We start from the raw sequence: 67,543 nt of genomic DNA, 5'->3' as shown, positions 1-67,543 counted from the left end.
CTTCTCCCAAGCCCTTAGCCACAAGAACAGGCTGGCTAATCTATAGTCAGTTCCTAGGAAGCCCAACAACCAAAATGCCATGAAAGCTGGTAGACTATGGGTTCAGAAATTAATCCCAGTGTCTCACATTAACCCAAATCAGCAGCCAAGAACAGTGGAAGACCCCAAAAGGGCACACTAACTAAAGGAGCTCTGTGGGGATAGGGAGGGCAGGGCACACAACACAGGTCTTGTTGTCAGGAGCTGATGGCTGACCAGTGTCAAAATGGAAGGTCAGTGGTGGGTTTCTGACAACCTTGGACTTCAGTTGCTAGCAATCCCTAAGCAGATCAACAACAGACAGGACTATTCCCTCTTCTTAGACATAGACAGGCATAAGTGGAGCTGCAGCCCAAGAGCTGACAATGATTAACTACCTTGGGCAACACCACAGGGCTTCCTTGAGTGCCTGTTCATCTGGCAGTTTGAACTGGAAGCAACACACCACCTAAAGTTGGACCTCAACATTCCAGAAAATCCTTCTGCCCTGGACACCCATCCAGGGGCAGTGCTCGGCTCCAATCTCTGTCCACAGGCTGCACTAACCAAAGAAATGTGGACTCCAGCAGGGTGCTGATGGCTCACACCTGTAATCTAACTACTCAGGAGGCTGAGATCTGAGCATCACCATTCAAAGCCTGGGCAGGAAAGTCCAATAAACCACTAGAAAACCAGATGTGGCGCTGTGGCTCAAGCCATAGTGTGCTCGCCTTGAGCTGAAGAGCTGAGGGACAGCACTCAAGCCCAGAGTTCAAGCCCCACAACAAAAATAAAAAAGTAGGGCTGGGAAGGTGGCTCAGTGGTAGTGCTTGCCTTGCATGCATGAGGCCCTTGGTTCCATTCCTCAGCACCATATAAGCAGAAAAAGCTGGAAGTGGCACTGTGGCTCAAGTGGTAGAGCACTAGCCTTGAGCTGAAGAGCTGAGGGACACCACCCAGACTCAGAGTTCAGGCCCCGCAACTGGCAAAAAATAAATAAATAAATAAATAAATAAAAAGAAATGCAGACACAACCATATGCCAATTCTTGCAGTCTGGACAGCAACTGTGCAGCTCCATGGTAGCATGATTAATCAGGTAACATGCATGAAGCAGAGTTCGCTCGCCAGAACCAAAAAAGAAATCTGTGGCCCCACAGGGCTGGGAAGGTGGCTCAGTGGTAGAGCGCTTGCCTTGCATGTCAGAGGCCCTGGGATCAATTCCTCAGCACCACATAAGCAAAAAGAAAAATGCCAGAAATGGCGCTGTGGCTGAAGTGGTAGAGTGCTAGCCTTGAGCTGAAGAGCTGAGGGACAGCGCCCAGGCCCAGAGTTCAGGCCCCACGATCAGACCCCCCCCCCAAAAAAAAAAAATCTGTGGCCCCACCACAGCATGGGGACAAGTCTAAACAAGTGGTAAGGTTTTTTTCCTTTCCATAACTTACAAGGTAAACAAGCTGTAGTCTGTGCTTTACCTATGTTAATTCATTTAATCCTTCATAATACACGGTCCTACTTCCTCAGTTTTGCAGAGGAAAACAAAGGCACCAGGCAAAAGAACATACAGGCTGTGTGAGGTACAGCTCCAGTGATACAACTTGACATTACCATATACTAGACTCAAAGAGAAAAAGACAAGGACAGGGACAAACTCTTATGAACACGGAGACACAAACAGTGGAGATGCAGGGTAATGCCCAATAAATCTCACCCAGGAATGCCTTCCACTTCTCTGTACCTTAGTTTAACTTCTGAAAGTCAAGGTTAGCATTTCCTGGGTAATATTGCGCATCACAAGCCAATTGCCTTGGGCTGGGAAGGTGGCTCAGTGGTATAGAGCTTGCCTTGCATGCATGAGGCCCTTGGTTCCATTCCTCAGCACCACATAAGCAAAAAGAAAAAAGCCCGAAGTGGCACCGTGGCTCAAGTGGTAGAGCGCTAGCTAGCCTTGAGCTGAAGAGCTGAGGGACAGCACCCAGGCCCAGAGTTCAGGCCCCATGACCAGACACCACCCACCCCCCAAAAAAAAGCCAATTGCCTTATCTAATTTGATCACTATGCTGCTTAAGGAAAAATCAGGACCTAAATTACTTCTTTAGAGGAAACTGATCTCTCCAAAAGATGTCTACGGAGCAGCTAGAGGACTATATAGTGCCACTATTCTGCCATGGTCTCAATAGGCCAAGCAGTGCAGGATGTCTCCAAGATAGGCAGAACACAAAGCAACTACTCAACCCCACCCCACCCTGAAGCAGGTCCAATTATCCACCTGCTTTCAACAGGCTGAAATAATTAGCTCACAACAAAGTGGCAATGCCAAAGTCTCATGCCCAGATATCCCACGGTATGTGGTTAACCACCATGTCCCAAGGTAACACAGACAAGAATGAAAGGTCTTGAACAAAGCACCAGCCATGCCCAGTGCTCTAGGCTCTCTAGGCTGAGGCATGACCACTAATGTTTACCTTCAGAGGGTGGCTGCCTCCCCTCAGCAGCAGAGGTGAACTCTGACCCTTCTATCCCTCCACCTCCACCCCCAAGGCTGGGGTCCAGCATGTGATTCAGGGGTGGGAAGCAGCACTGGGACCAGGTCAGACATGCTCAAATGTAATGTGGCAGACAGTGGTAAGTGGCATCCAATTAGATACAGAAGGGCAAGGACTTCCCCTCCCGACACAGCTATGAAGCTGAGAACTGATGTCATTTTATTTCCTCCAGGCTGGAATCAACAGCAGAGCTATTTCATAACACCTTGTAAATGTTAATTGTATTAATTAAACCTCAGTGCAGGAAGCAAGGGGCTGAGTGAGCATGAGGGGGAAGTAAGGAGCGCATAGGCCACCTGGGCATCTCTGCCTCAACTCTAGCACCTCAGGGCAAGGCAAAGTTAAAAAAAGGAGTGGGGGGTGAACGATAGTCCCATAAATACTTACTTTAAAAATTCCTTTGGAAGCCAGGCACCGGTGGCTCACGCCTGTAATCCTAGCTACTTAGGAGGCTGAGATCTGAGGATCAAGATCAAAGCCAGCCCGGGCAGGCAAAGTCCGTGAGACTCTTATCGCCAGTAAATCACAAGAAAACCAGAAGTGGTGCTGTGGCTCAAGATTTAGAGCACTCATCTTGAGCTGAAGAGCGTGTATATAGCACCCAAGCCCAGAGTTCAAGCCCCATGACAAAAAAAAAAAAAAGCACAGTAGGGGTAAAGTTAAATGAACCCAGGCACCAGGGATTCAGACCTGTAATCCTAGCTAACCAAGGACTGAAATGGGAGGATTACAGTTCAAAGCCAGCCAGGATAGAAAAGTCAGAGACCTTCTTTTTTTTGTCGGTCATGGGGCTTGAACTCTGAGTCCTGGGTGCTGTCCTGGAGGAGCTCTTCAGCTCAAGGAGAGCTCTCTACCACTTGAGCCACAGAGCCACTTCCAGTTGTCTGGTGATTTAATGGAGGTGAAGAGTCTCAACAGACTTTCATGCCTAGGCTGGCTTTTAACTGTGATGATCCTCAGATCTTAGCCTCCTAAGTAGCTAGGATGACAGGCATGAGCCACCTGTGCCTGGCTTCAAGGAGACTTTTATCTCCATTTAACCACCAATGTGGAGCCTTGGCTCAACTGGCATAGCACTAGCCTTAAGCAAAGAAGCTCAGGGAAGTGCCCAGATCCAAAGTTCAAGCCTCAAGACAGGCACAAATTAATTAAGTTAAATGGATGGGCTGGGGATGTGGCACAGTGGTAGAGTGCTTGCCTAGCATACATGAAGCCCTGGGTTCAATTCCTCAGTACCATATAAGCAGAAGAAACCAGAAATGGTGCTGAGGTTGAAGTAGTTGAGTGCTAGCCTTGAGTAGAGGCTCAGGATCGGTGCCCAGGCCCTGAGTTAAAACCCAGGACTGGCAAAAAAATAAAAAGGGCTGGGAAGGTGGCTCAGTGGTAGAGTGCTTGCCTTGCAGGCATGAGGCCCTGGGTTCGATTCCTCAGCACCACATAAGCAAAAAGAAAAAAGCCAGAAGTGGCGCTGTGGCTCAAGTGGTAGAGCGCTAGCCTTGAGCTGAAGAGCTGAGGGACAGTGCCCAGGCCCAGAGTTCAGGCCCCACAACCGGACCCAAAAAAAAAATAAGATAAATAAAATGAAAAGTTAAATGCAAAGAATGAAGGGGGGGGAGAAAAATGAGGGAAGGGTTAACAAGTCCACCAAAAAATATACTCACCACTTTATTTATGTAACTGTAACCCCTATGTACATCACCTTGACAATAAAATAAAAAATTAAACTTATGTGCAAAACACTATGTTGAAAATCAACTTTATAACTTTGGGGGGGGGACAATTATGGAAGTGGGAGTGAGGGGATGGTAGGGGGAAAACAAAGGAGGCAACAATGCTCAATAGGAAATGTACTCATTACCTTGCTCATGTGGTAGAGTGCTTGCCTTGTATGCATGAGGCCCTGGGCTTGATTCCTCGGCACCACATAAGCAGAAAAAGCCAGAAGTGGTGCTATGGCTCAAGAGGTAAAGTCCTAGCCTTGAGCTGAAGAGCTGAGGGACAGCGCCCAGGCTCAGAGTTCAGGCCCCACGACTGGCAAAAAAAAAAAAAAAAAAAAGTTTAAAAAAAAATAAAAAAAAATAGTACAAAAAGGGGTTGGGGGGCTGGGAAGGTAGCTCAGTGGTAGAGCGCTTGCCTTGCATGCATGAGGCCCTGGGTTCGATTCCTCAGCACCACATAAGCAGAAAGAAAAAAGCCAGAAGTGGAGCTGTGGCTCAAGTGGTAGAGCGCTAGCCTTGAGCTGAAGAGCTGAGGGACAGTGCCCAGGCCCAGAGTTCAGGCCCCACGACTGAACCCAATAAAAAGGGGGGGGGGGGGGTTGGGAAGTTGGCTCAGTGGCAGAGTGCTTGCCTCCCATGCAAGAGGCCCTGGGTTCGATTCCTCATTGGCTCAGTGGCAGAATTCTTGCCTTACATGCATGATGCCCTGGGTTCAATTCCTCAGCACCACATAAGCAGCCTTGAGCTGAAAAGCACAGGGAAAGCTCCCAGGTCCAGAGTTCAAGCGCCCCCCACAACTGATGACCAAAAAAAAAAAAATTATACAGGATCTCACTTATAAGCCAGCCTGAGGAAAGAGACTGTTATCTCCAATTAAACACCAAAAAGCTGGAAATGGAGCTGACTCAAGTCATAGAGCCTCCAGGAAAGCACCAAGGCTCTGAGTTCAAGCCCCATATGCAAATACACAACACCCTCTTAACCTGGATGGATGGGTACATGCTCACCACCTGGAGAGGCTGAGCCTGCAGTTACTAGACTAGGATACAAGAGACTATTTCTCAAAACCATCTCCTGCCCAAGAAAGTGCACCTTCATTCTTATGATGCCTGAGGATTGCTCCCTTTCTCTAGGATAAGATCAAGGCACCCTGTTACCCTACAGTAAATCAGTCAGGCCTTCACACAGTAATCAGAATTGTCATAAGTATTTGCACAAATAAATGGAAACTGGATAAGGACAAAAAAAAGACGACTATGGGGATGTTCATAATAGCAAAATAGTAAAAAAAAAAAAAAACTACATGTGTGTCACCTATAGGAATAAAATGTCATGGTCATTTAGATGATTCACAGGGGAAAAATATCCTAGGAGCATGGACTAAAATGGAGGTCCACACATTTTGCCTATGGAAATAAAAAATCAACTACTGGGCACTGATGGCTCATGCATGTAATCCTACTAAGGAGGCTGAGATCTGCAGATTAGTATCTGAAGCCAGCCTAGTCCAGGAGACTCTTATCTCCAACTAACTACCAAACAAAACAGAAGTAGAGATGTACAAGGGGCAGAGTACTAGCCTTTAAGCATAAAGTTCAGGTTGACAAGGCCTGAGCCATAAGCTGAAGCCTCAGGACCAGCACAAAACAAAACACAGGCAACTATCCTGTTCCCTTCTACAGGTCAGTAGCATGTATCAATGGCAACTCAGATGAGCAGCATGAGCACAGCAAAGGATTCTGGAAGCCTTCTACAACCCACTTTGCCCCCTTGGGAAAGGACCAGAACCCCACAGGACATTGGTTTAGCCTGTGACAGGCCAATCTTGACACTGTCATTGAAAATTCTAAGACAGGCACCAATGGCTCATGCCTGTAATCCTAGCTACTCAGGAGGCTGAGATCAGTTTGAAGGTAGCCAGCCTAGGCAGAAAAGTCCAAGAGACTCTTAAACTATTCAGAAAAGGATTGAAGTAGCCCTGTGATTTGAGTGGTACAGCACCAGTTTTGAGCAAAAGCAGCTCAGGAACACAGTGCAGACCCAGAGTTCAAGTACCACAAGCAACAAAAAAAATAAGATGCAAAGTATTCATGTCCTCTGAACAGATACAGGATTCCCTGGCCATCAGTCCAACTCAAGCTCACATTACATAGGCCCTGAGTTCAAGCCTCAGAATTGGGGTGCGTACGCACACACAGACATCAAAATACAGGCTTATGGGTGTCATGGTGCACACCAGCACTTGGAAGGCTGAGGCAGGACTACAAGTTCTGGCCAGCCTGAGCTGAATAAGCAAGACTTTGTGTCAAAAATTAAAAAAAAAAAAAAAAAAAGCAAGCTGGGTGCCAGTGGCTCACACCTGTAATCCTAGCTAGTTAGGAAGCTAAAATCTGAGGATTCCAGGTCAAAGCCACCCAGGGCAGGAAACTGTGCAACTCTTCTTTTTTGGGTGGGGGGGGGGGGGGTCAGTCATGGGCTTGAACTCTGGGCCTAGGTACTGACCCTCAGCTCTTCAGCTCAAGGTGAGATCTCTACCACTTGCACCACAGCACCACTTCTGGTTTTCTAGTGGTTTATTAGAGATAAGAGTCTCAAGCAATTTCCTGCCCAGGCTGGTTTTGAACCGAGATCCTCAGATCTCAGCCTCCTGAGTAGCTAGGATTACAGGGGTGAGCCACCGGTGCCTGGCTTGTGAGACTCTTATCTGCACTCAGGTCAAAAGTTCAAGCCCCACAATCAACCAAAAAGAAAAAGAAAAAAAGAAAATAGTTAGGGCTGGTAAGGTGGCTCAATGGTAGAGTGCTTGCCCTGGGTTCGATTCCTCAGCACCACATAAGCAGTAAAAGCCGGAAGTGGCGCTGTGGCTCAAGTGGTAGAGCACTAGCCTTGAGCTGAAGAGCTGAGGGACAGCGCCCAGGCCCAGAGTTCAGGCCCCATGACCCGACCAAAAAAAAAAAAAAGACAGCTTTAATGCACACCAACAAAGCCCATGAGGACTAACACTACACCAGAGAAGGGTGATGAGGGTGAATTGGCGTGCATCCTGCCAATTCTGTGGATCCCAGATCCAGGAAGATGCAGGGTTCCTCGAAACCCTTTCCAATCTGGATTTCAATCATGATTTCTCTGCTAGGGGCTAGGAATGTGGCTTAGTGGTAGACTGCTTGCCTAGCATGCATGAAGTCCTCAGTTCAGTTCCTTAGTAGGTAACACATTAACAGAAAAAGCCAGAAGTGGCACTGTAGCTCAAGTGGTAGAGTGCTAGCCTTGAGCAAAAGAAGCTCAAGGACATTGCCCAGGCCCTGAGTTCAAGCCCCAGGACTGGCCAAAAAAAAATTCCCCTGCTTGCAGATGACAAGTTCTTAAGTCATGGTAGCCAGCAGTCAATAAAAAGCAATGACTAGCCAGGCATGGGTGGCTCCTGCTACTCAGAAAGCTGAGACCTTAATATTTCAGAAAACCGGAAGTGGCACTGTGGCTCAAGTAGTAGGGAGCTCGCCTTGAGCTGAAGGGCAGTGCCCAGGCCCAGAATTCAAGCCATATGAAAAAACAAAACAAAAACAAAAACAAAAAAAAACCAATGACTAACTGCACTGTTCTCACAGCTCAACACAAATGGCCAAGGACACATAGAAGACTTGCAACTTCTCCCAAGGACATGGGAAAGCCACATTTGCTCAGGCCACAGCTTCCTTACTCTTCCCTCAGGGTGCCAAACAAATACTTCAGAGGTCACTACTGGGACTTTGTCTTACACAGAGCAGCACCCTTCCCCACAACCAGAAGAGGGGCCTGCAGCTGGCTCAAGAGATCCCTCCAGTACCTTCTTCCATCATCAACCAGGGAAATGTACCTGTTATGTGTCTGGAGCCAAGCTAGGGCCCAGGAAATAAAGTCAGGGGCTGGCAAGGGTGTGAAAAGGGGAGTTGGTGAGTGGAAATACGACTGTAAGAATGCTAATAACTTTTTAATTTACAAAGCAGGAAACAGCCCAGCCAGGCCACCCTTATCCTCAGAATGAGTGGTCAGAGATAAAGGCTGAGCTAAATTAAGTTCTATACCAAACCAAACCTATACCAAGGGTGCTCATACTGTCAGCAGCCTTTCACCAAAGCAGAGGGCCAAGACGTGGGTCAAGTTTGAGTGGGTTTTGTGTTTCATTTTTGTTTTTTGGGGGATGGGGAGTCATGGGGCTTGAACTCAGGGCCTGGGGGCTATCCCTGAGCTTTTTTGCTCAAGGCTTGTGGCTTTACCACTTTGATCCACAGCTCCACTTTTGGTTTTCTGGTGGTTAATTGGAGCTAAGAGTTTCACGGACTTTCCTGTCTGGTCTGGCTTTAAACCAAGATCCTCAGATCTACCCTCCTGAAAAACTAACATTACAGGCATGAGCCACCAGTGCCCAGCTTGGTCAGGATTTTTTGAAATGCTGTTGCATACTGACTTCTGTGGGAAGAACAGCCCAGAAGAAATCCCCACCAACAGTACCTGGCCTGGTCTGGTCCCTCTCACCAGGTCCCTGGTACATGCTTCCCCTTCTGCTTCCACTGTAGATCTCCTCCAGGGTGCAGTTGTGGCTGTCATGGCACATTGATGGAGCCAGAGTATCAGGAGGCACAGTCCCAAAAGGTACTTGAGTAGCCCTTGCCCAGAGCAGGGGTCCAGCGAAAGCTTGGGGTCTAGCCCCAGCTGCTGAACATGCAGACATACTGAGCATGTGCGGGCCTACACAGTTTGGGAGAAAGTGAGAGAACTCTACTCCAGTCCACTCTTATCCTACACACGGCCATGACTATCTCTAGGAAGAGATATGTAAAAATCTACCGGGACTGGGTAAGTGACTCAGTGGTAGAGTGCTTGCCTTGCATGCATGAGGCCCTGAGTTCAATTCCCTAGCACCACATAAGCAGAAAAAGCTAGAAGTGATGCTGTGGCTCAAAGTGGTAGAGCTCTAGCCTTGAGCTGAAGAGCTGAGGGACAGTGCCCAGGGACAGTGTCCAGGCCCCACAACCGGCAAAAAAAAAAAAAAAAAAAAGACCTACCTCTGGCCAGGAGCCAGTGGTACATGCTTGTAATCCTAGCTACTCAGGACGTTCAAAGACAGCTCAGGCAGCAAAGTCCGTAAGACTCATCTCCAATAAACCACTAGAAAACTGGAAGTGGCACTGTAGCTAAAGTAGCAGAGCGCTTACCTTAAGCTGAAGAGCACAGGGACAGCGCCCAAGCCCAGAGTTCAAGCCCCATGACCGACAAAAAAGTAAGAAACTACCTCTGGTTGGGTGCTTGTGGTTCACACCTATAACCCTAGCTACTCAGGAGGCTCAGATCAGAGGATCGACTATCAAAGCCAGCCCAGGCAGAAAAGTCCATGAGATAATTGCAAAGAGAGGAAAGAAGGGGGGGCTGGGAAGGCGGCTCAGTGGTAAAGCGCTTGCCTTGCATGCATGAGGCCCTGGGTTGATTCCTCAGCACCACATATGCAGGGAAAAAAAGCCGGAAGTGGCGCTGTGGCTCAAGTGGTAGGGCGCTAGCCTTGAGGTGAAGAGCTGAGGGAAAGTGCCCAGGCCCAGAGTTCAGGCCCACGACTGGACCCAAAAACAAACAGGAGAGGAAAGAAGGGGAGGGAAGGAGAGGGGAGGGGAGGAAGGGAAAGGGGAGGAAAGGAGAGGAAGGAGGATGTTTTTCCATTTGGCAGGACTAGATCAGGCAAAACTGGAAATGACATCTCAGCCTAGAGGTGGTACTGCCAGCCTGAGAACTGGTGTGGGATAAAGCTTTACTAGAATTTGTCCAAACCCCAGCAGAAGCAATCCGTGTGCCTTCAATAATAAAGGGTGACAAGTTTCTCCAGGTCACAGGCACCACGTGGCTGAAGGAAAGGCAGGGAAACAGGCAGCAAACCCAACCTCCCATACCCCCTGCAGGTAACCATCCTCCTTCCCCAGCCCTTCCCCCAAGCCTTATGGATCAAGGTTGTGGCTTGGGCAAAGGATCTCCATTAGCATGGTGAACCCGAAGACAGGAGTGGGAAGGAGCAAAATATGGCACGCCAAAAAAATACACGGTTCCTTTCACCAGGGAACAAAGGCCGTCCTTCCTGCCAACTTTCAGACAATGATTTGGAAACACTTTCATAGCTGAGAAAGGACTAGAATACCTAAAGGGAGACAGGAAAAGGAGGGGCTGGCAGAGGAGCCTCCCTCCAGCCCAATTCTTAGTACTGTTTAGTAGACATTAACCTTCACTATATGCTCATTCTCTGCCAGGCAGGCCACTGAATGCTTACCCAAGCCTAAGGCTATTTATTACAAGAAAATGTCTATGAAGATGGAGGGTTAGAGAGCTTCAAATATGGGAAAAGCTGGCATCTGCCCCAATCAGATTGCACAGATGTCAAAACCAAGAGGTACAGCTAAGCACCAGTGGCTCATACCTATAATCCTAGACAGCAAAGGTTAGACCTGAGGGTCTCAGTTTGAAGCCAGCCCCTAGAAGAGTCTGAGACTCATCTCCAATCAACCCCCATAATTGTGGAAATAGAGCTGTTGCTCTACCAGCTAAGGCACAGCGACCAGGACCAGAGTTCATCCTCAGTATCGAAACAAAATGCACAGCTAGGTACCTGTGGCTCAAGCCAGTAATCTTAGCTACTTAGGAAGCTGAGATCTGACGATCAAGGCTTTTTGAAACCTGCGCTGAGCAGGAAAGTCTGTGAGATTTCTCCAATTAAAGCCAAAAGTGGAGCTATGGCTCAAGTGGTAGAGCACCAGCCTTGAGTGAAAAAGCTCAGGAACAGTGTTCACAACCCTGAGTTCAAGGCCCTGAACTGGGAAAATAACAACCTAAGGCACAGAAGGCTATGGACTTGCTCGGACAGGCTCTCAAACAGCAGGTATATGCCTGCTTAACACATATCCTACAGCTACAAATAACCACCACTTGAGTGTTTACACATCTTGGGGCTGGAGGTGAAGCTCAGGAGCTCAGTGTAGTACCCCTTGCCACTTCTAGGCAAGGCTTAAAGTTTGACTGCCCCAAGACTGCAAAAATAAAAAAGACTAAAGCCACCTGTAATTGTAGCTGCTCAGGATGGCAGTTCAAAGCCAGCCCAAGCAGGAAAGTTCATGAGACTCTTACTTCCAATTAATCACAGAAGTCAGAAGAGTGCTAACCTTCAGCCAAAGGAGCCTAGGGACACCACCTAGGCCCAAAATTCAAGGCTCAGGATCGGCAAAAGAGAGACAAAGACTATTTCAATTCTGGAAAAATCAAATCTACACCTAAGGATTCCAAGGGAGGACCCCAGCAGGAGCAATCCCAAACACCAATGGCCACCAATCTGCTTAACCATCCAACATACCTATCCTCACTCCCATTAATTCGTACATCCCCCAGCCTGAGGACGGGGAGAAGCAGAGAAGCAAGCTGCTCTCAGAGAAGGGGAGGCTGGGGAAGGGAGGCCCAGCGGGAGGCCAGGGCACAGGAAGGACAGACGGCTCACCACAGGTGGACCTCCTGAGGAACGTCTGCCTTCTCGGCCCCCACTTTCTACCCGGTTCAGAAGGGAAGGGCTTTTCCTTTTTTTTCCAAGACTGGCACTCTACCACTTGAGCCACAACTCCACTTCTGGCTTCTTGGTGATTAACTGGAGGTAAGAGTCTCACGGACTTCCCTGGTGGGGCTGGCTTCGAACCACGGTCCTTGTATCTCGGCCTCCGGAGTGGACAGGATTACCGGGGTGAGGCGCGGGCGCAGGTGGGCGCCGCCTCACCCCGGAAGGGGCGGAGTGGAAGGTGCGCCCCAGGGCGGGGCGGCCAGGCGCGGACCCCGGGCCCTACCCCGACTGCCCGGGCACCCCGGGGAGCCGCCGGCCCGGGCGCACGAGGTGGCCCATCCGCTCCCACCCCAGCCCTCGGGGGGGGGGGACCCTACACCCAGCTCCCCAGTCAGGAAGGACTAGAGCCACCTCCGCTGCCCCGGCCATGCCACCCCGGGCCCCTCCAGGGGAGCCAGGTACGGACACCCCTCCGCCCGCCGCCTCCGGCCCCGCCCCTCCCGACCCCCTCCGAGGGGGGACCCCCGAGCGGCCGAGCGACCCCTCCCGACCACCGGCCTCCGGGTGCGCCCCTCCCGCTCCTCCCCGGCCGGCCCTACCACCTCCAGCCGAGTGCCGGGACGTCCCCCCGGCGCCCCCAGCCCGCCCACCCGGCCTGGCACCGGCGGCCCCCCCGCCATCTCGGGGGTCTCTGCTTGCAGATCCCAGCCCCCCTCCTCCCCGGGGGCCCCCTCCATCCCCCCCGGGCGCCGCGGGACCGGAGCCTGCCCGGCGCGGCGCGCTCACCTGCCGCGAGGCCGGCGGGGTCGGGGTCGGGGTCGGGGCCGGCGGCCGCGCGGGGCGCCGGGCTCGCGAATCTCCGGCTCCGATCGCCGGGCTACGTTTACTTGGGCCACTTAACCCCCGCGCTGCCGGGCGGGCGGGAGCGGCCACCCCGTGGCCCGCGCGGGAGCGAGCGGGAGCCGTCGGTCGGGGGCGCTGCGGGCGTCCACGCGGGCTGCGGCCGCGGGGCTGGGGCCCGGGCGGGGAGGGGCGGCGGCCGCGGGGAGGAAGCGACGCGTGCGGCCCGGGCGGCGGAGTGGGTCCGGAGGGGGCGGCGCCGACTCCCCTTGTACCCGGGGCCCGGCCCTCGCCCCGCCCCCGCTCGGGGGCGCCCCCGCCGCAGCCACTCACAGCCCGGCCGGTGCCGGGGGGAGCGGACGAGGGAAATTTGAAATCCCTCCCGGAGCCTCCCCTCGCCCCTCCTCCGAGGGGCGGGCTCGGCCCCCCTCCCCCGCGCCTGCGAAATGGCCCTGGGGAATAATGTGTCTCCCCCCCCCCCCCAGCACCCCCTCTCCACCCTTACACCACCCCGGTCCGCCTTGTCCCTTAGCCCCCCCACCCCAACACACACTTGCAAGTGTGCGTACTGGGCGCCCAGAGAAGGCAGAGTCCTCAGCAGAGTCACACAGCAGCCCAACTTTATGCTGTACCCCACCCCCCCACCTGCAGCCGCAATGCCACCTGGACTCAGCCCTGTCTTCACGGTCACCTCTGCCGCGGACCCCTCTAATCCTTCCTGCCTTCCACACAGCTCTGCCTTTGTCAGCCATCTTAGGGGGGAGGGGAAGGCAGGGGAGCGGCGGGAAGAGGCAGTTTGGTCCCTGCCTGCCTCTGGGTTCGACCAAGCAGGCCTGGAGCCAGCTGCAAGGAGAAGCCTCTTGGTTACCAGGTCTCAGCTGCCTCTGCCTTTCAATGGCCATTGAACCTGGATCATCATCGTACCTGATGTTTGTATTTACGTTGTCTTTATTTGCCTGCCTGATTTCTGTCTCCACACATAAGGCTGTGGAATCAACGTGAAGGCTCAACAACTGTGCTGAATGAATGAATGAATGAATGACATGGCTGTTGACAAAGCCCCCCACACATCTCTTGAGGCATCTCCCATCCTCTCCCTTTTGACTTCATGTCAAACTTGTCTCCCCTCTGATGTTCTTCAAATGCACCCAACATTTCCTTGTGATGAGGCCTTGGGCTTGTTTGCTCCAGGTGGACCTTCTTCACCCAGATCTCTATGACTAGCTCATCATCACTCTCTTAGCTCTCCCAAAGGACCAACAACCTTGAGAGGCTCTCTGATTCTCATCTGCTCCTGTTCTATTTCATTCTGTTCCAATTGCACTTAAATCTACGTGAAATTGCTTTTGCATTAGTGTTTTCTTGTTACAGACCCCCTAACACACACACACACACACACACACACACACACACATACACACACGGAGTTAGATTCACTGCAGGAGAGCAGAAACAACCTGTTAAATTATATTGGTCCCTACAGAGCAACCTAGAACCAAAAAGAACTCAATACAAGTCTTTTTTTGTTTTTGTCTTGTCGGTGGTGGGGCTTGAACTCTGGGTCTGGGCACTGTCCCTGAGCTCTTCAGCTCAAGGGGAGCACTCTACCACTGAGCCACAGCGCCACTTCACCAATACACTTTTTTTGGAAGGAAGGAATGAGCACAGGTTTCCTGCCTCTGAGGCACCTAAACACAGCTTTCTCCCGGCATCTCTTGCTGGTTAGTGAGTAATGAGCAAACAGCAGCCAGTACTTTAGGAGCTGTAAAGTTTCTAGGTTTCCTGGACCTTGTTCTGACTAAGAACCCAGGGAGAGGCTAAGGAGATATTAGGAAGACAAAGGCAGCTCCCTGCCCTGCCTCCAGGAGGGCCCCATGGGGTGGAACAGCAGGAACTTGTTGGTGCAATGGACAAACATCCCAAAATGCATCCCAGGAGATAGTTGCAGAAGAAGAGGTCACTGGAGAGGACCTGTGGCTTAGCTCCACCACCTGTCTTCGTGAGAGAGAAAATGTACTGGAGCTGGTGGTTCTGGGAGAGGGACTGGTGGAGCTCTGTTTCAGTCCTGATCGCAGCCAGGAGCTCCCCCCTCTCAGAGGGTATCTATGCCATGGAAGAGAACTCCTGGGGGATACATGTGCCACCGCATGACACTGGGGACTGCAGACAATTCAGTGTAGGAAAAAAAAATAGACGGTGTGAATGAACTAGCTGCCTCCTCCCATGAACTAGTGGACTCCTCCATGATCTTGGGAAGGATCCGGAACCTCAGCGAGATATGTGAGAGTAAAATGGTCTGTTTCCGTTGCCTCTAGAGGGGACAGGAGATTACAGTTTGCAAAGTTCATATTTGCCATCTCATTTGAGCCTCACCACCACCCCAAAAGGAGTCAAGGCAAGAAAAATTGGGGTCCCATGTCAGAGGAGAAGACAAAGATTTAAGTGTAAACAAAGTTTGAACACCTGCTTGCAGGGTCTCTTAGCAGTGTTTCCTTATCAGAGTTTATTTTAAATTCTGCTAGATTATAATCCTTATAATGGTGGTGCTAATCAATGCTAATTAAGGAGATAAGAATTCTAGCTAGGGGTGAGTGTGTAACTTAGTGGTAGACCTAGGAGTTTCATCCCTAATACACATACACACACACACACACACACACACACACACACATTCAATATGTGATTAAAGATTGTTTTTTCAACACACACAAGAATGTCCTTGTTCTTAAGAAATAAACATGAACTGTCTAGGGGTAAAAAGGGCAGTGGGGTGGTGCCAGGGGGGTGGGGGAGGGAAAGTGGGAGAAAAATGAGGGAGGAGGTAACAAGTTCTATAAGAAATGTACTCAGTACCTGACTGTATGATAACCTGAATGTAACTGTAACCCCTCTGCACATCATTTTAACAATCTTTTTTTTTTCAGTCGTGGGGCTTGAACTCTAGGCTTGGGCGCTGTCCCTATGCTCTTCAGCTCAAGGCAAGTGCTCTACCGCTTGAGCCACAGCACCACTTCCTTAACAATATATTTTTTTAAAAAGGGGCAGTGTCATCAATTTATCCTCAAACAGTTCAGAAAATTAAGATGCATGTATATGTGCAGGGAGGTTATAAAGCAAATTGGGGCTAAAAGATAAACAGAGAATCTGGTTTAAAAATATCCATAATGGTCAGGCATGTCCATGGCTCCTGCCTGTAATCCTAGCTACTTAGGAGACTGAGATCTGAGGATCACCATTCAAAGCCATCCAGGCAGGCAAACCTGTGAGACTTTTATTCTCCACTATCCTACCAAAAAAGACCAATGTGGAGCTGTGTCTCAAGTGGTAGAGTGCTAGCCTGGGACGCACCCACACCCTGAGTTTAAGCCCCAGGACTGGCATTCCCAAAATAAAAAAAATTCACAAGGAAACTGGAGATGTGGCTCAAATCACTGAGCATCAGCTTTGAGTGAAAAAAAGCCAGGCAAGATCATAAGGCTCTGAGTTCAAGTACTGACACTGACACACACAAATCACAAGTTCCTTATGCCTAAAATTCTTCTGTATATTAGAGATTATATCAAGTAATGATATGTCATAAAAGAAAAGCCAGGGGGCTGGGATGTAGCTCAGTGGCAAAGCACTTGCCTAGCAAGTGCAACGTCCTGGGTTCAAGCCCCAGTACCAAAAAAGAAAAAAAAAAAGAAAGAAATGTGGTGATTCCCATCACCTGGAGAATTTGGGGCTGGGAAGGTGGCTCAGTGGTAGAGCACTTGCCTGGCATGCTCGAGGCCCTGGGTTCGATTCCTCAGCACCACATAAGAAAAAAGCCGGAAGTGGCGCTGTGTGGCTCAAGTGGTAGAGCGCTAGCCTTGAGCTAAAGAGCTGAGGGACAGCGCCCAGGCCCAGAGTTCAGACCCCACGACCAGACCCCCCCCCCAAAAAAAAAAAAGAAAAGCCAGGCACTGGTTGCTCACATCTGTAATCCTAGCTACTCAAGAGGCTGAGATCTGAGGATCGCCATTCGGAGCCAGTCCAGGCAGGAAAGTCCATGAGACTCTTATCTTCAATAAACCACCAGAAAATCCGAAGTGGCGCTTCGGCTCAAGTGGTAGAGCACCAGCCTTGAGCTGAAGAGCTGAGGGACAATGCCTAGGCCCAGAGTTCAAGCCCCACAACTGACAAAAAGAAAAAAGAAAAGAAAAGCATGCTTATATACATCCTAGACTTCATGTTAAAAACTCAATATAGGGGCTTGGGATGTTACTTAGTGGTGAGAACTTGCCTAGCGTACATGGGTTCAACCCTAGCCCTGGGTTCAATTCCTCAGTACCATAAACAGAAAAAGCCAGAAGTGACTCTGTGGCTCAAGTGGTAGAGTAAGCAAAAGAAGCTGAGGGAAAGTGCCCAATCCCTGAATTCAAGCCCCAGCACTGGCAAAAAGAAAGAAAGAAAATATAAAACCCCAATACACTGATGGGTTTACTTCTCTATTGAGATCAACATCATATGTGGGTTCAGTACCAGGTTTTCCACTTTTAAAACAGCTACAGGGTTTTTTCTTTTTTGTTTTATTGTTTTCTTTTGTACCAGTACTGGGCTTTAATTAACTCAAGCCTCAGGCTCTCCCTTAGCTTTCTCCAGATCCTCAGATCTCTGCTTCCCAAGAGCAGAGCACAGGCATGTCATGCTCCAGGCCAGGTTTTTCGTAATATCTGAAAAATACTTAGCACCTCTCTGACACATAATATATGATTAATATAGGAGATATTTTCATGAGCATGCTGCATTTTCTGTAGGTCTCAACTTCCTCATCTTTACAATGGAGATAATAGAGGTCGGAGGCATGGTTCAGTTGATAGAGCACTAGACAAGGAACAAAAGCTTCAGGTCCTGAATCGGAGTTCCAGTCTTGGACCACAAAAAATTGTTTTAGTAGAGATAATCATTTTACCTACTTCAAAGGACTGTTGAGCACATCAACAGTTGTTGAGGTGTTAGACATTCAAAGTCATTGGAAAACACCATACAACTGCTTGGGAAATAAAAACTATATCATCCATTGGATAAATGCTGCACTGCTTTGTGTGTGGTGGGGATGGGGGTGGAGGGAGTCAGCTCTTAGCAAGTAGAGTTAAGGTGCCTCCTCACCTTGGGGGTAACCCTGCCCATCCCTTGGGTCCTATTACTAAGGCAAGTCTACTGGGTCTGCAGCCAGTCTCAAACAGGATCAGCTCCATTTCACACTTGTGGCACTGCAGAGAGACTTAGCTGGGGAAGGTAATTTGCTTGAGACCCACAGTTGGTTTGGTGGCAGAAGTAGACAAGACTGCCCCCTCTCCATCTCACACCCCACACACACTATGTTAAGGAACTTGCCCCTTGGAATCTCCTCACTCTAATTGGAATGATAATAACAAGAGTTCAGCCAACTTCCCAGTGCTTGTATGTGAAAGGATCCCATTGTAAAGTACTCAAGGCCTAATTGCAATGTCATTAGAGGCCATGTTCATTTGCAAACTGGATTCTCACCTTTCCATTTCAAACCGGAACACTCAGACCACGTTTTTTCTCCTTTTTTTTAAGTGAGCCAATGAACAATTTTCTATAGAATTACTTCACTAGACAAATACCTGAGTCGGCCAGGGTATCACCCTCCTTGTGATCTGGTTTTCTGCTGTCTTGTGGTGGTGCTGAGAATGGACCCCTGGGCCTCACACACCCTAGGTAATACTCTCCTGCTGAGCTACATCTCCCCCAACCCCCCAATGGCTTTAATTCACTTTAATTCATCCACACTTGGAGTTTACCGAGTTAGGCTTGCAGTCATTTGTTCATTATCATCTCTCCCCCTCACCTGGACCTGGCTTCCCTTATTTTTAGAAGCCTGGAGCTTTGTTTCAGTTACTGTCTGCCCTGTGAGCTGTCTAAAGGATCTTGTGAAAGTCTGTGTCTTCCCCTCGCTGGGTATTCACTTCCTCTGCTGTTACATGAGGCAACTGATGTCCTATGGAATGGCTCCCCCAAACCTCAATAATATTCCTTGACCCTTTGCCCTGTTACCTGGATTTCAGTTCTATGTCTAGACTGCCTGCTCTCGGTAACTAATTTTATTACTGTGGTGCTGTGGATCATAACCTGGACCTTGCACACAAGAGGAGTAGAGAGGTAAGTGCTGTACCTCTAATCAAGTTCTCCTACCGTGTTTCCTCCTGTCCATGCCTGCCCTTGTTTCTAGCAGACCCTTTCCCTCCAAGCTTCCGGAAGTCCAAAGTCACAGCATGTAAGCTACCTTGCCTGCAGGCTGTACTTGGGAAAGTCATTGCCAAGTTATACAGAGATATGGGGTAGCTTAAGAAGGTAGGGGAGACATGTCCAAGGCCTAAATGCATTTAATGAAAGAAGAGATCTGCTTAGTTTCTACTCATGTGTGGTGTCTGTCTCTCCCACTCCAGTTGTCTTTTTCTCCAGAAAACCTGCTAACTAGGCCCTCTTCCCAGCATTTATCTCCTTTGCAATGTCCTTAATTCACTTCCCTGGGTTGGTTTGTTTTGCCAGTCAGAGGACTTGAATTTGAGGCCTGAGAACTGTCTCTGAGCTTTTAAGCTCAAGGTGAGTACTATTTGAGCTACAGTTCCACTTCCAGCTTTTTTTGCAGTGGCTAATTGAAGAGGCTCACAGGTTTTCCTGCATGGACTGGCATTGAACTGAGATTCTCTGATTTCAGCCTCTTGAGTACCTAGGATTACAGACAGGAGCCACCAGTGTCTGGTCGCAGTCTTTAACTGACTTTTCAAACAAGATTGTGTCATCCTGATTAGACTCTGTACAACAGAGTCCCTGTTATCTGTCCCCAGCACCTAGCACAGAGCCTGTCATAGTCCCCAGGGAGTGTTCAATAAGAATCTACTGGGGCTGGGAAGGTGGCTCAGTGGTAGAGTGCTTGTCTTGCATGCATGAGGCCCTAGGTTTGATTCCTCAGCACCACATAAGCAGAAAAAGTCGGAAGTGGCGCTAAGGCTCCAGTGGTAGGGCACTAACCTTGAGTTGAAGAGCTGAGGGGCAGGCAGCACAAGGCCCAGAGTTTCAAGCCCCATGACAAGAAAGGAAGGAAGGAAGGAAGGAAGGAAGGAAGGAAGGAAGGAAGGAAGGAAGGAAGGAAGGAAGAAAGAAAGTCTACTGGATGGAACCAGGCACTCGTGGCTACTCAGGAAGCTGAGATCTGAAGGTTGTGATCTGAAGCCAGCCAGGGCAGAAAAGGCTGTGAGACTCATCTCCAAATAACCACCAAAAAGCTGGAAATGGAGCTAGGATTCAGGGGGAAAAGCTCAGAGTCAGCATCCAGGCCCTAAGTTCAAGCCACAGGACTTGGAAAAATATATACCAGCTGGACAGATGAATGGATGCCTTTTTCATCATTAAATGATGAAAAAAGTCCAGAAGAAAGTCCTGGTAACACCTTCCAGGTTGCTCCCGAGTTGCTTACAGTAGTTCTCTGCTAGTCAGTCTTTCTAGGGGGCAGGCCTGGCATTCACTTTATAATTGTCCTGAAGAGAAAAACAAAGTAAACAATAGAGATCCCAGGCCTCATCTTCTCAGGCAGAGATTCCTCCTATGAATTTGAAATGAAAAGTGAAGTTTGGAAAAGCTGAGGCATTATCACTCTCCCACACCCTACTCAAAACTGCCTTTGGGCCCTTTAAAAAGCAAATTTGCAGACAACCAGTTGTCTGTCTTTTGGCACTAAAGTCAGTGGATCTTAAGAAATTTAAGCTTTACTCCATAAATTCTACATTTAAAGTTTATCTCAACAAAGTCTCTTAAGATGTGGCAGGAGGTTTTTAAACAAGAAACTAAGTTCATCCTCATTCTAAACAAAAACAGAAAATTGGAAGTTTTGATCCTCACTGATAAGGGATTTATAACAATTTACCATGGTAGTATTCCTATCATTAACTCAATCTGTCTAAGGATAAAACTCCCTATAAGTGGAACTGACACCCAGTCCCCGGGCTTCTAGCAAGCTCAGAGTCAATTTCAAAATTGACCAGTTCTTTTGCCATTGCTCCAGATGTGGGTTGGTTTGCACCCTACTAGTTGTAGTTTCTTTTTTCTTTCTTTTTTCCTTTGCCTTGCTGTGGATGAAACTCATCAACAGATACCATGGTAGCACTCTTCCACCAAGCTTCACTCCAGCCTCATCATGCCTTTTGTCGGTTTCCTTTTTTCTTTTTTGTCAATCATGGGGCTTGAACTTGGGAATTCGGCACTGTCCCTGAGCTCTTAGGCTCAGGGCTCTTGCTGGTTAATTGAAAATAGGAGTCTCACAGACCTTCCTGTCTGGGCTGGTTTTGAACTGTGATCCTCAGATCTCAGCCTTCTGAGTAGCTAGGATTACAGGCGTGAGCCACCAGTGCCCAGCTATTTTTAGTATAATTTGGAACAATTCATCACCCTGTCTTTATTGGTGACTTTCACAACACAAGGATGTCAAGCATCTAAATCACTACATTCTTTCCTTCTTCTTCTTCTTCTTCTTCCCTCAAGGCTAGCACTCTACCATTTGAGCCACAGCTCCACTTTTGGCTTTCTAGTGGTTAACTGGAGATAAAAGTCTCATGGACTTTCCTGCCTGGGCTGACTTGGAGCCCTGATCCTCATATCTCAGCCTTCTGACTAGTTAGGATTACAGATGTGAGCTACCAGCACCCTACTGCCCTGCATTCTTACATTTTTTTGGGGGGGGGGGGTCTGGTCCTGGGGCCTGAACTCTGGGCCTCCACACTGTCCCTCAGCGCCCACAGAGCCACTTCCGGCTTTTTTTTCTTTTTGCTTATGTGGTGCTGAGGAATCGAACCCAGGGCCTCATGCATGCAAAGCAAGCGCTCTACCACTGAGCCACCTTCCCAGCCCCCATTCTTAGATTTTTTTATATGCTTTTATAATAGAATCACTGATAATGAAGACAATAGTGAGGATAATAAGGAAAACATGAAAAACGTGTGTGTGTGTGTGTGCGCGCGCGCGTGCTCGTGTGCTCGTGTGCATGTGTGCCTGTCCTGGGGCTTGAACTAAAAACCTGGATGCTGTCATTGAACGTTTGTGCTCTACCACTTGAGCCACAGCTCCATTTTTTTGGTGCTTAATTGAAGTTTTATTGTCTTTTTCTGTCTGGGCTTGCTTTGAAACATCATCCTCAGATCTCAGCCTCCTGTATAGCTAGGATTATAGGCATGAGCTATCAGTACCTGGCTGACAGTTGTATTTTGTTGTTCTAGGTTTTGGTAGGAAGAGGACCTCAGAGCTTGGCTTGTGAAAATGCTCTTTGTTAACATCTGAGATCCTGTCTCTGAAGCAAAGTGTTCCTGTATCCAGTAATACGGGTAGAAGATAGGCAAAGGAGACAAAAGGTTTGTGTTATTTCCTCCAATCAGATATGAATCTATGATGATCTCAGAATTAAAAGTTTAATTTCAGAGAAGTCCTGGAGTACTTCAGAACTTTCACCGGGAGAGCCAGGCCCCAGGACAAGAGTCACAGCAGGAAGCTCCCGCTCTGGGCTGCTGCAGCTCAACCAACTCCTTTCACTTACCCCATGGGGGAGGGGCCCCCACGGCCTCTGCTGGGGTATTTTAAAGAGAATGAAGGGAGCAGAGGGTACCTCATTAAGGCTAAAGTGGGGGTGGGATGTTCCCCTTGTAAGGAGGCCCAGCCCTGCCTGCATTTCCTGCTACAGTTAACACTTTAACTTTAATCCCTTAGTCTCAAAGTGGATTCTGAAAAAGGTTGGGAAATCTTTTTATCTACAGTATTTCCTCCAAAGAGGTTCCAAAATGCCAGAGATGCCTCAACACTTTTTCCTGCACATACCTAACTACCTCCCTACCAGGATAAAGTTTAATTTAGAAACTAGGCATAATAAGAGATTAACAAGGTTAATAGTAAAACAGAAGTCAAGCTAGGTGCTGGTGGCTCATGCCTGTAATCCTAGCTACTAAGGAGGCTGAGATCTGAGAATCGAGGTTCAAAGCCAGCCCGGGCAGGAAAGTCTGTGAGATTCTTATCTCAAATTAACCACCAGAAAACCAGAAGTGGTTCTGTGGCTCAAGTGGTAGAGTGCTCACCTTGGGTTGAAGAGCTCAGGGACAATGCCCAGGCCCAGAGTTCAAGCCCCATGACTGACCAAAAAAAAAAAAAAAAAAGCAATAAACTATTTACAAAAAGCCAGAAGTGGCATTGTGGCTCAAGTGGTAGAGTGCTAGCCTTGAGCCAAAGAAGCTCAGGGACAGCACTGGGGGCACAGAGTTCAAGGACCAGGATCATATATATATATATATATATATATATATATATATATATATATATATATATGAGACAGAGCCTGACACCAGTGGCTCATGCCTATAATCCTAGCTACTCAAAAGGCTGAAATCTAACCAATCGTAAGTGACTCATGCCTGGCCTGTAATCCTAGCTATTCAGGAAGCTGAGATCTGAGGATTATGGTTCAAAGCCAACTCGGGCAAGAAAGTCTGAGACTCTGATCTCCAGTAAGCCAATAGAAAACCGGAAGTGGCACTGTGGCTTAAGCAGTAGAGCACTTGCCTTGAGCTGAAGAGTGCTGGGCCTTGAGCTGAAGAGTTTTGGGACAGTGTCCCCAAGGCCAGAGTTCAAGCCCCAAGACCGATTTAAAAAAAAAAGGGGGGGGGCTAGGAAGGGGGCTCAGTGGTAGAGTACTTGCCTTACATGCTTGAGGCCCTGGGTTCGATTCTTCAGCACCACATAAGCAGAAAAAAAAAAGCCAGAAGTGGCGCTGTGGCTCAAGTGGTAGAGCACTGGCCTTGAGCTGAAGAGCTGAGGGACAGCGCCTAGGCCCAGAGTTCAGGCCCCACGACCGGACCAAAAAAAAAAAAAAGGCTGAAATCTGAGGACTGAGGTACAAGGAAAATCCATGAGATTCTTATCTCCAATTAAGTGTCAAAAAGCCCAAAGAAGTGGAGCTGTGGCTCAAGTGGTAGAACAATAACTTCCAGCAAAATTACTTCTTGGGGATGTGGTTCAAATGATAGTAGGAGTAATGCCTAGCTAGAAGAGGCCTTGAGTTCAATCCCCAGTACGTCCAGGATTTAAAAAAAAAAATCCAAGGCAGAATTGCTTTATAAATCTACTGAGCTCCCATCCTGCTCCAAAAACTTCAAATGTTTAAGTGAGTCACACAACTTTCCTAAGCCTCAGAACAAACAGCCTCATCGTTTTGAGCCAAAGGTGGATGGCAGTTAGGTGTGTGTGTGTATGGGGGGTGGAGGGGAGGTGTTCATTTGTTTATTTTTGCTGGTATTGGCTGTTTGTATGTACTGAGACTTGAATGATGACAAAGGAGAGTGTGAGGCCTTGAGTTCAAGCCCTATTACCAGCATACACACACGTGTGCACACACAGACACACACGTGTCTGAGGCCTGCCACGGTTCCTCTCCCTCCCCCATCTCAGAGATCTCCCGGGCCACCTGACCACTTGCACCATTACAGCTGTTTGCTGAGTCAGATTCCTCTCCTCTAGATGTGCTTTAAGTATGGTTACTAGGAATTGGTTGGAAGTTTCCAGGCTGCGTCCCAGGCTGGTCTGTTCAGCCACTGGGTGCAGGACCAATTACTGGTGTTATCCCAACCCCTCCAGGTGATTCTGATGCCTATGGGAGTGTGAGACCCACCACTTTGGCTCTCCAGGGACGAGAACAGAGCCCTGGGATCCATGCCAGGGCGAAAAATAGATGTATACACGACAGACAGACAGACAGACTGCTGAATGCGACTATCTTTCGCACAACCAATACAAGCTAATAGCGAACGTTTGGGAGCATTGCCGAATGCCTGTGGACGATGGGGACTGCCGGCCGGCCTGGGCACCCGGCCGAGCTCTAATAGGCTTCTGTAGGATGGACACAGTTAAGCCGCCACCCCAGGTGTCATTTTACAGACAGTGAAATCGGGGCTCAGAGAAGCGCTATCCAGGATCCCCGGGCAGTGCATCCCGCCAGCGACGCCCAGCCCCGCGCGGCCCGCGGCTTCGGGGCGGCGGCGGCCGTGGCGAAAGTGCGGCTGCGGAAGCGCAGTGCAGCCGGCGAGGCGGGCGGAGGAGGAAGCGAGCGCGGCGGCCTGCGGGGCGGCGGCGGGACGCGCGTCCGGGCGCCATGGGCCGCCTGCACTGCACGCAGGACCCGGTGCCCGAGGCCGTGGGCGGCGACATGCAGCAGCTGAACCAGCTGGGCGCACAGGTGGGACCCGCCGAACTGGACGGGGCGGGGCCGGGGTCCCCGCGCTTAGGGGTGTCCGCGACGGCAGATCGAGAGCGTCTGGGGGTGCGGTTGGGGGTGTGAGCTGGGCTTCGGGAGGACCTGGGGGAAATGGATGGGGTCCGAGGGTTTTGAGAGAGCAAGATGAGGGGTACGGCCCGGAGGGGAAGGGCTGTTAGGGAGCTGAGGAGTTGGGAACCAGGCTGAGGCCGGGGGGAGGGGGGGGTCAGGGAGGGGAGGGGTCATCCTGGCCCGGGCAAGTAACCAGGAGGGCCGAGGAGGGCCGCCGGGGCCAGGCCAGAGTGGGATCTGGGGCGGGGCTGGCGGCGTCCGGGGACCCCGCTGGCGGCCACACCCCTGGCAGGCCAGGGCTGGAAGCTTCTCCTCGGTTCGGGCTGCCTGCAGCCGGGGCTTGCCGCCTTGGGGCACCCTGCTTCGCTGCTGCCCGTGATCTCTTTCTGCTCGCTGGGTTACCATGTGATTCTCACCGCCACTGTAAAGCGCTGGCTTATTTCTCTGGTGGGTCCTAAACTCCCCAAAGGTGGGATCTGTCTCTTCCTGTCCCTGTCTTGTCCCCCACAACACCCTCCACATTTGTAGGTATGCTTGATGAATTTCTTAAAAGCAACTACTTTTTATTTTTATTTTTTGCTTTTTTTTTGTTGCCAATACTGGGGGCTTGATCTCAGGATCTCAGGACTCCTGCTCTGGCTTAGCTTTTTTTGTTGTTGTTGTTGGTCGTGAGGCTTGAACTCTGGGCCTGGGCGCTGTCCCTCAAGCTCTTCAGCTCAGGGCTAGCACTTTACCACTTGAGCCACAGCGCCACTTCTGGCTTTTTCTGCTTATGGGGTGCTGAGGAATCCAGGGCCTCATGCATGCAAGGCAAGCGCTTTACCACTGAGCCACCTTCCTTCCCAGCCACCCCTCCTCTTTTTTTTTTTTTCCTCAAGATTGCCACTTTATCACTTGAGCCATACTTACACCTCTGGCTTTTTGCTAGCTAATTGGGGATAAGAGTCTCATGAACTGGCTTTGAACCATGATGCTTGGATCTCAGCCTTCTGAGTAACTAGGATTTCAGGGTGAGCTGCCATGCCCCACCCCCCCCTTCAAACTATTGTCTTATAAAGTAATTGTATCCATGATTAAATGTGTGGAACATATTCTAAGCCAGCATTGTCAAGTAGAAATACATTGCCAGCCAGTAATTCCGTACTTTCTAGTAGCCACATTTAAAAAATAAGACAGCCAGGTATTACACTGGAGGCTGAGATCTGAGGATTGTAGTTTATAGCCAGCCTAGACAAAAAGTTCCTGTGAGACTCTTATCTCCAATTAACCACTCAAAAACAGGCAGTAGAACCATAGCTCAAAGTTGTAGAGCAAAAAGAGCTCAGGGACAACACCCAGACCCTGAGTTCAAGCCCTATGACAGACAAAAAATAAAAATAAATAATTATGGGGCTGGGAAGGTGGCTCAGTGGTAGAGCACTTGCCTTGCATGCTTGAGGCCCTGGGTTCGATTCCTCAGCACCACATAAGCAAAAAGAAAAAAGCTGGAAGTGGCGCTGTGGCTCAAGTGGTAGAGCGTTAGCCTTGAGCTGAAGAGCTGAGGGACAGCGCCCAGGCCCAGAGTTCAGGCAACACGACTGGACCTCCCCCCCCCAAAAAATATAATAATAATTAAAAAGAGAAGCAGGATGATGGTACACCAGACCAGGCTACTTGTCAACCTGTGACTCTAGCACAGCATTTATCTAGCATGTCCATGGCCCAGGCTTCTATCCTAACATCACAAAAAATCAAGAACAAATGGAAAATCTCTCTCTCTCTCTCTCTCTCACTTGTTTTCCAGTCCTGGGGCTTGAACTAGGCCTGGGCACTGTCCCTGAGCTCCTTTGGCTCAAACCACAGAGGAGCCACTTCTGGCTTTTTCTGTGATTAATTCAAGATAAGAGTTTCACAGACTTTCCTGCCTGGGCTGACTTTGAACTGCAACCCTCAGATCTCAGCTAGGATTATAGGCATAAGCCACTGGGGCCAGCTGGAAAATTGATTTTATTTTATTTTTATTTTTTTTTGGGTCCGGTCATGGGTCCTGAACTCTGGGCCTGGGCGCTGTCCCTTAGCTCTTCAGCTCAAGGCTAGCATTCTACCACTTGAGCCACAGCGCCACTTCTGGCTTTTTTCTTTTTGCTTACATGGTGCTGACGAATCGAACCCAGGGCCTCAGGCATGCAAGGCAAGCGCTCTACCACTGAGCCACCTTCCCAGCCCTGGAAAATTGATTTTAATATATTTTCTTTCTTTCTTTCTTTTTTTTTTGTCGGTCGTGGGGCTTGAACTCTGGGCCTGGGCACTGTCCTTCAGCTCTTCAGCTCAAGGCGAGCGCTCTACCACTTGAGCTACAGCGCCACTTCCAGTTTTCTGGTGGTTTATTGGAGATAGGAGTCTCAAGGTCTCTCCTGCCTGGGCTGGCTTTGAACCTCAATCCTCAGATCTCAGCCTCCTGAGTAGCTAGGATTACAGGCGTGAGCCACCAGCGCCCGGCTGATTTTAATATATTTTCTTTAACCCACTATAACTAAATATCATTTTAACATCTAATCCATGTTCAGGTATTAATGAGATATTACTTTTGGGGGGTGGTGCTGGGATTGAATTCAAGGCCTTTGGCATGTCAAAATACATTCTACCTCTGAGCTCCATCCCCAATCCTGCTATTTTACTGGGGCATATCTCACACAAATAGTACATCTCAAATTAGGCTGGCACTTGTGGCTTTTGGTCACAGAATTACACAGTACAGTTTCACGTGCTCTGTGTGTGTGTGCATGTGTATGAGTGACTATATGCGCACACACACCAGTTCTGGGTTTAAACTCATGGCCTGTGTGCTGTCCCCAAAGTTTTTTTGCTCAAGGCTAGTACTCTACCACTTGAGCCACAGCACCACTTCTAGCCTTTTCTGAGTGGTGTTTTGGAGATAAGAGTCTCACAGACTTTCCTGCGCAGGTTTGCTTTGAACCATGATCCTCAGAACTCAGCTTCCTGAGTAGCTTTGATTACAGGTGTGAGCCACTAGCATCTGGGAGCTTTGTGGTTTTAATGAAAAGTGCTTTCAAGGAACAGCTTTGTCTAAGTGTATCTGGAACTCATGTGAAGGATACATTTCTTGAAGTGGAATTGCTAGGTCAAGAGCAGTGATTATTTAAAAGTTAAACATATATTATAACATTGTCCTCTAGGCAGGTTGGCCAGTGCTTCCTGGGGTCACCATTATGTGGTGTGTGTGTCCTTGTACTGTCACCAGCACTGGTGTCTTCCCCAAACTTTTGTTTTTACCGACTAGATAAGTGAAAAATGCTATCTCCATGACCAATTCCATCCCCTGATCTAGATTGACCTGGACTATCTCTCCATCTGTTTGCTGTTGGGAATAGTTAAGATCTTGCTATGCTAGACAGTCTTGGGCTGTGAGCTTTCCTGGCAGAGACAACTATTTGAAATGATTTATTGAACAAATTCCCACTGTGCAGCACAATATTTAAGATGTGAGAAGACAAAGCTATGCAAGGAACTTTCTCCACCCAGGCAGTCAGTGTTCCCTACTCTGGGTGGGAGTTCTAGGTGCCCCCAGGCAAGCTTCCAAGAGGCAGCCTCAGAAGTTGACAATCTGGATAGTTTGCTTTGCTTTCTTGCTTTCTTTTTCTTTCTTCTCCTGCAGTGCGCCCCCCTCCCCCTCCTGCCATGTTTCTTGGTCTTTGGGTTTATCTCTGTTCCTCCTTGGGGTTCTTGAAGTGCTGGGGAAATCCTTCAGTGTGCGGTTTGCTCCTGATAGGCAAGAGTTTTTGAAAGGTGTGTGTGTGCACTCTCCCTCTCTCTCCTTACCCCTCTTTCTTCTCTCCCTGGGGTGGCTTTTCTGTGTATGTGAACCCAGGGCTTCATGCATGCTAGGCAAGCACTCTACCACTAAGCCACATTCCCAGTCCCTCGCGCTCTCTTATATTGGACTTAGGGCTTCAAGCTGTAGCTCAGCTTTATTCTCTGAGTTGGTTCCAGCTTTTTTTTTTGTCAGTCATGGGACTTGAACTCTGGACCTGGGTGCTGTCCCTCAACTCTTTAGCTGCAAGGCTAGCTTTCTACCACTTGAGCCAAAGCGCCATTTCCATTTTTCTGGTGGTTTATTGGAGATAAGAGTCTCACAGACTTTCCTGCCTGGGCTGGCTTTGAACCATGATCCTCAGCTCTCAGCCTCCTTAGTAGCTAGGATTACAGGTGTGAGCCACCAGCGCCCGGCAGGTTCCAGCTTTTTGCTAGTTAATTGGAGATATGATCTCATGGATTTGTCTGTCTGGGCCTGGAACCTCTGTCCTCAGATCTCAATCTCCTTAGTAGCTGGGATTAGAGCCTCTAAATGGATTCTTTCCCTCCCTCCCCCTTCTTCTTTTCCTTCCACTTCTAAAACATGACATAAAAGCATATGCATTTCTCACATACAGCACGAAGTTTTGAGGTACTTGTATAGTGTGAAATGGTTAACTCTTGCTGACCACCAGCCCATCGTTACCAGATTTGCCATGAGAACACTTGATTTCTACTCTGCATTTTCCAAGACATATAGTCACATGTGCCACAGGATAAATCCTTTCATATCACTTCTGTTTAGCCAAAATTATACACCAGTCCCTCAACACCATTCCTGTTTTTATTTCTACTTTTTAGATTTCACATATAAGTGAAATCATATGATACGATTTGTCTTTCTGCTATCTTCCTTATTTCAGTTAATGTAGTGTCTTCCAGGCTCATTTGTGGTGTTGGAAATGACAATATTTTTTAATGGGTAAGGAATATGCTGTTGTATGTACACACCACCTGTTCTTTATCCATTCATCAATTGATAACAACTTAGGTTGATATCGTATCTTTTCTTCTGAATAGTTACTGCCATAAGCATGGAAGGGCAAGTATCCCCATACACTGAATACCTTTCCTCCAAATATGTACCCAGTGGCAGAATTGCTGGATCACATGGTGTGTGTGTGTGTGTGTGTGTGTGTGTGTGTGTGTGTCCGTGTGTGTCCGTCCTTGGGACTTGAACTCAGGACCTGGGTGCTGTCCCTGAGCTTCTGTGTTCAGGGCTGACACTACCACTTGAGTCACAGCTCCACTTTTGGCTTTTTGGTGGTTGATTGCAGGTAAGAGTCTCACAGACTTTCCTGCCTGGTCTGGCTTAGAACAATGATCCTTAGAACTCAGCCTCCTGAGTAGGATTACAGCCACCAAAGCCCCACTTTCTTTGTTTCTTTTTTGAGCAGGGCCTCTAACTGGAGGTCCTTTTGCTACAGCCTCTCCCAGGTGCTACTATTGCAGAAGTTAACCGCCACACCTGGCCTAGATCCCTTTCTTATGGGGTGGGGGGCGCCAGGAGAGACTTGATATCTGGTCTGGGCTTTGTAGAATAAGGGGGTGGAGATAAGAGATGGAGATAGCAGTAGATAACAGCAAACAGACCAGGTTAGTTAGTTTACAGCCTCTCTGGAGAAGAATGTGTGAGGTGAGACTTCACAAAGGGATTGGAGTTGAAGCTTAACTAGGTAGAGCCTTGGAAATGGAAAAGTGATTGGGGATCTAATTAGCCTCCCCATTCATTTCAGAAAGCCTGGGGCTGGGAAGGTGGCTCAGTGGTAGAGCACTTGCCTTGCATGCCCCTGAGGCCCTGGGTTCAATACCTCAGCACCACATAAGCAAAAAGCAAAAGACTGGAAGTGGCACTGTGGCTCAAGTGGTAGAGCACTAGCCTTGAGCTAAAGAGCTGAGGGACAGCGCCCAGGCCCAGAGTTCAGGCCCCACAACCGGACCCAAAAAAAAAAAAAAAAGTTCAGAAAGCCTTAAGTGGCTTGGGAAATGCAGTTGTACTAAGACCTGATCATTCTACATATTTGCAGGGGTGGGGGAGGAGTAAAGGAATAATTTAAAAATAAATAAAACTGGGGCTGGGAAGGTGGCTCAGTGGTAGAGTGCTTGCCTTGCATACATGAGGCCCTGGGTTCAATTCCTTAGCACCACATAAGCAGAAAAAGCTGGAAGTGGCGCTGTGGCTCAAGTGGTAGAGCACTAGCCTTGAGCTGAAGAGCTGAGGGACAGCGTCCAGGCCTGGAGTTCAGGCCCACGACCGACCAATAAATAAATAAAACTTCCAAAAGATTTGAGACACATGTTTCCACACGTCCTGGGCTGTTTGCACTATGTAGAATCAGCAGATTTACAAGGCTGATACCCTATGTCCTATATAGTGGGGGAAGAGGCCCCCAGTTTAACACTGGTTAAAGTGTTTCCAGGTAATGTTGAGGAAGTTTAAAGAAACCTATCCTATGCCCTTGGCTCAGGAGGAGAAATCCTTGCAATTTCTCTGCAAGATAGTTTAGCAACATTGTTTCCAAACTTTAAAAGCATTATATATAACCCCTCCATTTAAGATTGTGTGTGTGTGTGTGTCTGTGTGTGTGTGTGTCTGTGTCTGTGGAGGGGGTGGTTCAAAGCATGTCTAGTTGATAGAGCACTAACTAACAAATGAAAGCAACAGGTACAGAGTTCTAGTCCTGGTATGGCTCCTAAAAAGAAAAAAAATTATGTGTATGTTGCTGAGGAGTCCAGAGGCCCAAGAATGTTAGGCAAGTACTTGACCTAGAATCCACTTTAATAAAATAGCTGAAAGCATTCTTGTAGGTGTTGCCAAAATAAAAAACCTGAGTGAGGCACTGGTGAGTCAATCCTGTAATCCTAGCTACCCAGGAGGCAGAGGTGTGAGTATCACAGTTAGAAGCCATCCTGAGCAGTGAAGCCCATGAGACTTGGCTCTAATTAACCAACAGAAAGCCACGAGTAGAGCTGTGGCTCAAGTGTTTAGAGTGCTGGCCTTGAACAAAATAATTCAGGGACAGCATCTAGACCCTGAGTTCAAGCTCCAGTACAGGCACCATGCTTTCTTCTTCCTCTTCCTCTTCTCCTCCTCCTCCTCCTCCTCCTTCTTCATTATTATTATTATTATTATTTGGTGCTGGTCCTGGGGCTTGAACTTGTGGGCCCTGTCCTTGAGCTTTTTTGCTCAGGGGTAGTGCTCTACCACTTGAGCCACAGCTCCACTTCTGGCTTTTTGTGGAACTTAATTGGAGATTTGTAGATAAGAGTGTCATGGACTTTCCTGTGCCTGGGCTAGCTTTGAATCATGATCCTCAAATCTCAGCCTCCTGACTAACTAAAATTACAAGCCTAAGCCATCAGTGCACTGCAGGAGCTATTCCTAATGTTGCTGTGATTTCCCCTTTTTGAACCATTTTATGTTTGTCTATTTGGACCCTAGATGTATGTGTTTTCTGTACTGGTGACCACTCTTACATTCTCTCTAAAATGTCCATGTTGGGGCTGGGAAGGTGGCTCAGTGGTAGAGTGCTTGCCTTGCATGCCTGAGGCCCTGGGTTTGACTTTGCAGCACCACATAAGCAAAAAGAAAAAAGCTGGAAGTGGCGCTGTGGCTCAAGTGGTAGAGCGCTAGCCTTGAGCTGAAGAGCTGAGAGACAGCGCCCAGGCCCAGAGTTCAGGCCCCACGACCGAACCCCAAAAAAAACAAAAACAAAATAAAATGTCGATGTTTTTTGGACAACATCCTGATGCAACTGTGTTGACATTAGTTTGTTGTGTGTGTCTGGAATATTTAACTTCGGGATGATTGGGCAAGCAGGCAGTCAGGCAGCAGCACCTTCTGAAACTCCTCTCCCAAAGATCTGTAGGTGAGTGGGCCGTGGTGCACTGACCCAGGAGTACATGTTTTGCTGATGCTCTTTGTGTTTCTCTTACAGAAGTTCTCAGACCTGACCGACGTGCTTTTCCACTTCCTCACTGAGCCCAAAGAGGTAAAGTGTTTTGTGATAAGGAATTTCTGAGCTTGGGGACCTCAGCCCTGGGAACTCAGAGGGTGAAGGCTTGGTTTGCGCTCTTCCCTCCCTGCAGGTGGAACAGTTTCTGGCTCGGCTCTCCGAATTTGCCACCACCAATCAGATGAGTCTCGGGCCCCTCAAAAGCCTCGTGAAGAGTCTCCTCCTGGTACCAAATGGTGAGTATCCTCCAGAAAAAGATGGCCAGAGACTTTACTGAACCTTCCTATAGTCAGACCACTGACCACAGAAGCATGCTCTGGGCCGTGAGCTGGGGAGTCAGATGAAGCACACGTGGGAAGCTCTCACAGCCCAGAGAAAGAAACCAGCGATGTAGAGGTGCCACAGTCAACCCTCCATATGCTTAGCTTCCAGGTCTGTGGATTCAACCAGCCAAGGATTAAAACTACTCAAAAAGAATTATATCTGAAACCAGGCACCGGTGGCTCATGCCTGTAATCCTAGCTACTTAGAAGGCTGAGATCTGAGGATCACAGTTCAAAGCCAACCTGGGCATGAAGTCCGTGAGAAACTTACCACCAAAAAAACAGAAGTAGAGCTGTGAGTCAATGTGGTAGAGGGCTAGCCTTGAGCAGAAAAGCTCAGAGACAGAGCCCAGGCCCTGAGTTCAAGCCCCACCAAAAAAAAAAAAATGTATCTGTTGTATTTGCACTGAACATGGATATTTTCTGCTAATTATTCCCTGAACAGCAGTGTAGCAACTACTTGTGGCATCTATGATGTGTGAGGCACTGTAGGTGACCTAGAGACAATGCCAAGTGCACAGGAAAGTGTGTGGGGATCACATGCAGATGCCGTGTCATATTACATAAGGGATGTGAATACCTGTGGGTTTGGGATTCTGGGGGTCTTGGGACCAGTCTCTAGAGGATACCCAGGGACAACTGAGTAACATAGCTAAGATGCTGTGTGCAGAGTGACACAGCACAAAATTCATTTCCCAAACGGTTCTCTTCTTCTCTTCACAATACAGAATTCTTTTTTCTGGTTCTAGAGCCTTGAACTCAGAGCATGGGTCCTGTCCCTGAACCGCTTCTACTCAAGGCTAGTGCTCCACGATTTGAGCTCCACTTACAGCCTTTTCTGAGTAGTTTATTGGTGGTGAGAGTGTCATAGACTTTCCTGCCTGGGCTGGCTTCAAACCATGGTCCTCAGCTCTCAGCTTCCTGAGTAGCTAGGATTATAGGTATGAGCTCTTAGCACCCAGTGGGAAAGAAACTATTTCTAGTTTCTTTAAGTAGTTGTACAAAGGGTTTACCATCCAACAAATCACTTTATAAGCACAATGTATCTTGATTGATGTCACCCCTTTCATCATTCTTCCCCCCATATAGAAACTTTTATAATCAGACATAGCTCTTCTTCTGCCCCCCCCCCTCCCCCAACTCCCTGCAGTGCTTGCTGGGGATTGAATCCAGGGCCTTGTCCATACAAAGTACTCTACTACTACCAGCTACACACCTACCCCAAGTCAGTCCATGATAGATTGGAAATAAAAAGATAGGTCCTTGGGCTGGGAATGTGGCTTAGTGTCGAGTGCTTGCCTAGTACACATGAAGCCCTGGGGTTTGGTTCCTCAGTACCTCATACACAGAAGAAGCTAGAAGTGGTGCTATGGCTCAAGTGGTAGAGTGGTAGCCTTGAGCAAAAGACCAGGCATGAGTTCAAGCCCCAGGACTGGCAAAAAAAAAAAAAAAAAAAGCTGGGCATAGATGGCTCACTCCTTAATCCTCGCTACTCAGGAGGCTGAGATCTGAGGATCGAGGTTCAAAGCCAGCCTGGGCAGGAATGTCTATGACACTCTTTTTTTTTTTGGTCTGGTCATGGGGCCTGAACTCTGGGCCTGGGCGCTGTCCCTCAGCTCTTCAGCTCAAAGCTAGCGCTCTACCACTTGAGCCACAGCGCCACTTCCGGCTTTTTTCTTTTTGCTTACATGGTGCTGACGAATCGAACCCAGGGCCTCAGGCATGCAAGGCAAGCGCTCTACCACTGAGCCACCTTCCCAGCCAGTCTATGACACTCTTATCTCCAATAAACCACTCAGAAAACTGGAAGTGGCATTGTGGCTCAAGTGGTAGAGCGCTAGCCTTGAGCTGAAGAGCTGAGGGATAGCACCTGGGCCCTAGAGTTCAAGCCCCATAGCCTACCGAAAAAAAGGATAAGTCCTCCCTCATCACAACTTTTTTTTCTACTCTAGAGATAATTTTCTTTTTCTTTTTTTTTTGTCAGTCATGGGGCTTGAACTCTGGGCCTAGTGCTGTCCCTCAGCTCTTCAGCTCAAGGCTAGCGCTCTACCACTCGAGCCACAGCACCACTTCCAGTTTTCTGGTGGTTAATTGGAGACAAGAGTGTCATAGACATTCCTGCCCAGGCTGGCTTTGAACTTCCATCCTCAGATCTCAGCATCTATTTTTTTTTTTTTTGGTCGGTTGTTGGGCCTGAACTCTGGGCCTGGGCGCTGTCCCTTAGCTCTTCAGCTCAAGGTGTTTGTGTGTGTGAGAGAGCGACAGAGAGAGAGAGAGAGAGAGGGGAGAGAGATCCCCCCACACACACCCTCCTGGGGCTGGTAGTAAAGCTTAGTAACAGAACATTTGCTTATATTAACAATGATCAACCTATCACCAAATTATTTAAATTATTGCATTTGTACCTCCCTACCTCCCTACTGCTCACTGGTCTCCAACCGGGTTTTTTTTTTGCCAGTCCTGGGGCTTGAAATCAGGTCCTGGACACTGCCATTGAGCTTCTTTTGCTCAAGGCTAGCACTCTACCACTTGAGCCACATTTTGTTTATGTGGTACAGAGGAATGGATCTCAGGCTTTCATGCATGCTAAGCAAGCACTCTATCACTAAGCCACATTCCCAGCCCCTCCAACCTCCATTATTTTAGCTTTTTTTTTTTTTTCCCAGGGCTGAGGACGGAACCCAGGGCCTTGCACGCACCGGGCAGGCGCCCTTCCGCTGGGCTAAAACCCCCAGCCCCCCTCCATTATTTTAAAGCAAGTTCCTAAATACCTATTATCTGTCTCTGAAAGATATGCACTAGCCATTATCATATCTAAAAGGAAAATATGCAGTCTGAGAGCAAAGTGCAGGGTTATCTCCTGCATTGTAAGTACCTCCGGCCACTTCCCCTCTGGATTGGGGATTCCCACAGGCCTGACCTTGCATTTGGTTGCTGCGTGGCCTCCTGCACTCACTACCTTCCCTGGCAACACACCTGTCTACCTGGCCCAGTGACCTTGAGCCAAGTTCTTAACCCTATCAGACTTAGTTTCTTCAGCTCTGAAACTGGTAAAACATTGTTTACGGGATGGGGTAAAATGGTAAATGTAAAGTGGTAGCTGTATGTATATTATCTGCTGGATAGAACCCCAGGTTGCCTAGCAACAGCAGCACTATTGAGTTTGCTTTTATTTTGATACTTAGCAAGGATATGGCCCTGTGGGTGATTGGTAAGTGATTTTTTTTTCTTTTTTTTTTTTGTTTTTTTTTGTCTGAACTCTGGGCCTGGGTGCTGTCCCTCAGCTTTTCAGCTCAAGGCTAGCACTCTACCACTTCAGCTACAGCGCCATTTCCAGGCTCCTTGAACTCAGGGCCTGGGCACTGTCCCTGAGTCTCTTTGTGCTCAAGGCTAGCATTCTATCAACTGAGCTACAGCTCCACTTCTGGTTTTTTGAGTGGTTAATTGGATAAGCATCTCATGGGGACTTTTCTGCCCAGGCTAGCTTCAAAAAATGATCCTCAGATCTCAGCCTCCTGAGTAGCTAGGATTATAGGTATGAGTCCCTGGTGCCCAGCTTGAGCTGGGATTAACTAAGGGACTGTACATGGTAGGTAGGAGTTAATTGGATAGTCTAGGAAACAGTCCTTTCCCCAGAGCCTGCATGGAGGAGGTTTCCTGGGGTTGGGACTTTTTTAAAATTTCACTCTGGCTTCCTTGCTCCATCTGATTTTAGAGATAAAAGATTTCCTCTCTTTGTTTAAAGGATTGATTTCTCAAGGCACCGCAGCCTTTAGGATTGTTTTCCTGGAGCGAGATGAGGGGTAGGAACTGGAGCTTCCAGTGTATATTCTGGACACTCCCTCCATAGCAATGGATGGCTTCTTGGTGATTAAGCAGTGGAAATGGTTTTGGAGACAGGGCAGTGGGAGGGGTGCAGGAATAGGAAGAAGGGTAAGTAAATGTGGTGATTGTATTCAATGTACATCATGTAAAAATAGAATATGTAACTTGAGGGTAGGGATGGAAGGGGGTAATGGGGTAGACTGAAGGAAGGGGTGACATTGACCAAGAAATGTACTTAAAAGCTGACTTATGGAATTATAGTCTCTTTGTACAACTACATCATCACCATCATCATCCATCATCATCATCATCATCATCTTCATAGTAAATGAGACATTTTTAAGTGATTGCCAAATTTTGATAGCTGCAGCCTGAAGTTTAAATATTAAGAAGTCCAGGATGCTGCCCACCCTTCCTCCGCCCTCCCCTCAGGAACCGAGGCTTAAAAGCAGATGGAGCAGGCCAGTGGGGAGTTACGCAGGCTTCTAAGGGGAAGCCAGGGTACCCTTGTAGAGGTGACTGTGAGCTGTGGTGGCCAGCCCATTCAACCCATCTAGGCTACTGCATGGACACTGATTTCTTAAGATAGTGATCTCCAATGGAGCTTGCTTTCTTGGTTGCTTCCTTTTTTTTTTTCCTGTCGGTCATAGGGATTGAACTCAGTCCCTGAGCATTTTTGTTCAAGGCTAGTGCTCTACCATTTTGAGCCAGAGCACTTATTTTTTGCTTCCTTTTTTTGTACTAGGGATCGAACCCAGGACATTGCACTTACTAGGCAACTACTTTGTCACTGAGCTACATCCCAACTCCAGTGGAGCTTTTTGTACAGATGGATATGGCCTAGAATCTACTCTGTCTACTCTAGTGCTTGTGTCTATGTGGCTTATTCAAGGGGTTTCTACTTATTTAATTATTTAGATGCCAATCCTGGGGATTGAACTTGGGGCTTGAGCACTATCCCTCAGCTTTTGTGCTCAGGCTAGCATTTTACCACTTGAGCCATAGCTCCACTTATGGCTTGTTTTGTTTTGTATTGTTTTATTTGTTTGTTGTCGTTCATGGGACTTGAACTCAGGGTATGTATGAGCTCTGTTCCTGAGCTCTTTTCCTCAAGGCTAGTGCTCTACCACTTTGGAGCCACAGCACCACTTTTAGTTTTCTGGTGGTCAATTGGAGAGTTTCATGGAGTTTTTCCTGCCCAAGTCCTGCCCAGGCAGGCTTCAAGCTGCAATCCTCAGATCTCAGCATCCTGAGTAGCTAGAATTACAGGTATGAGCCACCAGCACCTGGCTAGGGGTTTCAGTTAACATGTCCATTAATGACTACAATCCATCTTGATCAATGTCATCTCTTCCTTGACTACCCCCTCCCATCTATCCCATCCCCACCTCTCATCAAGTTACCTTGCTTTATTTTCACAAACGTACATTGAGATTTGTGCCTGTATTTGCCCTCCTATCTTCCCTCCATCTGTTCCCTTTCTTTTATCCCTGAGCCTGCAAACCAGACACATTTCAGTTTCCTGGTTTCCATTTGTCCATGTTGTTCATGGCTACCCACCCCTGTGTATGCCATATTTTCTTTTTTTTTTTTTTTATTGTAAAGATACTGACAGAGAGGTTACAGTTACAGGAGTAAGGTAATGAGTACATTTCCTATCGAGCATTGTTACCCCCTCCTTTGTTTTCCCCTACCATCCCATCCCTTCTCTCCACCCCCCCCAAGTTGTAAAGTTCATCTTCAACATAGTGTCTTGGGGTGGGGGGTAGAAGATGGGAAGGGATGGTAAGGGGAAACAAAGGAGGAGGCAACAATGCTTGATAAGAAAGGTACTCATTACCTTGCCCATGTAATTGTAACCCCTCTGTACGGTATTTTCACAATAAAACAAAAACAAAACAAAACAAAAAAACATAGTGTCTTATATATCTCATTGTTACAATGGGTCAACCTGTATCCTTTTTTTATTTTGTTGGTCCTGGAGCTTGAACTCTGGACCTGGGCACTGTCCCTAAGTTCTTCAGCTCAAGGCGAGCCCTCTACCACTTGAGCCACAGTGCCACTTCTGGTTTTCTGGTGGCTAATTGGAGATAAGAGTGTCACAGATGTTCCTGCCTGGGCTGGCTTCGAACTGTGAACCTCAGATCTCAGCCTCCTTAGTAGCTAGGATTATAGGTGTGAGCCACTGCCACCCGTCTGGCTGTAGTAGTTCTTGACTGGAGTGAGATGAAACCTCAGTGTTGTTTTGATTAGCATTTGCTTCATGGCCAGGAATACTGAGCATTTCTTTATATATTTATTGGCCATTTGTTCTTCTGAGAAATGTCTATTTAGCTTCTTTACTCATTTGTTAATTAAGTTATTGGGGGGTAGTTTTTTAGACCTCCTTGTATGTTCTGATCATTAGACCCTTGTCAGATATAATGCTAGCAAAGATCTCTCATTCGGAAGATTTTTTTAGAGGCTCTTCAGAAGCTTTTTGGTTTGATGCAATCCCATTTATCAATTCTCTCTCCTATTCATGGAGCCCCTGGAATTTTATTCAGGAAGTTCCTACATAGTCCAATTAGTTCTAGTGTTTTTCGTTTGTCTTTTGATTTTTGTTTTTGTTAGTCATGGGGCCTGAACTCTGGGCCTGGGCACTGTCCCTCAGCTCTTCAGCTCAAGGCTAGTCCTCTACCACTTGAGCCACAGTGCCACTTCCGGCTTTTTCTACTTATCTGCTGCTGAGGAATTGAACCCAGAACCTCATGCATACAAGGCAAGCACTCTACCACTGAGCTACCTTCTCAGCCCCTCTAGTGTTTTTTTTGTTTTGTTTTTTTTGTCAGTCGTGGGGCTTGAACTCTGGGCTTGGGCACTGTCCCTGTGCTCTTTAGCTCAAGGCTACCACTTGAGCCACAGTGCCACTTCCGTTTGTTTGTTTTTTTTTTTTTTGGTCCGGTCCTAGCACCTGAACTCTGGGCCTGGACGCTGTCCCTCAGCTCTTCAGCTCAAGGCTAGCACTCTACCACTTGAGCCACAGCGCCACTTCCGACTTTTTTCTTTTTGCTTATGTGGTGCTTAGGAATCGAATCCAGGGCCTCATGCATGCAAGGCAAATGCCACTGAGCCATCTTCCCAGCCCCACTTGCGGTTTTCTAGTGGTTTATTGGAGATAGTGTTAAGGACTTTCCTGCCCGGGCTGGCTCTGAACCATGATCCTCAGATTCCCAGCCTCCTGAGTAGCTAGGATTACAGGCGTGAGCCACCAGCACCCAGCTCTAGTGTTTTTTTCTACCTTTCTAGTAATAGTTTCAAGGTTTCAGGCCTTACATTGAGGCCTTTGATGCACTTTGAACTGATATTAGTACAAAGTAAAAGATAAGGATTCAGGGCTGGGAAGGTGGCTCAGTGGTAGAGCGCTTGCCTTGCATGCCTGAAGCCCTGGGTTTGATTCCTCAGCACCACATAAGCAAAAAGAAAAAAAAAGCCGGAAGTGGCGCTGTGGCTCAAGTGGTAGAGCGCTAGCCTTGAGCTGAAGAGCTGAAGGACAGCGCCCAGGCCCAGAGTTCAGGCCCCATGACCGGACCCCAAAAAAAAAAAAAAAGATAAGGATTCAATATGGAATTGTAATTTTCTTCATTTATTTTGAAACAGGGTCTCTAACTCCTGCATTCAAGTGTTCCTCCTAGCTCAGCCTTTGAAGTAGCTGGAACTACAGGCACAAGCCACTATGGCCAGCTTTTTTTTTTTTTTTTTTAAACAGTCCTGTGGCTTGAACTTAGGGTCTAAGCACCCTAAACTTCTTTTGCTCAAGGCTAGTGCTCTACCACTTGAGCCACAGCACCACTTCCGACTTTTTCTGTATATAGGTACTGAGGAATTGAACCCAGGGCTTCATGCATGCTAGGCAAGCACTCTACACTAAGCTACATTCCCAGTCCCCTATGGCTAATATTTATTGAATTACGATGAAAATGTTAGTGGTCTCACACAACAAGTGCTTTACCAGGCTGCCATCAAGTCTTCCTCTCCCCGGCTTGCCCCTCCACACCCTCCTTACCCTTTGCCCCAGTAATCTATAGCCACACTCATTCTTCTTAATTATCATCCCACAACCTTTCTGTGGTCTCTAGTCTGTGCACCCTCCTTGGAGATTAGTGGTGGGTGGAGAGAGTAAACCTGCAGCTAACAAGCACGTTGTCTTGCCCGATTCCCAAGTGCATTTTCTCCCCAGCTGGCTGGACACCTTCATGGAGCCTTTGTAGCTCTGTGTCATAGGAGCTGTCTCTCTGATACGGACTGTGCACTCATTCCATGATTTCTCCCTGCCTCCAGGTGCCTTGAAGAAGAACCTCACAGCAGAACAGGTCCAGGCAGATCTCATAACTCTGGGTAGGTCATTTACACAAGGCTGACCTGGGAGCAGGCCTCTGGGCTTTAAATTATGTTAATGAATCCTTCTGTTCTCTTCCAGGTCTTAATGAGGAGAGAGCCACTTACTTTTCTGAAAAGGTATAATTCCTCTTAATCAAGGTTAAGATCGTTGACTTGTATTTCATGGAAAGAAAAGTGTGGAAAATGCTGAGCAAGACAAAAGCCTCATCACCTCTTTGCTTTGGTTTCATACAAACAACCCTCATGCTGCTTTTAACCAGCACTGCTTAATATAGCTCTCATTTTCCCCCTCTGAATTGACTGAATAGCAATGTCATGCAGTGTATATTCCAACATGAATGAGGTCTTAGAATGCAGAGAAATGCCAAGGCAGGAAAGCCCATAAGACTCTTATCTCCAATTAACCACAAAAAGCCAGAAGTAGAGCTGTGGCTCAAGTGGTAGAGCACTAGCCTTGAGCACAAAAGCTTACAGACAGTGCCCAGGCCCAGATTTCAAGCTCCAGGACCAGCAAAAAAGAAAATGCAGAGAAAACATTGGATTCTTTAGCCCCTGATTCTGTCATGTGGGCCTAGCCCTTGGTTCCGTTCTTCCCACTATATGCATGAACCATCAACATGGCTGTTGGGAGCAGAATGAAGACGGGGACATCTAGCCCCTTAGGATGACTTTACCTCCTTGCTTTTGTTCCAGTGGAAGCAGAATGCGCCCATCCTGGCACGACGGGCCATTGGTCAGACCCTGATGATTAACCAGCTTATCGATATGGAGTGGAGGTTTGGAGGTAACCAGTGAGAGCCAGTCCTTGTGTGGGGCTGGCCTGGGGGTTGCAAAGGCTTTTGGAGACCCTGGGTGGGAGGATACTTCCTTAGTCTCAAACAGGCTGCCTGTGGACCACCTGAAAAATTGGGGTCTTTGGGGAAAGTCATCAGTCAGTCACTTGCTATGTTTCTTTCGTTACAGTGACATCAGGGAGTAGTGAATTGGAGAAAGTGGGAAGTATTTTTTTACAAGTAAGTCTTATCTGCACGGGGAGATTTTTGAATTGTTTAAAATTGGTTAGGGGCTGGGAATGTGGCTTAGTGGAAGAGTGCTTGCCTAGCATGCATGAAGCCCTGGGTTCAATTGCTCAGTACCACATACATAGAAAATGCTGGAACTAGCACTACGGCTCAAGTGGTAGAGTGCTAGCCTTGAGCAAAAGAAACTCAGGGACAGTGCCCAGGCCCTGAGTTCAAGCCCCAGAACAGGCAAAAATAAATAAATAAACAAATAAAACAAAAATAGAATAAAATTGGTTAGGGTTAAGATGAGGGTCAAATAGTAGATTGCTTACCTACCCAGCAAGAAAACCCTTAGTTCAAGCCAGGAGCCTGTAATCCTAGCTACTCAGGTAGCTGAGACCTGAGGATCACGGTTCAAAGCCAGCCTGGGCAGGATAGTCCGTGAGACTCTTTTTTTTTTTTTTTTTTTTTTTTTTTTGGTTGGTCATGGGGCTTGAACTCTGGGCTTGGGCGCTGTGTCTGCACTCTTCAGCTCCAGGCGAGCGCTCTGCCACTTGAGCCACAGCACCACTTCCAGTTTTCTAGTGGTTTATTGAAGATAAGAGTTTCACAGACTTTCCTGGGGCTGGGAGGGTGGCTCAGTGGTAGAGCACTTGCCTTAAATGCCTGAGGCCCTGGGTTTGATTATTCCTCAACACCACATAAACAAAAAGAAAAAAGCCGGAAGTGGCACTGTGGCTCAAGTGGTAGAGCACTAGCCTTGACGCCCCTCTTGTGAGACTCTTATCTCCAATAAACCAACAGAAAACTAGAAGTGGTGCTGTGGATCAAGTGGTAGAGCGCTAGACTTGAGTTGAAGAACTAAGGAACAATGCCCAGGCCCAGAGTTCAAGCCCCATGACCCCCCCACACACACCAGAAAAGAAAACCCTTAGTTCAAATGCCATTACTGCCCCCCCCACCCCTGCCCCCCCCCAAAAAAAATTGTTAGATCCAGGTATGGTGGGGTACTCATGTAATCTTAGTGTGAGGATTGAGATTTGAGACCAGTCTGGGCCACATAGCAGCACCCTATCTCAAAAGTAAATAATTCGCTGTGTGCTGGTTGCTTGTACCTATAATCCTAGCTGCTCAAGAGGCTGAGATGTGAGGACTGAGGTTCGAAGCCACAAGAAAGTCCATGAGGAGCTGGGAAGGTGGCTCAGCGGTAGAGTGCTTGCCTTGCATGCATAAGGCCCTGGGTTCGATTCCTCAGCACCACATAAACAGAAAAAGCCGGAAGTGGCGCTATGGCTCCAGTGGTAGAGCGCTAGCCTTGAGCTAAAGAGCTGAGGGACAGTGCCCAGGCCCAGAGTTCAGGCCCCATGACTGGCAAAAAAAAAAAAAAAAATCCATGAGACCCAGCAAAAAGTCATTAGAGAGCTATGGCTAAAGTGAAGGAACAGGAGCTGGGAAGGTGGCTCAGTGGTAGAGCGCTTGCCTTGCATGCCTGAAGCCCTGGGTTCGATTCCTCAGCACCACATAAGCAAAAAGAAAAAAGCCGGAAGTGGCACTGTGGCTCAAGTGGTAGAGCACTAGCCTTGAGCTGAAGAGCTGAGGGACAGCGCCCAGGCCCAGAGTTCAGGCCCCATGACCGGACCCAAAAAAAAACAAACAAACAATAAAGTGAAGGAACACCAAGCCGGGTGCTGGTGGCTCACGCCTGTAATCCTAGCCACTAAGGAGGCTGAGATCTGAGGATTGCGGTTCAAAGCCAGCCCGAGCAGGAGAGACCGTGAGACTCCTATCTCCAATAAACCACCAGAAAACCGGAAGTGGCGCTGTAGCTCAAGTGGTAGAGTGCTCGCCTAGAGCTGAAGAGCTAAGGGACAGCGCCCAGGCCCAGAGTTCAAGCCCCATGACCGACAAAAAAAAAAGTGAAGGAACACCAGCCTTGAATGAAAAAGCTCAAGGACAGTGCCCAGGCCCTGAGTTCAAACCCCAGTACTGGTACCAAGAAAAAAAAAAAAAAGGAATAGAATTACTGGTGGTGGCGATGCAGCCTGCTTCTGTGTGGCTTTCGAGCTGGTACCCATTGATCGTAGCTGTGGTGGAGCCCGGGTAGGGTAATGTTAACTTGTTCCAGATACTGGGATGATTCAGTGCTGATTACGTGAAGGGGTCTGGGGGCGAGGGGGTTCTCTGTCTAGTTAACATTTTAATTTAAGTGTTTTCTTTCTTTTTTGTAACCAGCTAAAATTGGTGGTCAAGAAAGGGAACCAAACTGAAAACGTGTATATAGGTGAGTCAGAACTCTGCCACATGCCCTTCCACTTCCCTGCGCTGTCCTCAGCAGCCATAAACATCCCTTCCAGAGACAGGGACATCACTGCTGTGGAATAGCCAGTCTACTCCTTTCCTCTCCTACAAGATGGGTCCGGATGCGATTGAGCCACAGCTCAAGTGGTAGAATTTGAACCCAAGCCCTTATTATATTAGTTCATCCCCAGGACTGTCAAAACATAAAGATTATGCCAGGTGCTGGAGGCAGGAGTATCATTAAGCTGCCCCCAGGGTAGAAACCTCAGTAGAACAACTTTTTTGGAAGAAAAGAATGGTGGGGCAGTGGGCTGGGAAGGTGGCTTAGTGGTAGAGTGCTTGCCTAGCATGCATGAAGCCCTGGGTTTGATTCCTCAGTACCACATACACAGAAAAGACCAGAAGTGGTACTGTGGCTCAAGTGGTAGAGGGCTAGCTTGAGCAAAAAAAGCTCAAGGACAGTGGCCAGGCCCTGAGCTCCAGCGCTAGCTAGGACTAGCAAAAAAAAAAAAAAAAGGCTTGGATTGAAGGCCAGAAGCTCTTGTGGCACAAGTCACATTGGTCCTCCTAAAGGACGTAGGTATTTGCTTCTCAATACCTCACTCTTTTCTGGAGAGCCTCTGTGTTTTTTGGTTTTTGTTTTTTTTGCTGGTCATGGAGCCTGAACTCTGGCCAGGGCACTGTCCCTCAGCTCTTCAGCTCAAGGCTAGCGCTCTACCTCTGGAGCCACAGCGTCACTTCGGGCTTTTTCTGCTTATGTGGTGCTGAGGAATCGAACCCAGGGCCTCATGCATGCAAGGCAAGCGCTCTACCACTAAGCCACCTTCCCAGCCCCTCTGTGTTCTTTATTGAGGACATCTGAGCTGCTTGGCTAGGTGAGGGAGTAGAACTCTTGCCTAGCATGCACAAGGCCCTCCTGAGTTGGGGTTCTGTCCCCAGCACTAAAAAAGAAGAAAATCTCTGGGTGGAAATGAATTTTCTCGGGAAATTCTGCGGAGTTGGGAATACTCACTGCAGCTGAACTCTTCTCTCTGCAGAATTAACCTTGCCTCAGTTCTACAGCTTCCTGCATGAGATGGAGCGTGTCAGAGCCAGCATGGAGTGCTTCAGCTGACCCCCGGCCCTGCAGGTCCCTGGCTTCTTCCCTGGTGACTGTTCCGAAAGGTGCCTTCCTCAGGCTTGTGGCCACCTTGTGGGGAGCCCAGGTGCAAAGAGTTCCGGAAAACAACAGGATTAAGTAGTAGCCCAGCACAGTCCCCAGTAAACTTCAGGAACCAACTCCGCTGTCTCTCAAGACAGGCTGTTGCCCTTCCTGACCCTGCTCCAAGTAAAGAAATGGAGCCACGGTCCAGATCACAACACACCAACTAGGATACAGATGATGGAGCCAGAGGCCTCCTGTCTAATCCTACATGCTCCATCCCCATTCCTAACTTCATCCTGTTGCATGGCAAGAAGGCAGACATTTTGGGAATTTTGAATTGCCTTAGCTTATTTTTGGCTTCAAGTGACCACCTCTGTTGATTAGATGATGAATTAAAAAAAAAAAAAGTTGTAAAGAAAGGTCTGATTCAGTTGTCTTTTTACATAAAATGCCCTCTAAAGCAGAAAAGTGAGTTTGAGGCCATCTTGGGCTATACAATAAAACCCTGTCTCAAAAAAAAATAAAAACAAGGGCTGGGAAGGTGGCTCAGTGGTAGAGCGCTTGCCTTGCATGCCTGAGGCCCTGGGTTCCATTCCTCAGCACCACATAAGCAAAAAGAAAAAAAAAAAGCCGTAAGTGGCGCTGTGGCTCAAGAGGTAGAGCGCTAGCCTTGAGCTGAAGAGCTGAGGGACAGCGCCCAGGCCCAGAGTTCAGTCCCCACGACTGGACCCAAAATAAATAAATGAATAAATAAATAAAAACAAGAGCCAGGCACTGGTGGCTCACACCTATAATCCTAGCTACTCAGAAGGCTGAGATGAGGATCGCAGTTCAAAGCCAGCCTGGGCAGGAAAGTCCATGTGCCTCTCATCTCCAGTTAACCAGTAGAAAACCGGAAGTGGTGCTGTGGTTCAAGCGGTAGAGTGCTTGCCTTGAGCAGAAGAGCTGAAGGACCAACGCCCAGGCCCAGAATTCAAGCCCCATAACCAATTAAAAACAAAAAGCCAGAAGTAGAGCGGTGGCTCAAAATGGTAGAACACTAGCCTTGCCCAAAAGAGCTCAGGGGCAGTGCTAAGCTCTAAATTCAAGCCCCAGATCTGGCACCAAAAAATAAACTGAAAGCTTATGCTGATTGGCTGTTATCTGTCCCAAGGGCCTTGCTGACTGGTTTTTCTTCCTAGGAGTACCATTTGAATTGCACACCCACGAGCTCCCAATGCTCTGCCCTCACTTCCTCATCCTCCTGGGCTACAGATGTTTTCCTTAGGACAAATTTCCCACAGGCCTCCTTAGGGAAGGGGACTCTTCACCACAGGTGCCACCTAGTTGTCTCTATTTACCCCACCACACTCCTGTTACTAGTTTATTTTCTTTCTTTCTTTCTCTTTCTTTCTTTCTCTCTCTCTTTCTCTCTCTCTCTCTCTTTCTTTCTTTCTTTCTTTTTCTTCTCTCCATTGTGGCGTTTGAACTCTGGGCCTTGGCACTGTACCTCAGCTCTTCAGCACAAAGTGAGTACTCCACCATTTGAGTCACAGTGCCATTGGTTTTCTGGTGGTTAATTGGAGATAAGAGTGTCACAGACTTTCCTTCCCAGGCTGGCTTTGAACCTCGATTCTCAGACTCCAGCCTCCTCTCCTGAGTAGCTAGGATTACCGATGTGAGCCACCAGCTCCCGGCTTACCTTTTTTTTTTTGTGGGTCCTGGGGCTTGAACTCTGGGCACTGTCCCTCAGCTCTTCAGCTCAAGGCTAGTTACTTACAACTTGAGCCACAGCACCATTTCCGGCTTTTTTTCTGCTTATTTGGTACTGAGGAATAGAACCCAGGGCCTCCTGCATGCGAGACAAGCACTCTACTACTGAGCCACGGTCCCAGCCCTCTAATTTGCTTTGGAGGTAACAGTTTTCCTGGATTGACCAAAAACTTGTGATCCTTGCAGGGCAAGAGCTCACACCTATAATCCTAGCTACTCAGGAGGCTGAGATCTGAGAATGTGACTCAAAGCCAGCCTGGGCAGGAAAGTTTATGATGACACTTTTCCAGTCCTAGGGCTTCAACTCTAGGCATGGGATCTGTCCCTGAGCCTTTCTGTGCTCAATGCTAGCGCTCTACTACTTGAGCCATAGCACCACTTCTGGCTTTTTCTGTGTATGTGGTACTGAGAAATCAAACAAGGGCTTCATTCATGCTAGGCAGGCACTCTACCAATGAGCCACATTCCCAGCTGTATGGTGACATTCTTATCTCCAATTAACCACAGAAACAGTCAGAAGTGGTGTTGTGGCTCAAATGGTAGAACGCTAAACTTGAGCAAGAGATTCAGGGAAGTGCCCAGGCCTATATCTCAAGCCCCAGGACGGGCAGGCAAGAAAGAAAGGAAGGCAGGAAAGCAGGCAGGCAGGCATAGGTCCAGGATAGGTCCAAATAAATACAAAGAGTCTACCCTTCCACCACTGCATCCCCACTGCCTACACATGCTACATGTCCTGTGCTGCAGCCACCAACCCATGAGGCTACCATGGAGCCTGCAAAGCATTCCCACCCCAATCAGCACCCCTTGGAATTCCATCCTTCTACTGCAGAGATGCAGGCTAGCCTAGGCTCTAATACTGACCCTGCTGGGTTCACCTGAAGCTATTCCTTATCAAGTAAGTGTTAATTGTTTCCAGAGTCTCTTCTTCCCTGGCTTCTGGGCTTCTTGATAAGAGGTTTGTTTTTCAGCTCAGCCATCCTTGCACTTAGCTTCATTCAGGTCCCTTCCTCCTCTTCTTCCTCCTCACCCTGTCCCCCACCATCCCACCCTAGTCCCTACTTTGTTATAGTGCCTGTCCTTTGTGAAGACGAAATTACAGGCATGCCCAGCACATTACAGGCTTGCCCAGCATACTGGGTTTTGTTGGTCAATTTATTTTACTGCCAGTTGAGCCACTCTACCAGACCATTGGCTTCCTTTCCTTCCTTCCTTCCTTCCTTCCTTCCTTCCTTCCTTCCTTCCTTCCTTCCTTCCTTCCTTCCTTCCTTCCTTCCTTCCTCCTTCCCTCCCTCCCTTCCTCCGTCCCTCTCTCTCTCTCTCTCTTTTTTTTTTTTTGGTTGGTCGTGGGGCTTGAACTCTGGGCCTGGGCGCTGTCCCTCAGCAATTCAGCTCAAGGCAAGCGCTCTACCACTTGAGCCACAGTGCCACTTCTGGTTTTCTAGTGGTTTTATTGGTGATGAGAGTCTCAAGGACTTTGCTGCCCGGGCTGGCTTTGAACTGTGATCCTCAGATCTTAGCCTCCTGAGTAGCTAGGATTACGGGTGTGAGCCACTGGCGCCCGGCTCTTTTTTTTATTTGCTGATCCTGGGGCCTTTTAAACTCAGGACCCTTGCATTGTCCCTGAGCTTTTATGCTCATGTCTAGCAGTCAAACACTGAGTCACAATGCTATTTTTGACTTTTTTTTTTTTGTTCATTCATGAAGGCTGAACTCTGGGCCTAGGCACTGTCCCTCAGCTCTTCAGCTCAAAACTAGTGCTCTACCACTTGAGGCATAGCACCGGCCTTTTTTGCTTATGTGATGCTGAGGAATCGAACCCAGGGCCTCATGCATGCAAGGCAAGCACTCTACCACCTTCCCAGCCCCTATTTTTGACTTACTGATGGTTGGTTAATTGGAAATAGGAGTGTAAGAGACTCCTGCCCAGGCTAGCTTCAAACTGTAATCCTCAGATCTCCACCTCCTGAGTAGCTAGGATTATAGATTTCAGTCACCAGCACCCAGCAGGTTTCAGATTTTTTGCTGGAGCTAGCCTGCATCTTGACCCCATTTATGCTTCCAGCATAGCTCAAGTGACAGGCACATAGTACTACTCCCAGATTTTTATTGATTGAGATGAGTCTCACCAACTTTTACCAGGACTAGCCAGGAGCTTCAGTCTTCCCAATCTCATTCTCCTGAGTAACCAGGATTGCAGGCATGTGCCACATCTCCAGGCTTGTTGGTTCAGTTATAACACATAGACAGATGGAAGCGGGAGGTAGCCAGGCTGGGCCACCTCTCAGTAAATGAAGACCTTGTTTCCTGATTTGACCATCATTCTCAGAGCACCTCCCGGCCTCCTAGCGGAACGTGGCTCACAGACTGCAGTCCATTCTTTGGCTGGACGTGGTGTTTCTCTCTCTCTTTCTTTTAGAGAGTGAGGTGTAATGTTCACTAAGATGGTAATGGTTGGGGCTGGGATGGTGGCTTAGGGGTAGAGTGCTTGTATGCATGAGGCCCTGGGTTCGATTCCTCAGCACTACATAAGCAGAAAAAGCCAGAAGTGGCGCTGTGGTTCAAGTGGTAGAGCGCTAGCCTTGAGCTGAAGAGCTGAGGGACAGCACCCAGGCTCAGACTTCAAGCCTCATGACTGGCAAAAAAAAAAACAAAGATGGTAATGGTCAAAGCCAGTTCCCAATGGCTCATGCTTATAATCCTAACTACTCAGGAGGGGCTGAGATCTGAGGTTTGAGATTCAAAAACAGCCTGGGCAGGAAAGTCTGTGAGACTCTAATCTCCAGTTAACCACCAAAAAGCCAGAAATAGAGCTGTGGCACAAGTGGTAGAGTGCTAGCCTTGAGCACAAAAGCTCAGGGACAGCACCCAGATCTTGAGTTCAAGTCCCAGGACTACAGGCACAAAACACACAAATAGGAAGAACAGGGGGCTGGAAAGGTGGCTCAGTGGTAGAGTGCTTGCCTTGCATGCCTGAGGCCCTGGGTTTGATTCCTCAGCACCACATAAGCAAAAAAAGAAAAAAGCCGGAAGTGGTGCTGTGGCTCAAGTGGTAGAGCGCTAGCCTTGAGCTGAAGAGCTGAGGGACAGTGTTCAGGCCCCACGACCGGACCCCCCCCCCAAAAAAAAAGAAATAGGAAGAACAAGAAATATCTGTCTTCTGCCGGGCGCTGGTGGCTCACGCCTGTAATCCTAGCTACTCAGGAGGCTGAGATCTGAGGATCGCGGTTCAAAGCCAGCCCGGGAAGGAGAGACCGTGAGACTCCTATCTCCAATAAACCACCAGAAAACCGGAAGTGGCGCTGTAGCTCAAGTGGTAGAGCGCTCGCCTTGAGCTGAAGAGCTGAGGGACAGCGCCCAGGCCCAGAGTTCAAGCCCTACGACCGACAAAAAAAAAAAAAAAAAAAAGAAATATCTGTCTTCTTTCTCTAGAAGGGGGGCGGGCAGGGAACCTGTCCTGGGGTTAGGGAGGCAATTCAGGCGGGGTAGGAGGGGTAGGAGAGGGGTTATACTTTGTGTTCAGTGAATATTAGTACAGATTATTTTGTTCTGGTGACATTTTATTTATTGTGCTAATACTGGAGCTTAAACTCAAAGCATAGCAGCTGTCCCTTAAGTTTTTTTTTCCCCTCAAAGTTAGTGCTCTACCACTTGAACTACAGCTACATTTCCCACTTTTTGCTGGTTAATTAGAGATGTATCTCATGTACTTTTTCTGATTGGGCTGGCTTCCAACTGTGATCCTCAGATCTTAGGCCTCCAGAGTAGCTAGAATTACAGTTGTGAGACACCAGCACCCAGCTCTGGTAACATAATAATAACAATAATAAGGACCTGGTGATGTCAAGGAAAATTCCCAAGTAGCCCACATGGTGAGCTGATTCCTCCTGGTAAGACCAGCTACTGCATACATGCTCATTTGCTAGAACAGAGGAATGGCCTTTCCCAAGGCAACTAACCAGGCAGGCTAATGGTCCAGAGCTGCCTAGGTGTTCCAGCCTCTGACTTTCATCTCCACTTGAAGTAGACAAAGTTAACCCTTCTAGCAAAGCCCCTTTGCAGTATCCATTTGCCGGAAAGTGGCCCCCACCCAGTTGCTGGAAGAGTCCTGGTGGGGCTGTTGATGGAATGAAGGTTGGGGCAGACAAGGTGGGGCTATCTGAATTCATAGCAGGCATAGCAGGGAGCTTCAAGGCTCTTTTTTGTGGGGCTTGAACTCCGGGCGCCGTCCCTGAGCTTTTTTGCTCAAGGCTTGCACTACCACTTTGAGCAACAGCTCCTCTTCTGGCATTTTTAAAATAACTACAGAAGGAGTAGTAACAGAATGTCACAATTTCTGCTTAACTAGTAAGGAACTGTCTACCTGGTCAGAAGTTGATGTCAGCCTCCCTGACCTTTTGTATATCTGATTAATACCTTTTTTTGTGTGTAACCAGTTGTATAAAACCTAAGGTTTAGCCAGGTGCTGGTGGCTCATGTCTGTAATCCTAGCTACTTAGGAGCCTGAAATCTAAGGATCATGGTTTAAAGCTAACATAGGCAGGAAAGTCCATGAGACTCTTTGTTGTTGTTGTTGTTGGTTGTGGGGCTTGAACTTCCTGAGCTCTTCAGCTCAAGGCTAACACTCTACCTCTTGAGTCACAGTGCCACTTCCAGTTTTCTGGTGGTTTTTTTCAAGATAAGAGTCTCACAGACTTTCCTGCCCGGGCTGGCTTTGAACCATGATCCTCAGATCTCAGCCTCCTGAGTAGTTAGGATTACAGGTGTGAGCCACCAGCACCTGATCTCCAGTTAACCACCAGAAAACTGGAAGTGGTGCTGTGGCTCAAGTGGCAGATCACTAGCCTTGAGCTGAAGAGCTCAGGGATAGCACCCAGGCCCAGAGTTCAAGTTCACGACCAACAACAACCAAAAAAGGATATTTAGTCTTTTTCAGGTTTTGTTTATCATCTTTCACAAAGTATTTTAGAATTTCTGTGTAAGGTGTATATAATACCTGGTGATTATTTATTTATTGAAAATGGTGTATGCTATGTTTGTAGCCCAGGTTGCTACAAACTGGCCTGATTTCAACCCTTGGCTTTACCTTTTCCAGAGTGTCATATAAAGGAGCTGGGAAGGTGGCTCAGTGGTAGAGCGCTTGCCTTGCATGCCTGAGGCCCTGGGTTCCATTCCTCAGCACCACATAAGCAAAAAGAAAAAAAGCCAGAAGTGGCACTGTGGCTTAAGTGGTAGAGCGCTAGCCTTGAGCTGAAGAGCTGAGGGAGAGTTCAGGCCCCACAACTGGACCCCCCCCCCCCCAAAAAAAAAAAAAACCAGAGTGTCATATAAATGGTATCATTTGGTGTGTAATCTTTCACACCAACCTTCTATTTAGAATAATTGTTTTTTCACCTAGGCATCTGTTGCATTCCTGTAATCCCATCACTTAAAAGAGATATTGGGGGGGGAGAAAAATGGGAGTGGGGTAACAACGGTTGACAAGAAACGTACTCATTACTTATATAACTGTAAACCCGCTGTACATCACCTTTACAATAAAATAAAATTTAGAAAATAATACAAGGCAGAGGCAGGAGGCTGGCCAGTCTGAGGCCAAGCTAATCTACCAAGGCATCTTTTTTACTTTTGGTTAGGCCTGGGGTTTGAATGCCACAGCAACATTTCCGGTTTCTAGGTGGTTAATTGGAGGTAAGAATCGCACGGGACTTCTCTGCCCAGGCTGGCTTTATACCACAGTCCTCAGCCTCCTGAGTAGCTAGATTTACAGGAGTGAGCCACCAGCTCCTGGCTAGCAAGATCATTTTAACAAAAACAAAAACAAAAAAAAGCCTAGTGTTACAGAAGGCCAAATGTATGTTACTACATATTCATTAGAGGGTATTTATTCTCCTTTTTATGGTTTGTTTATGGACAATACGAAGCGTCTGTGTAGCTGTAGAAGGAGTTGTTTCCTGCCTTGGAGATTATGAATAACAACAGCAGCCTCTACCCCCTCCATCTGTTCCTTCTCTCAGTCATCTCTCTCTCTCTCTCCCTCATTTATTTTTTGGTGGTCGTGGGGCTTGAACTCTGGGCCTGGGTGTTGTCCCTCAGCTCTTTGGCTCAAGGTGAGAGCTCTATCACTTGAGCCACAGCGCCACTTCTGGTTTTCAGGTGCTTAATTGGAGATCAGAGTCTCATGGACTTTCCTGCCTGGGCTGGCTTTGAACCATCATCCTCTGATCTCAGCCTCTCGAGTAGAAAGGATTACAGGTGTGAGCCATGGGTGCCACGGGCAGTCATCTCCTTTGAAGCTAGGAACATACAAGAGTTTAACTTTGTTATGCCCTTGCCTGAGAAAAAGGACACCGTGGGGTTGTGAGAAAGAAAGGGACACTATTGAGTAGATAAGGATACGGCCAATACTATCATGGCAGTTCTTGTTCCCATAGTGCCTCAGGCTTCTGCTTAGGCTTCTTCCCATAATGCCCTAAGTTTCTGCTCAACCAATGAAAAGAGCACACACACAAGCTATCAAGCAATCCCTGCAAAGCCCAGAGGTGGAGATAGGGGATTTGCCCTTTACTGTATAATAACTGCCTTTTAAGAAGACTGTTGGAGGGCTGGGAAGGTGGCTCAGTGGTAGAGTGCTTGCCTTGCATGCATGAGGCCCTAGGTTCGATTCCTTAGCCCCATATAAGCAAAAAGGAAAAAGCCAGAAGTGGCACTGTGGCTCAAGTGGTAGAGTGCTAGCCTTGAGCTGAAGAGCTGAGGGACAGCGCCCAGGCCCAGAGTTCAAAGCCCCACGACCGGACCCAAAAAAAAAAAAAGACTCTGTTGGATTCCATTTAAGTCTCCTCTCCAGACAGTCTTGTTACCCCCTTTTTTTTGTTACCCTAGCACCATTTCTGGTTTTCGAGTGGTTTATTGGAGATAATAAGATTCTCAGATTTTCCTGCCTGGGCTGGCTATGAACCGCAATCCTCAAATCTCAGCCTCCTGAGTAGCTAGGATTACAGGCGTGAGCCACTGGCACCTGGCTTTCCCCTTTTGGTTATTGTTGGTGGTGGTCATGGGGCTTGAACTCTGGCCTGGGCGCTGTCCCTCAGCTCTTCAGTCAAGGAAGCTCAAGGATAGCATTCTACCACTTGACCTAGAGTGCTACTTCTGGTTTTCTGAGAGGTTTATTGGAGATAAGAGTCTCATAGACTCTGCCTGGGCTGACTTTGAACCAAGATCCTCAGACCTCAGCCTCCTGAGTAGCTAGAAATACAGGCGTGAGCCACCGGCGCCTGGCTATTGTTACCTTCTTTCATTTTCAAGTAAACTTTCCTTCACTCAAGTTTTTGAGGTTCCTGGCTTTATTTCTATGCTGTTCCGAAGATTAAGGATCCACTCTCTCTCCTGACAGTTGCACTCTCAGGTCAGTTTAGCAAGGGATCCCTGGCACTCTCATCACTAAAAAGAAAAGGTTTTTTGTTTTTGTTTTGTTTGGTCGGTCGTGGGGCTTGAACTCTGGGCCTGGGCGCTGTCCCTCAGTTCTTCAGCTCAAGGCAAGCGCTCTACCACTTGAGCTACAGCGCCAACAAAACCATTGCAGAGAGCTAGGAATGATGGGGCACACCTCCAATTCTAGCACTCAGGATAGAGGCAGGAGGATGGCCATCAGGCCATCCAATTAGCCACCAAAAACCTGGATGTGGCTTCACATGGTAGAACACTAGCCTTGAGCACAAAAGCGCTCAGGGACAGCCCCTAGAGCCTGAGTTCAAGCCTGGGGACAGGCAAATTAATAATAATAATAAACAATGAATTATACAAAGGAATTATTTTAGCTGGGCACTGCTGGTTCCCACATGTAATCCTAGCTACACAGGAGGCTGAGATCTCACGGTTGCCATTTGAAGCCAGCCTGGGCAGAAAAGGCTGTGAGACTTTTTTTTTTGTTAGTTGTTGTTGTTGGTCATGGAGCTTGAACTCTGGGCCTGGGTGCTGTCCCTCAGCTCTTCAGCCTAAGGGAACACTCTACACCTTGAGCCCAGTGCCACTTCTGGTTTTTTGGTAGTTAATTGGAGATAAGAGTTTCATGGGACTTGCCTGCTCAGGCTTTGAACTGAGATCCTCAGATCTCAACCTCCTAAGTAGCTAGGATTACAGGCATGAGCCACCAATGCCTGGCTCCTGAGACTTCTCTCCAATAAACTACTCAGAAAAGCTGGATGTAGGCTGTGGCTCAAGTGGTTGTGCCCTAGCATAGAGCAAAAGAAGCTCCGGAACAGCACCCATGCCCAGAGTTCAAGCCCCAGGACTGGCCAAAAGAAAAAAGGAGGGTCTGTGTATATGTGTGTGTGTGTGTGTGTGTGTGTGTGTGTGTGTGTGCACACATGCACTTGGGCTTTTTTTTCCTGCCTAAGCTGGCTTTGACCCTCAGATCTCAGCCTCAAATTATAGGCATGAGCCATACCACCCAACCAGGCCTGCTTTGAAGGATAATTTCCAGTGGACTTTCAAATTGAAAAACTCTAACGGGGGCTGGGAAGGTGGCTCAGTGGTAGAGTGCTTGCCTTGCATGCCTGAGGCCCTGGGTTCGATTCCTCAGCACCACATAAGCAAAAAGAAAAAAGCTGGAAGTGGCGCTGTGGCTCAAGTGGTAGAGCACTAGCCTTGAGCTGAAGAGCTAAGGGACAGCGCCTAGGCCCACAGTTCAGGCCCACGACCGGACCAAAAAAAAAGAAAAACACTAATGGGCTGGGAAGGTGGTTCAGTGGTAGAGTGCTTGCCTCGCATGCATGAGGCCCTGGATTTGATTCCTCAGCACCACATAAGCAGAAAAAGCTGGAAGTTGCGCTGTGGCTCTAGTGGTAGGATGGCTAGCCTTGAGCTGGAGAGCTGAGGGATAGAGTTCAGACCCCTCGACCAACCAAAAAAACAAAAACAAATTGTAAACAAACTGGACTCCACTATCTTGCCTTTGAGTAGACTCCCTAAACATACTTTTCATAAATATAAGGAGTACCTTATGGTTTTTAGCAGAGTGCTCTCATTTTCTTGGATGTGTCTATAGTTTCCACATCTTGCTGTATAAAGCAGAGTGGCTTGAGTCTTTGTTTTTTGTTTTTTTCCAGTCCTGGACCTTGAATTCAGGGCCTGGACTCTGTCTCTGAGCCTCTGAGCCTCTCTATGATCAAAGCTAGCACTGTACCACTTCAGCCACAGTGCCACTTCTGGCCTTTTCGGTTTATGTGGTACTGAGGAATCAAACCCAGAGCTTCATGCAAGCTAGGCAAGCACTCTCACACCAAATCATATTCCCAGTCTGTGGCTTGAGTCTTGACAGAGCACTTTCCCTGTGGAGCAGAGGGAAGGAAGGGGAAACAGTTTCTTCCCCTCCTTCATGTCAAGTTCAATGCAACCAGTGGTGGTCTGAAACCCAATGTCAAATCATCTCCCCTTTGCCCTTCTGGAGGGCAGGGGCAGGGGTGGGGTGTGTTCACACTTGCTAGATCTTTTGCTTGGGAAATAATGACCCCAGTAATTGTACACAGCAATAGAGCTAGGCCAGTGGGGTACAGTGAACGAGGGGACTTGGCTCCTCATCCTTGGCAAACTGAAACCAAGTTTACGGAACTTGAGGACCACAACAGGAAGTCATAAATTCAGGAGGGACAGGCTGTGAGTGGTATAGAAGGATGGATGCAGGAGTTCCTGTGCCCAGAGGGGAACAGGGAGGAGAGGATTGGCATGGGTGGGGGCCGAAGGGGGAGCCTCACTGCGCAGGTGCAGACCTGGTCAGAGTTAGGGCGTGTCCACTTTGCCCTGACACGTGCCAAGAGCCAGGCCCATGCCACACTTTCCCTGCACGTGGCCTGTGTGTACTGGGAAAATCGGGGAGCTGCCTCTGGCCTCTCCTACAAGTTCCTTTACCTATTGTTGACCAAATAAAGGCTTAGAGAGGCTTACGGAGTAAGGCTGTCTGTCCATCAGAAGGTCTCACAAAACAGCTTGGTGATGAGTTAAGTGCAAGTGAATCAGAAACAGATGGACTCAATTTTCTAGAAAATACCCCAGGGCTTCACCAAGAAGTGGGAAAGTGCTCAACCAAAAAGCACTGTGGGTTTGTTTTGGGTTTGTTTTTGTTTTTGTTTTTTTTTGTTGATCCTAAAATATGCTGGACAATTTCACCTGAAACAGTGCTGAGATGTTGGGAGGGCACGTTGTCAGGCTCTTTTTGTGTTGATACTGGGGCTTGAACTCAGGGACCGTGTGTGCCATTAGAAGTTGTGGGCTGGAATTTGGCCAGAGCATCCGTTGGCAGCCTGAAAACTCTTGTCGGTCTAGTCTCAGTGGACTCAAAGGAGACCCTGTGGCACTAATGTCCTATGAGTAATCACAGCATTTGCTGCGCAATTCAATTCCTTAGGCAAGGCCCTGCAGTAAGTGCTTTGTAGACTTAGACTTACTGTCTTCAGCAGCTCCCAATGTGAACTGTAATTATCTCCATTGTACAGGTGGACAAACAGGCTCAGAAAGGTTGAATAGATCTCTCAAAGGTCCACAGTCGTAACATGGTAGAGTGTGGATTTTAAGCAAGTAGTAAGGTATCTCTTCGAAATTTCTTTCTTTTTTTTTTTTTTTTTGGGTCCAGTCGTGGGGCCTGAACTCTGGGCTGGGCGCTGTCCCTCAGCTCTTCAGCTCAAGGCTAGCACTCTACCACTTGAGCCACAGCGCCACTTCCGGCCTTTTTTTCTTTTTGCTTATGTGGTGCTGAGGAATCGAACCCAGGGCCTCATGCATGCAAGGCAAGCACTCTACCACTGAGCCACCTTCCCAGCCCTCTCTCCGAAATTTCTAACCTGCTGGTTCCTGGGTTTCCATTCCTCTGGCAACCTTCTTGTCTTTGGGTGGGGCTTCATGCTCCAGGACCTCTATGAAATCTTCTACACCTGGTCAAAAGGAAGCTGAACCCATAACATGTCTTGGTGTTGCTGCTGGTCAGAGCCAAGGAGGAAGTTCAGGCACCAGTAGCTCATCTCTGTCATCCTAGCTACCCAGAAACTAAAATTTGAAGGTTATGGTTTGAAGCCAGCCTGGCAAAGTAAGTCTGTGAGACCCTTATCTCCAATTAATCACCAAAAAGCCAAAAGTGGAACTGTGGCTCAAGTGGTAGAACACTAGACTTGACCACAAAACTAAGGGACAGCTCTTTGGTCCTGACTTCAAACCCCAGTACTGATGTGTGTGTGTGTGTGTGTGTGTGTGTGTGTGTGAGAGAGAGAGAGAGAGAGAGAGAGAGAAAGAGAGAGAGAGAGAGAGAAAGAAAGAAAGAAAGAAAGAAAGAGAGCAGGAAGACAGAAGTGCAGTTATGGCCCAAGCCTATCAGGTTCTCTTTAATACGATGATGTCCTGGGGTGGTTATGGACAGATCCCCAACTGGAGAGGGGCAGGATCTCACTGGTACAACTTGCTGGTACACACCAGGCATACAGTGCAGTGTGAACTAAGTTCTCTGGGTGTTCTAGATGCTGAGGGTGATAGTTGGGTGGCTTTGACTAAAAGCATTACCTCATGCAGAGTGATGCAGGTCCTAGAACAGTTGAGCAAGCAAGTATCTGGCATCTGGGCTAATGGATCTTTTTCTGTTTGTTTGTTGTTTTTGTGCCAGTCCTGGGGCCTAACTCAAGGCCTGAACATTGTCACTTAGCTCTTTTTACTTGAACTTGTAGCTTTATGGTGGTCAATTGGAGAGAAGAGTCTTATGGACATTCCTGCCTAAGCTGGCTTTGAACTATAATCCTTAGATATCAGCCTCCTGAGTAGCTAGGATTATAGGTATGAACCACCAGACCCTGGCACAAGACAAATGTTTTTGTTTTTTGTTTGTCAGTCATGGGGACCTGAACTCTGGGCCTGGGCGCTGTCCCTCAGCTCTTCAGCTCAAGACTAGTGCTCTACCACATGAGCCACAGTGCCACTTCTGGCTTTTTCTATTTACATGGTACTGAGGAATCGAACCCGTGAGGCAAGCACTCTACCACTGAGCCATCTTCCCAGCCCACAAATGGTTCTTTTTTTTGGGGGGGGGGGGAGGGTCGGTCCGGTCATGGGGTCTGAACTCTGGGCCTGGGCGCTGTCCCTCAGCTCTTCAGCTCAAGGCTAGCACTCTACCACTTGAGCCACAGTGCCACTTCTGGCTTTTTTCTTTTTGCTTATGTGGTGCTGAGGAATCGAACCCAGGGCCTCAGGCATGCAAGGCAAGCACTCTACCACTGAGCCACCTTCCCAGCCCCCAACAAATGGTTCTTAACCCTGGCTGAAGAGTAGAATCATCTGAGGAGTGTTTAAGCAAAAATAACCTGGGCATACAACTGCAGATAGGTAAAAAAGTATAATAATGAACCAGTATTTCAAGAGAGAAGAATAATGTGTGAGGGGGTTGAATGGTTTATCATAGTCACCATAAACCATAAGGTTTCTCTAAGGCACTGACAGGGGCTCTAATCTTGCCAGATAATAAGGAACCTGATGTGTACGTAGTGGATGACTCAGGAGTGGCTCATGCAAAGATCCTGAGGTAGAGCGTGCTTTGGGTTTTAGAGTAGCTGGAGGAGGAAAATCCGGGAGGAGGGGGCGTGGGAGCAGGGGAGGGAAATAAGGCAGAGGTCAGAAGTCCAGAGGCAGAGATTAGGAATTCATGTGTGACGCAGAAGGGCACCTGGGGTTCCAGTTTTTGGTAGGTGCTTTCATTCCAGTCTTATCTATCTTTGGTATTCTCCTGTGACCTGGGGCAAATCCCGTCCGCTCTGTGGTCTGGTTTTCCTTTGAGGAGGCCTGGCCTAGCGAGGAGTCCTAGGGGCTTGGGTGTCCACACATAAAGTGAAGACAGTGAAGTTGCCTTGGCTGGCGTGGTGGTGAAGTGTACACCTTCCGGAAACTGAGTCACTGATATTGTTTCATAATTGAGTGATGTACCCTCATCCTCTCTTCTTGTCCCCAAGGCAGTGTGGATGCACTGGGGCTGGGTGGTGGCCTTATTTCACACGGTGGCCTCCCTTTCTTCCCAGGGAAGGAGGAAGGGTGCTCAGGCTTGCTGGCCCTGTAGCTGGGGACATGGTGGTTGGGCAGGGTGCTGGGAAGATGTCATGTTTTATGAATGACTTCCTGACAGGTAGAGGAGCTGAGTCAGCTGCTGCCTCCTGCAGGGCTGGTGTGAGGGCCTCTCTTCCGGAAGCCATGGTAATCTGCCAGGGGCAGCTGGCCCCGGGGAAGGAAGGGCCTCCAGCACAGTGCCCCCCCCCCCATGAGCATCTTTGGTGGTTTTTCTTCTTGGGAGCTTTTCTTAGCCTGGCCTCAGGGTGGGCTGTGGGGGCAGCAGGATCCCCACCCCTCCCCTGCATTTCCTCCCCGCTACCCTCCCAGGCTGCCTGCTGTCAGCAGCTCTGGGCTCCCAGCCTTGCCTGCACCTGTGCTGCCTCCAGCAGGGGGGGTGGGGGGGTGGGAAGACAAGAACAGACCTCTCTGCCGGCCCCTCCCCCCTCCCCCTGGCTTCTGCAACCAGGCCTGGAGGCAGAGGGTTTCTAAGGGGGACAGGAGAGGGGTGAGCCCTCCAGACACCGGTGGGAGAGAAGGGGAGGGATTGTACCTTTCCTATGGAAAAGCTGCCATCCCAGAATATCTAGGTCCTGGCACTTCCATCACATCATTTCTCAAGAGGAGTCCTGTGCTGTGGTCGGCAGGGGAGGCTTTTCAGACTCCTCTCAAAGCTCAGGCAGAACCCAGGGGTTTCTGAGCCTCCTGTATTTGCTATAGGAGAGAGGAAGGGCAAGGTGGGAATTCTAGAAAGCCTGCCTGCTGCTTAATTGAAGATAGAGTCTCTCTTATTCCCCTGGCTTCAAACTGAGCTCCCCCAGGTGTCAGCCTCCTCAGTAGTTGGGATTACAGGCTTGCGCCATCAGTCTCTGGCTCGTTGCTTGTCTCTTTATGCCTCAGAGCAATGCTCACGCGGGGGCTCTTGGAGGAGTGAATGCAGCAAAAGTTATAACAGATACTTAGAAACTCTGCTTACAAAAAGATGAACAAAAATCCAAAAAACAAAAAACATGGTGAGGGCTGGGAAGGTGGCTCAGTGGTGGAGTGTTAGCCTTGCATGCATGAGGCCCTGGGTTCGATTCCTCAGCACCACATAAACAGAAAAAGCCGGAAGTGGCGCTGTGGCTCAAGCGGTAGAGCGCTCACCTTGAGCTGAAGGTCCACGACCGGCAAAAAAAAAAACCCAAAAAATAACAACAACAAAAAACATGGAGATTTCCCACCTGAGCCCACAAGCTAACTAAAAGCAGAAAAAAACCTCTGCATCCCAGTCTCCATTTTGTTCTGTGTTCTTCACTCTGCGTTTCTAGCCAATCCTGAAATCCCTGGAAGGATAGGACAGGATGAGTTGATAACATCATGGACTGAAACTGCCCTTAAGGGAAGGAACAGCAGAGCCCAGCAGGACTGACCACTCCCCAGATGATTACTGATAATGACCAGGCAGTCTGGGAACAGGAGTCCTCTGCTGAGAGCCAGGCCCCACCTCTGGAAGTTGTTCCCTGCGGGACCAGAACTGAGATAATGAACAACCAAGCTGCTCTGCTGAAGGCTTCATGTGGCATTCCTGTGTCCCTTGCCCCAACTCTTCCTCTAGGTAAACCTAAAGCCCTTGGCGGTACCCGGAAGATGAGCTGAAGTGCTTTCCAGCAGCTTGCCAGTGAACATTAATAGTTCTTCTCTGCCAGTCACCGTGGTTGGCTCTTTGTTTGGTTTATTGGAGCACATGGCCTCTGGAGCTGGGTCTCTGGCCGGGATCTCCAGACTCAGTATGTGGTTGTCACTCAGCCATCACTGCCAGGGGGTGGCCAGGGGGTGCCCAAGGGATGACACCTTCTCTAGCCTATCTTTTTTTTCTTTAGTCTGTCATGGGGCTGGTACTGTGGGCCTGGGAGCCATCCCTGAGCTTTTGCACTCAAAGCTAGTACTGTACCACTTTGAGCCACAGCTTTACTTCTGGTTTTCTGGTGGCTAATTAGAGAAAAGAGTCTCTTGGACATTCCTGCCTGGGCTGGCTTTGGAACAGTGATCCTCAGATCTCAGCCTCCTGACTAACTAGGATTACATGAGCCACTAGTGCCCAGCCAAATGAACTAGTTTTGTTTTAGGTGGTACTGGGATTTGAACTCAGGGCCTCATGCTTTCCAGGTAGGCATTCGACCACTTGAGTCATATCTCCAGCCCTCCCTGAGCCTATCTGTTGCATTATGCTACATCCTGTCTCTCTCTGGCAAGACTTATCTGGGCATGGGTTACCAACCCTGCATTTGTTTCTTTATTTCTATGCCCAGCTAGAAGGTGAACAGGAATTCTAGGATTCTAGAATGCTGATGCAGGTCACAGCTGACAGCCATTATTTCTGGCAGAGTGGAGCCTCGCCTTACACTCCCCTGTGCTCCCAAACACACCCTCGGTTGGTGGGGCTAGGGATACAGCCAGGGCTGTGGTCCCTTCCAGAACACCAGGAGAGGTGGGGTGTTACCCAGACTGCCACAGGGCCTCCGTACTTCCTTCCGCATTGGTGCCCACCACATCCTGAAGCCTGTGCTCCTGTGAGAACCGATAAACCAGAGGCCCAGCCTCCTCCCCCTGCACCTCTCCAGCCTGGCTTTCCAGAAGACCCCCACCCTAGAGGAGCTTGATATGGGGCTCCTAATACAAGCTGAAGGGGTGGGATTTCCTCTCTGGGCACTGACAAGGTGGATGGGAGTGCTGACAGGTAGCGCCTTCTGATGTGCCAAAGACGTCTCCAGGCACCTCTCTGCCAGCTTGTACCACAGAGGTCTGAGCTGGCATCAGAGAGGTAGAGGGACACAACCTGGAGGGGAACCCACTGGCAATGCTGGGCTTGCTTGGGGCTCCAGCCACCACCCAGGCCCGTGTGCCTGCTCTCAGCAAGGCAGCAGAGCAGCAAGCAGCGAAGAGGAAGGAGAGGCGGCATCTGCAGCCTGACTCAGTCCTCACAGCCCAGGGACACCTGGGGCAGCCTGTCCTCCCATTTGCCAAGGCACTGGCCAGCGGGCAGAGGGTGCAAAGACCCCGCCCAGCTGCGCCCTGCTGCCCTGGCCCTCTGAGACCTTCCAGGCTAACTGCTCACTGGTCTCAGCTCTCATGGGCCTCTCTCCCAAGAGGCTGGCCCTGCCCCCAGTCCCAATCTGCTTCTCTCCCTCCCCACTGGGCCTTGGAGCATTGGACACCATGTGTTGTGACCATGTGTTTATGGACCAACTTTTCTCTTGTCTTTCTCCCCCACCCCGCCAGGGAAGAGCTCCTAAATGTTTGTTGAATGAATAAATGAGTGAGTGAATGAATGAACAAGTAAATGAGCTGAGCAGCCATGTTGTGCTCAAATATCCCCCAGCTGTGGACTCAGTGTGCAGTCTCCTGCCCATAGTTGTCCCGGTACTGGAGCCTAGGCACTGTGCCTGAATTTTTTTTTTCCTCAAGGCGAGTGCTCTACCATTGAAGCCACAGCAGTGGTTAATTGGAGATGAGCCTCATAGACTTGGACCTTTCTGCTTGGGCTGGCTTTGAACTGGGATCCTCAGATCTCACATCTTCCTGAGTAGCTAGATAACAGTTGTGAGCCATGGCATCTGCTAGCGCTCTACCAATTGAGCCAGAGCACCATTTCCGGTATTTGAGTAGTTAAATGGAGATCAGAGTTTCTCAGGACTTTCCTGCCCTGGCTGGCTTTGAACCTCGATCCTCAGATCTCAGCCTCCTGAGTCACTAGAATTACAGATGTGAGCCACTGGTGCCTGGCTTGCAATTTATTCTTAAGTCAGTGGGCCAATCAGGGAGCCTCACATATGAACCTGCTTCCTGGCCTTTGGAAGGGTGCAGGAAGCACACTACTACCGAAGTTCAAGGACAGCTGTCTGCCCTGGCTTGCATGAACCTGGAGCCCAGGCCCTGAAGTTGTATATCCCAGCTGGGCTGGGCCTCTCCAGCTGGACAGGCTAGGCTGGTGGAAAATGGAAGACACACAGAAGGAAAAATGGCCGTTCACAGGAGACTGGAAGGAGGGACTGGGGTGAGGCATTAGGAGCAAGGCACAGGGAGCCAGGAGGAGGCAGAAGAAGATGGAGATGGCTCAGGCGCATGGTTGCTTAAGCCCATACATTACTCCTTCTTATCTAGGTTACTCCAAACTTGTGTCTTCCAGTGACTGTTTATTTGGTCTAGGCTGTGCAGAAACTCATTCCCATCTGGTCATAGTAATGAAATACATGAAGTATCATGAGGCCCAGGAAAGAGATCCTACAATTCAAGTTCCAAATTCTAAGGAACTCTATTCCGATCCAAGAGATACAGGACAGAAATACAAAGACAGCAATCCTATAGAGATCAGGTAGGCTCTAAAAGGGAAGTTGTTTGAGAGGATGAACAGCAAGGACACAAAACCTGTAGTTATTAGCTCTAATAAAAACTACAAAGGAGCCAGGACTTGGTGGCTCACGCCTGTAATCCTAGCTACTTAGGAGGCTGAGACCTGAGGATCACAGTTCAAAGCCAGCCCAGGCAGGAAACTCTGTGAGACTCTTATCTCCAATAAACCACCAGAAAACCGGAAGAGGAGCTATGGCTCAAGTGGTAGAGTTCTCTCCTTGAACTAAAGAGCCGAGGGACAGCACTCAGTCCCAGAGTTCAAGCCCCACAACAGACCAAAAAAACCTTCAAGTGTAGGATGAAGTCTGAGGCTGAAGAGCTGTGTATTGTCTTGTGTGATTTAAATGCAGGAGTTCTTGGCCAGCCCCTAGCCCCAAAGTGCCTCCTAGTGGTTGGTTCTAAAAATGCTGGATGTTTTTCCACTTAGCTTCCTCCTGACCTCCCCTTTCTTTTTTCTTTTATGAATTAACTGATTATTATGATTATTATTATTATTTTGTCCGTCGTGGGGCTTGAACTCTGGTCTTGGGCATTGTCCCTCAGCTCTTCAGCTCAAGGCGAGTGCTCTACCGCTTGAGCCACAGCACCACTTCTGGTTTTCTAGTGGTTTATTGGAGATAAGAGTCTCATGGACTTTCCTGCCTGGGCTGGCTTTGAACCGCGATTCTCAGATCTTAAAGACGTGAGCCACCAGTGTGATTAATTAATTTGTGCCAGTCCTGGGGCTTGAACCCAGGACCTGGATCCTATCTTTGAGCTTTTGTGCTCAAGGCTAGCACTCTTCAATTTTGAACCACAGTTCCACTTCCAGTTTTCTGGTAGGTAATTGGAGATCATGGACTACTTTCCTGCCAGGGCTGTCTTTGAACTGCGATCCTCAGATCTCAGCCTCCTGTATAGTTAGGTTATAGGCTCAAGCTACTGGCAACTGGCTTTTCTTTTCTTTTTTTTAAATTTTGGCCAGTCAAGGGGCCTGAACTCTGAGCCTGGGTGCTGTCCCTCACCGCTTCAGCTCAAGGCTAGTGCTCTACCACTTGAGCCATAGCACCACTTCTGGCTTTTCTGCTTATGTGGTGCTGAAGAATTGAACCCAGGGCCTCATGCATGCAAGGCAAGCAATCTACCATTGAGCCACCTTCCCAGCCCGTGGCCGTGGGGCTTGAACTCTGGGCCTGGGTGCTGTCCCTCAGCTCTTCAGCTCAAGCCAAGCATGCTACCTCTTGAGCCACAGCACCACTTCTGGTTTTCTGGTGGTTTATTGGAGACAAGAGTCTCATGGACTTCTGCCCAGTCTGGCTTTGAACCTTGATCCTTAGATCTCAGCCTCCTGAGTAGCTAGGATTACAGGCGTGAGCCACCAGCACCTGGGCTTCATTCTTATTTTATATATTTTAGATAAGGTCTTTCAATGAAGCCCAGATCATCTCAAACTTATGATTCTCCTGCCTCAGCCCTTGGGTGCTGGGATTAAAGGCATGCACTCCCATGATGGCTACTTCCTTTATTAAAACAATGTAAGTTGGGCATTGGTGACTCATGCCTGTAATCCTAACTACTCAGGAGACTGAGATCTGAAGATCACAGTTTGAAGCCAGACTTGGCAGACTTATCTCCAGCTAAACACTAAAACACCAGAAGTGAGCTGCATTCCTCCGCTGCTTTTCTTTCCAAGCTTGTCTGGTCCAGGTTGCCCCGTACCACCCTCTCCTTCTCTGCACTTCCAGCTGCAGACTTCTCCATTTATGTGTCCAGCATGCATCCCTTAGGGCTGTCTCTTATTTATGTGGGGACTTTACAGTGACAATAGAACATAATGGCAAGCGGCAGTAGCAGGGATGAGTTGGGACATACAGGCCTGGCTGTCTGCAGGCACAGTGTGTCAGCCAGAGCTTCTGGGGCTGTGATACTTCCTGGAGTGGTGACCTAGAAGGGCTTAAGCATGGGTTGGGCACTGAAGGTCAGCATGCGCTTTAGAAGCTGCCGTGTCTCCTGGAGCTGCACCTGGCCTGCATGCCTGCAGAGCCTGTGCCCTGCACTCTCCCCTGGGGGTGGGAGTAGGGGGTGGCCTTTGGGCCCCCTCTAATTGGGGTAACACCTATATCAGCCATTTATGCCCTTAGCTCTCCTTGCAATTGGCTGACTAACTGCAATGTCTCAGGCCAGGCTTGAGGGGAGCAGATGGGGTAGGGCTGCAGGACCCACAGCCACTCCGGCTTACCGGGAAAGCACAGGGAAGCTTACCGGGAAGGCACAGCCTCTTCCTGCCTGCCATTTGTTCCAGCCCTGGGTCTTAACCCAGAGGGAGTCTGCCCAGGGCTTCTCCCGGGGTCCTAAAGTGCCCAGTCCTTACTGCTTGGGGTGTTCAGGCTGGAGAGGACCACTGGCAATCTTCCTCGTCCTCCTCCTCGCCCTCTTCCTCGTCCTCGTCCTCCTCCTCCTCCTCCTCTTCCTCCTCCTTCTCCTCCTCCTTCTCCTTCTTCTCGGCCTTCTTTTCCTGGTCCTTGGGCTTGAACTCTGGGCCTGGATACTGTTC

At 48.6% G+C, this 67,543-nt stretch overlaps 1 protein-coding gene across 2 annotated transcripts; it reads left to right on the top strand.

Moving 5' to 3' along the window:
* The first annotated feature begins 24,798 nt into the window (after positions 1–24,798).
* Commd7 (COMM domain containing 7) lies at positions 24,799–46,008 on the top strand. 2 transcript variants are annotated; one of them, XM_042694466.1, is made up of 9 exons: positions 24,799–24,929; positions 32,813–32,863; positions 32,961–33,063; positions 41,296–41,352; positions 41,435–41,472; positions 42,049–42,139; positions 42,319–42,368; positions 44,592–44,640; positions 45,695–46,008. In XM_042694466.1, exons 1-9 carry the CDS (start codon positions 24,846–24,848, stop codon positions 45,769–45,771), a joined length of 600 nt encoding a protein of 199 aa, XP_042550400.1. In that variant the 5' UTR covers positions 24,799–24,845; the 3' UTR covers positions 45,772–46,008. The 2 variants fall into 2 exon arrangements, with proteins under 2 accessions (XP_042550400.1, XP_042550399.1); XM_042694465.1 differs by having other exon boundaries at positions 32,810–32,863.
* Positions 46,009–67,543: the final 21,535 nt, after the last annotated feature.

Source organism: Dipodomys spectabilis, unplaced genomic scaffold, assembly GCF_019054845.1.
Source record: "Dipodomys spectabilis isolate Male_0828 unplaced genomic scaffold, ASM1905484v1 ptg000175l, whole genome shotgun sequence".
Classification (NCBI taxonomy): domain Eukaryota; kingdom Metazoa; phylum Chordata; class Mammalia; order Rodentia; family Heteromyidae; genus Dipodomys; species Dipodomys spectabilis.
The sequence above is the reverse complement of the archived record's forward strand: the minus strand, read 5'-3'. Positions and strand labels throughout refer to the sequence as shown.

Coding starts and splice junctions, on each gene's coding strand:
- Commd7 (XM_042694465.1), top strand. CDS start 24,846: ATGGGCCGCCTGCACTGCACGCAGGACCCGGTGCCCGAGGCCGTGGGC. Junction 24,930..32,809: donor TGAACCAGCTGGGCGCACAG/GTGGGACCCGCC, acceptor TTTCTCTTACAG/AAGTTCTCAGACCTGACCGA. Junction 33,064..41,295: donor TCTCCTCCTGGTACCAAATG/GTGAGTATCCTC, acceptor CCCTGCCTCCAG/GTGCCTTGAAGAAGAACCTC.